The sequence below is a fragment of the Echinops telfairi genome, unplaced genomic scaffold (genome assembly GCF_000313985.2).
Source record: "Echinops telfairi isolate 266 unplaced genomic scaffold, ASM31398v2 ScPeMD7_70;HRSCAF=299, whole genome shotgun sequence".
Classification (NCBI taxonomy): domain Eukaryota; kingdom Metazoa; phylum Chordata; class Mammalia; order Afrosoricida; family Tenrecidae; genus Echinops; species Echinops telfairi.
The window spans coordinates 34417692-34489780 of record NW_022103968.1 but is presented as its reverse complement, the minus strand read 5'-3'; the positions used below and the strand labels follow the sequence as shown (position 1 = coordinate 34489780).

The 72089-nt window shown below is 44.3% G+C and overlaps 1 protein-coding gene across 2 annotated transcripts; it reads left to right on the top strand.

Annotated features, from left to right (window-relative positions):
• Positions 1 to 23949: 23949 nt before the first annotated feature.
• On the top strand, positions 23950 to 66191 carry LGI1 (leucine rich glioma inactivated 1). 2 transcript variants are annotated; one of them, XM_004701061.4, is made up of 8 exons: positions 23951 to 24460; positions 24876 to 24947; positions 45794 to 45865; positions 45965 to 46036; positions 57878 to 57949; positions 61279 to 61448; positions 61739 to 61903; positions 65016 to 66191. In XM_004701061.4, exons 1-8 carry the CDS (start codon positions 24003 to 24005, stop codon positions 65849 to 65851), a joined length of 1917 nt encoding a protein of 638 aa, XP_004701118.1. In that variant the 5' UTR covers positions 23951 to 24002; the 3' UTR covers positions 65852 to 66191. The 2 variants fall into 2 exon arrangements, with proteins under 2 accessions (XP_045147285.1, XP_004701118.1); XM_045291350.1 differs by lacking the exon at positions 61739 to 61903 and having other exon boundaries at positions 23950 to 24460.
• Positions 66192 to 72089: the final 5898 nt, after the last annotated feature.

The window sequence follows — 72089 nt, the reverse complement described above, 5'->3', positions numbered from 1 at the left end:
TGCTATTGCCTCCCTCGGATCCAGTGACCAAGGCCACTCTGGATGGTTCGTCTTTATGCCTCAATCACAACGTTCACGTGACTATTCTCTCTGGACCAGGCATTTCTAATAGCATTTCCTTGAGACAACCTGGGGGTGGAGGAGATGTTTCTGTTGACACGGTAATGGTTCTGAAGTGAATCTGAGCATGAGGCAGTCCAGTTGGCACCGTGAATACCAGCTCCATTTTTGCTCTCCCTGCCATTATTCCATATGACGGCTACAGGGCTGAGAGTTAAATTAGCTTGAGAGCTGACTCGAATAAACAGCACAATCTGTTCGATAGGAGAAAACATTTCATCAAAACAGTTCCTGCTGTATTTTCATGCAACTTCCAAATTTTAATTAGAAACCAGATAAGTGGATGAGTGACAAAAGGAATTTAAGGTCATGGGGGAGCGAATGTTCATACCGGCAGCTCAGACTCAACAACCCTGTGGCTAGGTGGACTCTCACCAGCATGGACGGAGGGATCCCAGGGGCTCTCTATGACCCTCTCTTGCCAGTTCCTCCTTGCCGGGCAGCAATGCCTGCAAAGTTGTTACTAGCAGTGCTCCACAATTCTGCCCTCCTTTAAAGGATCTCTTAACTCCCACAGTTCTCCTGCAAGGTAGGGATTGGAGGCTCCCCGCCTCAAGGGATGTGCCCAAGATCACAGAGCTCATCCCACTTCCGGTTCTTTCCGCCACACAACCATCTTCTCTGCCATAGTTAACACACAAGTCGGTCATTCAGATGAAAGCTTACCTGACTCAGAATATACATGGAGTTGTCTGACTGGAGTATACTTGGGATGGAGGGATGGAGAGGGGAAGAGGCTGGGGAAACAAGTGTAAAGGCCAAAAAATTCACTCAAACCATCACTAAGTTACAGCATCATCCTTATTTAAATGGGCTGTCGACTAAGCATTGAACTACTAACCAAAAGGTTGGTGGTTCAAATCCACTAACTCCTCCACAAGAGAAAATCGAGGCTATCTGTTCCCACAATGATTCACGGCCTTGGAAACCTTATTTAAGGTCTTCATGGATCAGAATCTATGGCAATGATTTTTTCTTTTCTCCCCGCTCCAATTGGGTAACCTTGGAGGAGCCTTTGTAGTAATGTGTGTCCTATCACATCATTTCCCATCATCTGGGAAGAGGAGATAGAATGACAGACCCAAATTAAAGGGCCCTTACAGTGTAGCACACGGCAGAGAGAGGGCAGCTAATGAAAGATCAAGATCAACTTTACATTTCCCTGCAGGTTCACTTGGTCTTATGGAGGGAATCAAAATTTTCTCTAGCTACTAGATTATTGTGCTTCATGAATATAACTGCTAATATAGTCACTAGGAAAATCTAGAAATAAAAAAGGAAATGCTTATCTTAGAAGTCTTATATCTACTTAAAGTGTGCTTTTGGAATTCAATGTGCAAAGTATACGTTTGATCATTCAAAAACATAATACTTAACCAAATATTACAATATGTGACTAGATTTATTCAACTTGTTAAGTAGTGAGAGATGATAACGCTGGCCAAGAAGAATTAACCAGATGCTGTTGAGTGGATTTCAGCTCATGGGGACCTTTCGTGTCTCTGAATATAACTAGGCTCCACTGGCTGGTATTTTGGAGGTAGATTGTCAGGGTTTTCTTCAAGGTGCCTCTGAGTGAACTTGAACTGCTAACCTTTCCATTAGCCAATGATTACTTCAATCTTTTGCAACACCCAGAGACTCTTAAAGTTGGTTCCAATGAGATTCAGGGGATTGGAATCATAGATACATTGGAAAAAGAATGTTGAATAAGATGGCTAGAATTTGACAGAAAACTGATTAATGTCCAATAGACAATGAAACCATAAACTTGAGAATTATGTTTTTCACCTTGAAAAAATCATTTGTATCTCTACTGGACATATGTCTACCAGTTCAGATGTAATTTCAGAGTTTGAGCCTTTGAGGAACCCTGTGGCATAATGGGTTACGCATTGGGCTGTTAACCATAGGGTTAGTGGTTCAAAACCACTAACTCCTCTGCAGGAGAAAGATGAGCCCATTTACTCAATAGATTCACAGTCTTGGAAGCCCGTAGGGGCTGCTTTATCTACTCTGTTGTATAGAGCCACTATGAGTCAGAATAGTCCATGGCAGTGACACTGAAAGGGCATACTGATGTCTCTTTACCTTGTAAAGATGCCAAATATTGAGTCCCGATGGTTGAAGTTGGGCTCTGACAAGTCAAAATATGCAAATTCAAATTATGACTTGCCTTGGTACAGTGTGTTCAAATAGTAAGGGACAACAAGGAAGGGCAATTACATTCATAGAGCACATTCTCTGTGCTAAGAGATGTCAAATGTGCACCTCATTTGGATGCTCATTATCACATGGAGAGTGTGGTAGTTATATAATCTGTTGTAAATTTGAGAGGAGTTAGAGTGAAGAGTGAAGTTTAGCCTGTCAATTAGGTTGTAGCTTGATGACCTCATTTAGAGGTGCTAAGGAGATAAATAGCTCACTGGAGGCAGGAGGCAGGCTCACTCCTGGGAGACATTGTAACTGACAAAGCACATGGAGCTGCATTAGTGCCCTGAGCTGGAGGAGCCATGTGGAGACCCCTGCCAGCTCTGAGATGCTTACACCGCCACTGGATCCACAAGACTTCCCTCCCCCTGGCCTGCAGTCTTCCTGCATTTGGCATCATTGCATATGTTTTGTGAGTCTAAAGAGGACTTTATAGATTGGTATCAGACATATGGGCTAATATGGACTTATGGACTTAATCTGGACTGGGCTGGGATGTTTTCTTAATGTACAATTACTCTTTACACAAATCTCTTCTTTATACACATGAGGGTCTATGAATTTGTTTCTCTAGTTAAACCCAAACTAACACAAAGAGCTAGGTGCATTTTCAGGAGTTGTCCCCCCCAAAAAATAACCACTCCCAAACTCACTGTCATGGAGTCAATGCTGACTCATAGTGACCCCCTGTGGGTTTCCGACACTGTAACTGTTTATAGGAGTAGAAAGCCCAGTCTTTCTCCCCTGGAACTGCCAACCATGCAGATTACAGCCCAACATGTAAGCACTGTGCCATCAGAGGTGTCATCAGGGAAGTTAAATAACTACCCGAGATTATCCAGGTAAAAAGTAGTCAGGTCAGTCAGTCAGGACTCTGGGAAGTCAGGAGGGAAAGCCAGGACCCTGGAGGAAGAGCTTGGGATGGCCCAACAACCTCACTGTAAAAACCCTTTTTGCCGTTGGGTAGATTTCAACTCACAGAGACAAACCCTTTTGCCGTTGGGTAGATTTCAACTCACAGAGACCCCACATGTTACAATCTCAAGCTGCTCTGCAGGGTCTGGGGTATAACCTTCACCCCAGAAGCAGATTGCTAGGCCTTTCTTCCAGGTGCTACTGGGTGGGTTCCTCCCTACCGGTAAGTAGTCGTGAGCAAACCTTCTGCACCACTCAGGAACCTCATCTTCTCTTGCTCTCTGTCGTAATCCCCTGATCCATAAGACAAAAAGATCCTATGGGTGTGTCTCCTAGGGCACCCTCAAACCGAACACCTCCCTGTCACCCAGTCAATTCTGAGTAGAACTAACTGCCCCATGGGTTTCCAAGGTTATACATTTGTATAGAAGCAGAAAACCTCATTTCCTCCCAAGGAGTGCTGGTGGGTCTGAACTTGCAATTAGCAAGCCAACGTGTAACCACTACGCCACCTGGGCTTGTCTGCAGCCTGAGTCCCAGGACACAGCCAGTGTTGGAGGAAACAGGATTTTGGGAACCAAAGAGACTGGGGAAAACCAAGGAGCAAGTTGCCCCAAATTCTGGGGAACTACACGATCGGGGAACTGCAGTGATAGTGGCCCATGACTGGGAAAGTGTGGGGAAAGTGCCTGGCCTGGTCCTGACCATTTGGAAGAGGCTATTTGAGTCACCGTATTCTTTCCTGGCCTTCTTTCTTCTTGCCCTCCCTCACTGCTGTATTCAAGGTTCATATTCCAGCTCTACCACTGGCTAGGTTTACCACCTGTTTATTGAAGCACTGTAGTCTGTTTTCTTATCTGAAAAATGGGTCTATCAAAATCTCTTCACACACAGAGTAGTTATGAAAAAGAAATGTAGTCTGTTTCTTCACTAGAGGACCTCTGGTGGTATAGTGGGGGCTACTCATGGGGCTGGAGCCACTAGCTGCTCCTTGGGAGAAAGATAAGGCTGCTGCTCCTATAAGGATTCATAGTCTTGGAAACCCATAGGAGTAGTTCAACTGTGTCCTATAGGCTCTCTATAATTTGAATGGACTTGGTGGCAGTGAGTTTGATTTGGAGTTTTGGTTTATCTGTATAGTGGAAGGGATCACTTACAAGACAGACATGATGGTTAATTGAGACAACATAGGAGAAGCGTCTGGACCGTAGAGCGCACCCAGGAAGTCCTGGTGCCATTTTCCTAACTCCAGCAGTAGAGGCAATGCCAAATGTGGAGCTGGTGCTTTCCCAGCCTTGCCATCCATCCCTGCCCTGGACCCTCCAGGCACTAAACCTATGGCCTTGACACTTTCTGTCACTCCCTGGCCATTTCCCAGGGCCAAATCCCAAGCTTCCTGGGCCATCATTCCTACTGAGACTCATGAGTGGACTGTGGCTTCCGGTCACCGGCTGCAATGGAAAGTGCTCAGTTCTTCCAGAAACGAGAGTCTAGCGCCAAATAAAACAAAGCAGAAGCATTCTAAAGACATGACAAAAACAAAAAATGGCTACAATCCTTGAGCGAAGTTCAAGTTTTCAAAGCATGAGCAGTCTGCTTTCAGTGCTTTTCCTTTTAACCCTAGAAGCCCAAACCCAACCCCAGCCTTTCCTTGAAAGACTGGAATGCCTTTCTATGAAGCAAAAACACAAGGACAGCGAAAGCCTCCCTGGGGTGACGCAGTCAGAGAGCGAAAGAAAGGCAGAAGAGCAGCCGTGTTGATATTCCAGTCCCTGGGCCCCACTCTAGGGCAACACTTCACAGAGAGAGTACTTTTCCTCACAACTGTCCCCAAATGTATTTTCTGGTTAAATTACTTTCACCTTTCCCATGGCATAGACTTACCCTCCTTTTAGTCCCTCCAGGCCATGGAGTCTCTTCTGATTCATAGCGACCCCAGAGGAAAGGGTAGAGCTGCCCCTGTGGGTTTCTGAGACTGTCCATCTTGACCGGAGCAGAAAGCGTCCTCTTTCTCCCCGGAAGCAACGAGTGGTTTGAAATTGCTGACCTTGCCGTTAGCAGCCCAGGGGTGCTGGGGCACCTTCATCTAATTCACTTTTCTTTTTTTCTTCTTACGCAGCAGATCTGACCTGCCTTTTGGGTGCTTGGCTGTGATACAATGCAAATACGTTATTCTTGAGACAATGCTAAATTGTTAAAATCCTACTTTACCTCACAGACTTTAGAAGCACTTACTTCAATCTACCATACATAAAATGAGAAAAACATAGTCTTTCCAAGGCTTTCCCCCCCTCTTCTTTTGTGAGGTAATAAATGACCAAGTCACCCAGCACAGGTGCTGCGAAGATGGAGAAACTGAGGCTGAGGGAAAGGGAGTGCTTTCCCCAAGGCTGCAACTCTTGTCAGAGGGCACCTGTCCATTTATTTTGGATTCTGTGTGAAGAGCTTTCGCTGCTCTGAGTTAATGGATTATTGATTCACGTTAGAAAAACACAGAGGTTTGCTTTGGTGCTCCCTTTGAGAACCCCTTTCTCCATCTCAGTGGGAGCTCTGAGTCTGCTGGCCAAGACAATTCGTCATGGTGCATAGATAGTTGCTGCATATGCGTATCTCCCGTCAAATAGCTCTCTCCAGTCAAGGTGATGATTCAAATAGCCTCGCATATTTCCAAAGACCTCCTAGAAGGGTGGCGCTGCCCTTAGTCTATGCCCACTGCTTCGGATAGAGAATTCTGGGGCCAAAACAGGACAACATCACTCTCGTTCCAACTCTTTGCTCCCCAGGGTCTACTGATATACTTTCCTCGCTGAATTCTTTCCTTTCTTTCTTTCTATCTTCTTGAGCATCCAGGAATAACTATGAGTAACGTTTATCTATTCGCCATCTTCAGGCAGATGGAGAAACATGAAGTGAGAAGCAAGCGGGCCCAGTGTTTGGAGGACTCCTAAGGGCATCCAAGTAGCCATTTGCTACCTGCTGTTGGATAGGTAAGGACTTGCTCAACACTTTTCTTGCTTTTCCAACAATTATTCCCCAATCTTACTGGTGGCAGGGACAGTTTACAATCAGTGGTGTCAACCTTCCTAATGCCACGACCCTTTAATACAGTTCCACATGTTGTGGTGACCCCCAACCATAACAATTATTTTCGTTGCTACTTCATAACTAATTTTTCTACTGTTATGAATCGGGTGACCCCTGTGAAAGGGTTGAGAACCACTGGTTTACATAGAAGTCTTGAAGCTCATCCAGTCCAATGGCTTCCTTTGAAGACCAGGGCTATGTTCAAGGTCACACAACTTCATGGCAGAATCCAAATTTTAAGCCCACTCAAGAGAATGGGCCTTCCAGGCCCTAGGGCAATCTTTTCATACATCACAGCTTTTCAAGGGTCAACCCTGGTATCCCCCAAGGCCAACAATACCTTTCACCTCTTAAGGGAACTGAGATTGTTACCTACTCTTGTGTGAATGAAGCAAGATCACCTTTGCTCCAGGAAACCACTCTGATAGAAGGAGACAGTGTATGAGTGATTAAAAGAGCGGCCTCTGGTGTCAGAATGCCTCCATTTTAACACAGCTTGATTTCTTACCTTAGACAGTTGGGCTGAGCCACTTTTCTCAGTAGTTTTGCAGTAATTTCCCGTGAAGTGATCTAACACCATAATCAATACCATGATGGGATCTGACATAAACTAATCACCTCTGTGAGCAACCAGCAGTTGTAGTAGAGTGAAGCCCTCTTGATTAGGTCATAGCTTTGATGGGACAGGAAGAAATACATTTCTGGGGTGTGGCCTGCTCCGTTTACAGGAAAGTTGGTCCCTTCTGCTAGATCTAGATCCTGTATCTGGTTCATTTACCTTCTGCCATATTGCCTGTCGACTCAGGTTCATTCAACTTTTTATCCCCTAACCAGTGATCTTCCTACTTTTATCTTTTTCCTTCCTGGCTCATCAACCCCTGCAGCAACATGAGTCAGCACCAGACTGGACTTACCTCCTCTACAGATGTGGAGAAAAGATTGAAGTTGTGAAGGATTTCATCTTGTTTGGGTCCACAATCAATGCTCAGGTTGGCACAATAAACCTGTTTATCACAGTTACTTTGTGGACTAAGGGCACCTGATCCAAGCCATGTTATATTCAATTGCCGGTATGCATGTAAAAGTTGGACATTGAACAAGGAAGACCAAAGAATAATTGATACATTCAAATTATGGTGTTGGTGAAGACTATTGAAAGTATCATGGGCATCCAAAAAGAACAAACAAATGTATCTTGGAAGACGTATGGCCAGAATAGTCCTTAGAGGCAGGGATGGGGAGACTTCATCTCACCTACTTTGGACGTGTGGTCAGGAGGGACCAGTCCCGTGGAGAAGGATGTCAGGCTTGGTAAAGTAAAGGGGCAGTAAAAAGGGGAAGGTCCTCGATAAGACAGACTGACACGGTGGCTGAAACCATGGGCTCAAACATAAGAACAATTATGGGGACAGTGCGGGACCGGGCAGGGTTTTGCTCTGTTGAACATGGTGTCGCTATGAGTCAGAACTGACTAGCTGGCACCTAACAACAATAGCATAGCTGTGTGAGTCATTTCTTGCTATACAACTTGTTCTATATACATACATATATCGGCATGACTGGTTTTGCTTCTTGGGAGAACCCAGTCAAACACAGGCAAGTTAGTTCATTTCTCTGTGCTTCCGTGTTCTCGCTTATAAATTAGCATTCAATAAGAGTCTGTTTGTGTTGTGAGGGTTCAATAAGATAATAGTTCTAAATCATATACTGCCGTGTCCTGGATATAATTAGCACACTATACGTCTTAGTTGGGAATCCCTAATGGGTTATACGCTGGTCTGCTGATCACAAGGTCAGCAATTCAAATCTACCATTGGCTCCTTGGGAGAAAGATCAGGCTTTCTATAAGTTCCTGCAAAGATTTACAGCCTTGGAAATTGGCTCTACGCTGTCTTGTGAGTTAGACTCAATTTGATTGCAGTGAGTTTAGTTTTTGTGTTAGTTGCCATCATCGTCATCGTCGTCATCATCATCACCGTCATTCAGACTGACTGGTTCTTGTCTCCCCCAGTATAAACCAGGATACTCTTTCTTTGGGGATAGATGCAGTGACTGCCAATCATGGTTAATTTGATTTCTACCTAACTTTGCAGATAGGTATGAAAATATATCAATTCAGCATTATTTGGGTAAGAAAACCTAAGCAAAACAATTTTTTTAATTGTAAAGAAAAGTACCAGTGTACTTCTCTAACCTTACTCTGCTTGTTTACAAAGCCATATTAGCTGCCTCTCCTTGTTTAAGCTTATTCAGTCAAGGGACTTGAAAGATAAATAAACTCTGGGTCTTGAAGGCAACTGAGTTTTCCTAGTGATAAACAGGACCAGGGCTGAAATCCTGTCTGGGTTTTCAGGCCACTCCCCTCCCTTTCTGTGGACCACTGCTACTCTGATGGGGTGGTGCCCAAGCTTCCACGGTCCCCACTTATAGACCTATTGCATGCTTCCTGTTGTGTGGCGTGTGGAAAGGAAACAAACAGGAAGAAAGAAGCAGAGATTCGTTAAGAGCCAGTTGGGGAAGGAGAGTAGAAGTCAGTTCAGTAAGTCATCACTAGAAGGCCATAAACGCATCTCCTATTTGTAGAAGACTCGAGTAGATGAATAAAAGAAGGCCTCGGGCTGCAAGGGTTGAGCATTCGGCAGCAAAATGATAGGTTGGTGGTTCAAACCCACCCAACAGGTCTGGCGATTGGTTTCCATAAAGATTACCCACAAGGACACCCTATGGAATTGTTCTGCTCTGTGACACCCAGGGTCACCCTGGGTTGAAGTCAGCTTGATAACAATCAATTTTGTTTGTTTGCTTTTAATAGAGACCCATTTACTAAGACTTCACAGAATAGACGCCAGACAAAAACAATTGATCCGAATGAGAATGACTACTAGCATGAGACCATGATAGTGTTTAAGGATTCATAGCCACGGGGACCACTTACATAGGGCAGAAGGAACTGGGGAAACTGTCACAAAATCACGATTGGCTGCAGATCAGTTCATCACAGCTGCAGGAGGGACTGTAGAAGCAGCAAAGGAATGACATTTGGGATACCTACCCTAGCGTGGACTAGAAAAGCTCACAAGATTTGGACCAAGACAGTCAGGGAATGACTCTTGACTATGCACCACTAGTACCAGGTGGGGGATTTTGTTTTGTCTGTTTGTGAGAGTTGCTGAAGTCTCTCATCGACATGATTTCTTCTGGTCCTAGAAAACAGCATGTAAGTTCAGCATGATTGACCTCATTTTACAGAGCTGAAATTGAGGCTCACAGAAATGAAATGATTTCACCAAGGTCCCACAGGTAATTGGTGATAACACCAACATTTGAACTCTAATCTATAGAATTCCACAATTCTATGGCCTCCCAAATAACCAGAGAGAGAATGAGAATGGAGAAAGGAACTACCTAGGATCTTATTGTTGGAGTATTGATTCCATTTGCTTCTAGATCGTGAGCCTGATGGAAGTTCTCTGAAGACAGAAACTTCATCTTATGTATCTTTGTATTCCTTGACACCTTGTGCATAATAGAATATTCATAAATACATGTTCAACCAAAGAAGGAATGAAGAACCATAAATAATACATAGAAAGGAGGCTCCCTGGGGACTCATTGGGCCACCGACTCACCCCTTTCGCCCTTGGACCTGGCACATCAGTGTAGCATTTGTTTTATCTGATTGATAGAAGACATTTGGAGATGCTCCCTACATTGCATTGGAGTTTTTATCCATACAATTTAAAGAGAAATGGTCAAAAACATCTTGATCTATGTTTTTAGAGAGACAAAGGTTAAAAAAGCTTTTCCAGTATGGATGGCATCTGGCTTTGTTTTTTCTTAAGCAACTGTGATTACTTAGGAAAGTCACTTCTGGGATTGAGAGTTTTGGTTTAAATTGCTCAGAATGCCTACATTTCTAACTACTCCACATCACAGATGGCTGGACCTAACATTAACTGCCAGTTCCCTTTGTTTTACCAAAGAGCTGCTACCCACCAGCTCTCCCTGTAACATGGTATCTATTTTTCCATTGACTTCTATCCTAAAATTGGAAATGTATCCATGTGTTAAAATTGAGAATCTTATTTACAAGCAGTGGCATATAGGAACTCTTCCCTACTGTCACGTTTCAGAACTGTGCCTCCCACAAGGATTATCATTTAGATTTTTCTGAACAGCCAGCCCAAACAGGTGCTTAGAAGCTTGAAGGGTACCAGAAACATGGGATTGGGTTCCACTTAGTAGTTATATGACTCTGGACAAATTACTTTAACCTCTTTAATTTAATTTTCAAATTGTGGAGAATAATAGTACTTTACTAATTTCTAGTCTATAAGGAATACTCTGGCTGTACATCTTCCAAAATAGGGCAGGTTGTCTGTTTAGCTGTCCACAGCCGTTAGTATGCTTCTCCAGGACCACAATTCAGATGCATCATTTCTTCTTCTACCTTCTTTATTCAATGTCCAACTTTCACATGCATATGAAGTAACTTAAAATACCACAGCTTGAGTCAGGCACACCTTAGTCCTTAAAGTAACATCCTTACTTTTCCATAATCTAAAAAGGTTTTGTGCAGCAGATTTACCTAATGCAACACATTTTTTAATCTCTTGACTACTGCTTCCATGAGCAGTGATTGTGGATCCAAGACAAAATTGTTGACACCTTCAGGAGAGACCGGTCCTGGAGAAGGACATCATGTTTGGTAAAGTAGAGGGGCAGTGAAAAAAGAGGATGACCCACAAGGAGATGGACTGACACCGCGGCTGCAGCCATGGCCTGGAGCAAAGGAACAATTGTGAGGATGGCGCAAGGCCAGGCAATGTTTCATTGTGTTGTGCAGAGATAAGGTCACTGTGGGTTGGAATCGACTTGATGGCATCTAACAATAACAACAAAAAGTTCTAAAGAGGCTTATAAGCACTAATATAGGAAAAGTGATCGGTCCATATACCTGACACATAATCAGTATTCAATAATAATAGCAAGAATGAGTCCTTTTAGTTCTTCTTTTCTTGGCAACATGGGTCTTAGCTACAGAATTACTGGCCTCTAGTTCAAAGTCCCTTAACCATTCTCGTTATCACTTGGATAACATATCAATACTTTCTTTCTAGGTACTGTTTTTCTCCGTGAGAAAGGAGAGAGGTTAGGTCTCAGTTCCAAATCTCTACAGCACCCATTCATTTAACAAGTATTTGTTGAGCACTGCTTCATTTTCTTTCTGTTGCTGTATGAACAAGTCATCTCAAAGTGTATTGACTTGAAACAATCACCATTTTATTTGTTCACAGTTCTTCAATCTGGTCTGGGCTCAGCAGGGAGTTTCTTCTGCTGGTCTTGCTAGTGGTCACTTTTGTGACTACATTCATCTGGTAGGTCACTGGGAGTTGGACTCAGCCTGGATGTTGGAATGGCTGCATCTATCTCCAGGTGGTTCCATGACTTCTCTCATTCCTGGGGGGTTATGGAGTGAATTGTACCCCCTCCAAAATACGTGTCCACTGGCTAGGCAATGATTCTGAGTATTTGTAATTATCTGTCATTTGTGAGCTGATATAACTAACTATTCTATGTTTTGTAAATCCTAATCTCCATGATGTTAATGAGGCAGGATTAGAGGCACTTGTGGTAGGGAACCAGGATACAATGTACAGGATTAGGTTATATCCTAAATCAATTTTTTTTAGATAGAAGAGATTAGTCAAGCAAGCACAGGTCAGAGGGATCTACAACTATCAAGAAAGAAGAGCCAGAATGAACATATCTTTGGGCCCAAGGTCTCTACACTGAGACCCTCCCATACCAAGAAGATGATTGATGACAAGGTCCTTCCGGAAAATCTTTCCCTAGAGTTAGTGCCCTCAATCCTGACTTAGAGATTCCTAAACAGTAAGAGAATAAGTTTCTGTTTGTGAAAGCCATATTTCTGCTGTAGCAGCACTAGATAAGTAAGACAACAAGGAAAATTCACTCCTAATATCCTGGTTCAGGGCTCTTAAAAAATATAAAAGCCAAAACTAACACTCCTTTTTAAGACTTTGGCCTGGAACTGGTATAAGCTTTACTTCTACCATATTCTGTTGGTTAAAGAAAGTCACGGGACCAGCCCAGATCCCAGGGAAGGGGACACAGGGTTTGAGTCCCAGAAGGAGAAGCTCATTGGGGGCCACTAATGTGACAAACTACCGTACAGGCATTGTAGATGCCTGATGCTTTGGGCAGGCATGTTGATGAACATTTCAGACAAAGTCCCCCTCTGCAGAACGTACTTGCTAGGGCAGAGTTTCTCAAGCTTGAACCTACCATCTGAGTCTCCAAAACCTTGTTAAAACACAGACGCTGGGTTCCATCCCAAAGCTTCTGCTTCAACAGACCTACATGTGGCCTGCAGGAGCCCTCCTGGTGTACTGGGTTACAAGTGGAGTTGTTAAACTTCAAGGTCAGCAGTTCAAAACCACTAGCTGCTTTGTGGAAGAGATATGAGGCCTTCTACTTCCATCAAGAGTTCCAGTGGGGTCTTAAAAGCTTGAAGGTAAACAAGCGGCCATCTAGCTCAGAAGCAACAAAGCCCACATGGAAGAGCACATCAGCCTGTGTGATCACGAGGTGCGGAAGGGATCAGTTATCTGGCGTCAAAGAACAAAAAATCATATCATTGTGTGCTCACCTTCATGATACGATCGCTGAAGACAAATGGGTGCATAAGCAAATGTGGCAAAGAAAGCTGATGGTGCCTGGCTATCAAAAGGTATAGCGTCTGGGGTCTTAAAGGCTTGAAGGTAAACAAGCGGCCATCCAGCTCAGAAGCAACAAAGCCCACATGGAAGAAGCACACCAGCCTGTGCAATCATGAGATGTCGAAGTATAAGGAATCAGGTATAAGGCATCATCAGAACAAAAAATCTTGCCATAGTGAATGATGGAGGGAGTGCGTAGTGGAGACCCAAAGCCCATTTGTAGACCACTAGAGATCCCCTTGCAGAGGGGTCTCGGAGAGGAGACAAGCCAGAGAGGGTGCGATGTAGCAACGATGAAAAATACAACTTTCCTCTAGTTCCTAAATGTTTCCTCCCGCTCCCACTACCATGACTCGAATTCTACCTCGCAAGTCTGGCTAGACCAGAGGATGTACACTGGTGCAGGTGGGAACTGGAAACAGGGAATCCAGGGCGGACGATCCCTTCAAGACCAGTGGTGTGAGTGGCGATACTGGGAGGGTAGAGGGAGAGTGGGTTGGAAAGAGGGAACCAATTACAAGGATCTATATGTGACCTCCTCCCTGGGGGACGGACAGGGCAAGATATGACAAAATAATAATTTATAAATAATCAAGGGCTCATGAGGAAGGGGGAAGCGGGGAGGGAAGGGAAAAAATGAGGACCTGATGCTGGGGGTTTAAATGGAGAGGAAATGGTTTGAGAATGATGAGGCAATGAATGTACAAATGTGCTTTACACAATTGATGTGTGTATGGATTGTGATAAGAGTCGTATGAACCCCTAACAAAATGATTTAAAAAAAAAGAATTGTACAAGCCCCCAATAAAATGATTTAAAAAAAAAGAGTTCCAGTCTCGGAAACCCCCAGGGGCAGTTCTCCTCTCTCCCTTAGGGTCACTGTGAGTCAGAGTTGACCTGATGGCGTGGAGAGAATGAGGGTGGGACCCAGGAATTTGTATTTCTAACAAGTTCCAAGGTGATGCTGTTGTGACTGGTCAGAAGACACTGCTCTGGCTGCTTTTTATCGCATTAGGTGGTCTTGAGGAGTGGAACGCGAGCTCTGAGAGTCTAATTCAACTAGTCTGGGTCAAGCCCCGCCATTCATATTCTTTTGAACCTGTCTCCAGTGATCCTAACGTGCCTCCAGGGCTGAGCATCATCGCTTTGCGAGTCCCTTTTGTCTCCTCCCGTCTTCCCTTAAAAACTTTCTTGAGTTTCTCACAATTTGATTCACCTCCATGACCCACCTAATTAACCCCACCCCTCCCTTTGTCCAGAATCCATTCCATGCCATGGCACATCCACGTGTTATGCAGTAGAGGTGCTCCGAACAGAGTCCTGGTCTGTCATTTCCAGGGAGGCTGATCTCCAGGCCTTTCTTTCACCCTTTAAAACAAGGGTTTCAAATTCCACTGCACATTCCAATCTCACGGACGCTTTAACAACTCTCAGCGCCCTTCACATCCAGCCCACTGAAATCTCTGGGGATGTGACACTAAGTGTTTTTTTTTTATTTCCCCAGGTGGTTACAGAGAGAAGCTGTGTTTGAGAATTGGCATTCTAGGCACCCATATTTATAGACATATTTCACAGCACGCATTCCTAAATTAAAAAAAAAAAAACACAAAAAAAACCTTTCGTCTGGCAATATATAATGTTCCTTTAAATGGAGATATCTGAAAATAGGGGAGATCACTCTCTGCATAATCTATTCTCATTTATATCTGCATTAATGAATTTACTTTTTTGTTAAGATACAAGCTTAAAATTTATTTTTAAGTTTTAAGAGTTATTGGCATATAATTCACACTTCGCACAATTCAATTTTAAACTTATTAAAAGTTTAAGTTTAAATATATATTTTAACTTATGCAGTTATCACCACAATCAATTGTAGAAATTTTCTTCTTTTTGTATTCATTATTGGTCCACTTTCCATTGTACTCTGTCTGACAGCAAGGCTATTCACACCCCTGGCCAATTGTCAGAGGGAATTCATCAGAGGCTTAATTCATGTCACCCATAGCCTTCTGCAAACTGGGTGCTCAGAATTTAAGTTCTAATACTCTTCCCTCTTCTAGTCCTGGACTTTATTCTTTACAATCATTGATCACACAGCCTCGTGTGCTTCATCCATGTGGACTTAGCTGTTACATCACTTGGATGACTACTTGTTTGTTTTAAGACAAACTTTTAAGTGTTATTCTTTCTGATAGCTCAACACTATAGGATTTCTTCACCACAGTTCACTATAAACCAAACCAAACTCACTGCCATTGAGTCAATGTTGACTTATAGCTATCCCCCTGTGGGTTTCTGAGACTGGAATGTTTATGGGAGTAGAGAGCCCATCTGTCTCCCCCAGAGGTGCTAGTGGTTTTGAATTGCTAACCATGTGGTCAAAGCCCAGTGCATAACCACCGCACCACCAGGGCTCTGGCGGTATATCACTATAGCACCCATAACTCCAGTGATCTCTTCATGAGGCAAGTGTCAAGTAGGGTCACACCATAAGAAATAATTGTTCATAGATTAGGGCTACAGTAAAGTGTGAACTCAAATTTCATTCATGAATCTATGATTTAAATATGTCCCTGGTCCACTTTAGAGACATCATTATCCTTTTATGTTATAAAATATTATAAACTTCCCCCATGGGGCATATGGTAATTCTACTAATAGAATCATTAATTTAGTCAATGTTATAGAATTTCAAATATTTTTTAAGAAAAGAAGTGTATACATGCATAGGGCAGCTCTTTAGGTCAAACTATATGGATTGTTGACCTATACAGATAAAACCTCAAGTGACTAAATACTATTTATGCAAGCAATGAGGATGGGAAATAGGGCACAACTTTCTGTACCATCTATTCACAGAGGCAGGACCATGCCTGCTAGACTAAGAAATACCAGAACAGAGCAAAAGGAGCACGAAAAATAGCAAATAGATGGGCGTCCCAAGCTGTCGTTCCTTGGGCACCCTCAAAGCAGGGAATCTGAACCAACAACCTCCAAATCCATGACCGTGGGATCACAGTTTGCAGCTTCTCACACTAGGGCATTTCAGCCTGACGATCAAGGGATATGTCCGTTCCTTCCATCTGCTATAGGTAAACTTAAGGTCAAGTCCAGTTCCCTTAGTGGGGTTTCAAGATAGAAGCTGTATTAGTCTAGGTACTTTTTACAGAAACAAATCCACAGAGACACATGTATAAGAGAGAGTTTTATATAAAGTTTAAGTGCGCATCAAGAAAATATCCCACTCCAGTGCTGCACAAGCCCATAAGTCCAACATTAGCCTTTATGTCTGACACCAATCCACACAGTCCTCCCCCATCTCACAAACAGATGCAATGATGCTGATTGCAGGAGGAAAGCCAAGTCAGTGAATGTGTAAGCATCTCAGCGCTAGCAGGGGTCTCCACACGGCTGCTCCAGCACCCAGGGCTGCATCAGGGTAGGTCCATGTGGCTTCTCCTCAGGGATGTCTTGCAGGAAGTGAGCCTTCCCAGCTAAAGCCGGGAACTGGCTCAGGCAGCTGCACCCTGGTCCAACCATCAGAAAACAAGAGACCTGAGTACTCAAAAGGCGAGGCTCACCGAGCCATTTATCCCTCTGTCCTTCAATTAACCCCACATGTTTATTGGCCAGGTTGGCACAATAAACTAACTAACTCCGAAGCCTTCTGATGTGGCCTATGAAGGATATTGTGCATCTTGAAAGAACCGGGTCTAAAGTCCTGGTTGTCTATAGGACTCGGCTTGGGTCACCAAAGGTTGGATAGACTAATTGCCTCATTTTTAAATTATTCTTTAGAGAGAGCAGATTTTGCCTCATTTGCCATTCAAAAAAACCTTTCCCAAGGCAGTAAGGAACATTTGGTGAGGAAGGAGTTAAATGATAGCTAGCCCAGGGGCATGTTGGGAACTGTAGTATAACCCCACGCAATATAGAGCCAAAGTAATCTCACATTCCAGGCAACCCTTCAGAGAGTCTGCATCTAGTTGTGGTTAATACTGTGAACACCAGAGCTACCACTGACCACCAGCTGAAGGACACTGAGCAAGCTGCTTAACCACTGGGGCCTCAATTTCCTTTTCTATAAATATAGTAGAAATAACAGCAACAACACGAATGTCATCTATCTCATGGGAAAGGAAACCTGGTGGCCTACTGAGTTACACGTGGGGCTGTCAACTGAAAGTTCAGCAGTTCAAAACCACTGGAAAGAGAAGGTTTTCTCCACCCATAAAGATTTACAGTCTCAGACACCCACCAAGGCAGTTTTACTCTGCCCCAACAGGGTTGCCAAGAGGCAGAAAGGACCGGAGGGCAGGAAGTGAGGCCCCACGTGGTTGTGGTGTGGCGAGGATTAAATGAATGACCATCAATTGTTCAGGACAGCAGCTGGTCTATGTGCCTCATTCTCCAAGTATCAGCTTTCCTGCTGAGTGCCTCCTCAATTCTATGTTCTTGAGGAGGCACCGTTCTATATTCTTGAGCCATAAGAATTGAAAATCCCTGCATTGAAGATCCATACTCCTGGCACCAGAGTTTTACTGTCCTTTGAAATAAATTGTGCGTGACTGGTGGTCCAAACTGCCCTCCGGTCCTTCCTTGGGAAAATCCTTGGGGTTGGGTTTGGGCGATAGGGTTGTGACGGAGGGAAAACGAGATCCGCTGATGATCCGGGCACTCTTCCCACAGGGGGCGTCCCTTGGCTCTGCCAGCCCAACGCCCATCCACTCAGCTGCTGGTAACTGCAGCCACGTTTCCTATGGGCAACCCTGTGGGTGCTGCGCCCTCCAAGCAGCATATTTCTGACGGTCTGAGGACTAGAGACACCGCTCCTCTCTCATCTCTAGGCGGTCCGCCCACAGGCAGATACCCCCACATACGAGTACCTGGCGTGAAGACTGTTACCCCTGCTTCAAGACAACATTTCATTGATTTGTCATTAGAAATAAATAGTTCACAATATATAATGACATTGTTTTGTGAGGAATCACTGTGCTTTAATTAGGTTCAATTTGTCACAATGAAAATACATCCTGTATATCAGATATTGACATGACGATTCATAACGGTAACAAAATTACAGTTATGAAGGAGCAACGAAAATAATTGTATGGTAGGGGGTCACCACAACATGAGGAACTGTATGAAAGGGTCGCAGCTGTAGGAAGGTTGAGAACCACTGCTCTAGAGAGAGACATGGGACAAAAGCTAGAAGGAGTGGGGTGGCCCGAGGGCATTGTATACTAGGTCTTCACACTTAGAGCCCCAAGTTCCTGCAGGTCTTTCTGAAGGCTGCCTCTCCAGTTCTCCCTTAGATGCTGGGGGTCACTATCACCATAGCAACAAGGTCTTTTTCTTATGCTTGGTCGGCAGAGTCCATGCGGTTGCTACCAGAGTTCTAAGTGACACCCCCGCTAGTAAGCTCATCTTTAATGTCGGCCCCTCTGCTCATCACCACATCCTCCCCCCTTCCCCCCCGCCCACTGCTGCTCATTCTCTCACATGCACCCCTCCTTATTAATTCTGGAAGAGCCATCAGTAGTTAAATGCCTATTGTCACTAATGTTAATATCAACTCTGCACAAGAGACAATTATTTCTACTTCATCGATGTGGAAAACGAGGCACGGAAAAGCCAGGCGTTCTGCCCAGGTCTTGCAGCTAGTCCAGAGAAGGACAGGTGGGACAGCTCCTCTCCATCAGGAGCTGCTTTTACTGGAACAGCGGCCAGCAGTTCCTGCCGCGGCTCAGCCTCCTGGGGGAAGTGAAGATCCGGTGCACCCTCCAATGCAGGGTAGTCTTCTTTCTTCGGTTGTTTAAATTCTCTCTCTGTCTCTTCTTCTTTGGTCATAACTCCATCATAAGAAACCCACGTTTACATCACAATCCTGCCCACAGAGACACACAGGGCATGGAAACAAGGGCTCCCGAAGGCAATATTTACCCTTATGGGGACAGTGCACTCAAGAGGCAGTATCTAACCAGTCTCATGTTTTACATTCTGCCCGTAGTCCACTAACCTGATTTCCCAACCCTCGACTGCATCCGAGTCGCAGTCTCACACCCCCTGCTGCAGTGAGAACGCTACTTAACATGACACCCGTTTGTGTGTTGGCGTGTTTGTGAATAGGAGCCGGGTGAGTTTGATCTTCCATGGCTCCTCATGATTGTTTACTTCCACATGTGTGTTTCCTAGGCCACACACGCCTGGGAGGGGGGGTGAGCAGGGGGACGGGAGGGTTAGATGGGATTCTCATCAGGCTGTTCCTCCCTCCCTCTGCTCTCATCTGCTCTTCCAGAACCTGAAACCACCCTCAGAAACCCCCTGCCAGTCGTCCTGAGACTGCCCAGGCAGTGTCACACATGTGCTCCCAAGCATCCCACCATCTCCCTCATTCTCCTTTGCTGCTCCAGCTGCCAGCTCCTCTGATATCTGCACGCTTGTCACTGCTGCTGAGCCGAGAAAGGCTGGTGGAAAACCCAGGTACGTGGCCGATGTCTGAGCTGCAGGCCTGGACACTATCCATCTCAAATCCCTACAGCAGGCACTGTACATGGCCTTCCCAGCACCGAATCTCACATGCGATGGTACCCACCAAGGTAGAGAGAGCCCTCCCCGCCCCCGCCCGAGTCCCCGTACCATTTGTGCAAAGTCCCAGAGCAAACTCTGTGTATCCCCGTATGGATGGTTAAGATGAGTGGGCTGGAAAATATCTGCATCCTGTGTGCACTGCCTGCTTCTTTTTCTCCAGCTTGGGATCTGGTCCCAGGTCTCTGGCAGGCACAACCACTTTCTGCCAGGTTGGCTGGCAGTCCAAACCCATCCAATGGTGCTGGGGAAAAAGGTCTGCTGACTCCGTAGCAACGGGCTGGGACCTCTTTGGTGAGGAGCGTGTCCCTTAGTCCAAACGTCAGTGTCCCCAGTCTCACCCTGATGGTGAGTTCCTCCTTTCCCAGGAGACTCCTTGGTTCCTTCGTGTAAATAAGCCTCTTGGCAAGACCACGAGCTGACATCATGCCCAGAAGCTCCTGCTTCCTAGAGTGAACCTGGACTGAAGCTAAGCCCATTTCCATCCCTGAACGTCATTCCTGTGGACCAAGAGTCGTATGTTCAGAATGTCAATCTCATTGCCACCAAGATGATGACCATGATGATGATGATGATGATGACAGTATCGACAATGGCAACCTGCTATTAAACCCTTTCCCTGAATTGGACTCTATGCCAAGCACGTTGGACACATTCTCTGACTTCATTCTGGAAGCCACTCTGTGTGAGATGCACTATTGTTGTCCCCATTTCACAGAGACGGCTGTAGTTTAACAAGGCTGACTAAGAGCCCAGGCTCAGAGCCCTGGCAGAGTGCAGAGGCGAACCTGGACCCTGCTTAGCTACTCCTCGACAGCTTGGACTGGGTCTGGAGTCCACCTTAGCTGGGCCCCTAGCTCCCCTGGTTCTCCTTCCAGCTGTGCTTCCCTCCCTTCTTCCTGGGCCCCCGCTATAACCTCTAGGTGGGTTGCCAAGTCTTATCTAAAGGCCTCCAAGTTTTTAGAAACCCCTACGCTTCCAGCAATTCCTTCTAGCACCCTCTCTGTGACCCCCAAGGATCTCTCAGAGAAGGAGGCACCCGCAGCAGGAAAGCCCCTGCTGAGACCCCTCAAGATTCTGCTATCAGCTACCTGCTCTCCTCTTCAGATCTCCTCCTCAGACCCAACTCCGAAACCAGGAAGCAGTTACTCCTTCTTCAAAACATCCCGCTTTACAGAGTTAAAAGTCTACCATCTTTGTGGGGGTTGCAATGGAGCAAGGAATTCAAATCTAGCCTTGAAATGCCAAAGACCAAGAGAAAGGTTACCGTCTCTTCCGAATGCCCATTGTAATTTGTCTTAAGAGGGTCTGTTTCTTCTTTTTTTGTCCCAGGAGACCTTTGTTCACTTGGACTGACAAGTGATAAATCCAGCTGCAACGTGAATAGTAAGGACAGGATTTCTTTGGCTCATTCACTTGCCCTGCCAGCTTGACCATGTCAAACAGGAAAGAATGTTCACCCTTTCTTTGGCTGCGTCTACATATCACAAAAGGCAAGGGCGAGTAGAACAGGCTTGATCATTTGATGCATTTGGGAGTGGAATGTAGGGGCTGAATTATCCTGGCTGTTTAACTTCACCAACCAGTTTAACCAAGCAACTGCCAGACGGCCAACCGCACAGTGAGCATGGAGGCTCTGATGCTAGTCAGCCGTGAGACCCGTCTGTGCCTCAGTTTCCTCATCTGTAACGTGGGGGCTGGGTTTGACATCTCAGAAATGCCTGCTTAATGTTGTAGTCACAAGTCCCATCACTTGCAAGCCAATGTAGAGGGTGTCTGTTGGCTTCTACCAAAACCAAGCCCACTACCCTTAAGTCAATTCTGACTCATGGCCACCCTATAGGGAGGGTATGGTAGAACTGCCCCCGTGAGTTTCCAAGGCTGTACCTCTTCACAGGAGTAGACATCCCTGTCTCTCTCCGGAGTGGTTTTGAACTGCTGACCATGCAGTTAGCTGTCCAACGCGTAATCACTATGCCACCAGCCCTCCTGTTTGCTTATACAGGCTTCTCTAAAAATTGCACCACATCACACTCCTGTGAAGCCAATTTCCACTATGCATTTGAAGCAAGATTCAGTTCACAAAAATCTGACTTGCAGCCAATTTTGAAGGAACGTTTCTACTGTTTCAAATGAGGATTACCCATAGGTGGTGAATTCTAAAAATACAATCCTGTCTTCCCAGGTCCCGCTCCATGGCGTCCTTGACAATGGAGCGTCAGGAAAATCCATTTTAAATGCCTTCCTTCTTGTGCACCGAGTTGGGCTTTTTTTTTTTTTTTTGGCTGTCTGTAGAAACAAGCAGCATATTTACAAATCTTCAGATAATTATTCACTGATTAGCATTTACTGGTCCTTTGGAAACACAACCCAGTTTATATCACTCTGCTGGCATCCATGACTATTCTTTCTGACAGACCCACTTTCATCAAGCTCCACTTGCCTGGTTTAGGCCTCCTGAGCTCAGGTGCTAACATAGTGAAAGCTCAATGCAAAAGGTCGGTGGTTTGAATCCCCCAGCCACTCTGCAGAAGAAAGATGTAACAGTCTGCTTCTATAAAGAATGCAACCCTGGAAACCCTATCCGGTCGTTCGAGGGTCCCTATGAGTCTGAATCAACGGGACCTCGTTTTTCATTAACCTTGGATCTCAGTTCAGTCATTACTTCCTTGACTCGTCCAGTCTCTTTATTGTAATTCTGAGTTGCAGTTTGAAGTGTGACGGGATGAGCATTTTGATGATGATGAGTGGGCTGTACTCTGCTGCTCACCTGAGACATTGCGGGAGCACCTGGCTCACCACAGGGTCTCTGCCTTCCTGGCGTTCACAATCATCTGGGATAAACAGACAGTAACAAACAGGATGGACATGCCGGTCACTGCCTTTGCTTGCAGAGCTCGCAAGCCTGCTAAGAGAAGGAAAGGACTTGTGCGGCAGTCCATTAACATCACACTTTGGCTCAAACATTCCCGTAACACTTGCATTATAAGAAACTGAAACAGAGACAACTGTGGACTGACATCTCCTGGCCAACTGTGCCAGCTTCAAACGATGGGTCAGGGGTCTGTTGTCCTCTTTTTCCCCCGTAAGTGCCATCCCACCCTCTGTGATATACCCTTCCCCAGTTCCAGGGCCCCTTGTTGTTGTTTTTTCCTCCACTGAATGAATGCATTCACTTCCTCATCAAGTATGGCATTCACTTATAATCTACCATGAGTCAAAGGCAAGTTGCCATCAGCTGGGGTGTTTATTGTTTTGTTTTGTTTTGTTTTTGGAGGGGGTTCTTTTTGGCACCACTAAGTGGTAAAAATAATGAACATACTTGGCTGCTAACTGGAAGGTTGGTATTTCCTGAGGCACCTTGGAAGAAAGTCCTGGCAACCTACTTCCAAATGCCAGCCCTTTGAATACCCTCGGAGTGCAGTTCTACTCTGACACACACGGGGGCACCACCACAGTACTTGGCTTGGGGTCAGCATGTTCATGGTCAAGAGAGAACCAGCATCCCAGTCTACAGACTGGAGACTGACCCAGGCCTCTCCTCAGGTAGTTCATGGCAGAACTAGAACTCCACATCAGGTCCAAGGATCGCAATGCCCTGTTGTCCTCACCCTATCAGAGCAAGCTCTTGGGCTGAGCCAGGGCAGTGCACGCCCAGGTAACCAAGGTTGGCTGCCTCCCTCTGGCAGGGAAGTACCTCGTGGCTAGTGCTACCACTGAGGAAGGGGCATGGGGACCGTTTCCACCCCTCATGCCAGGAGGGCACAGATAACACGTATGTGTCTCTGTGTGTGTGTCTGTGTGTTCGTGGATGGGTGGATGGGGAGTGAGTAACCTACAACTCCTCCCAGGTGAGAAATGTCAGCCAAGTCTTGACTCACACCCGGCTCCCTGAAAGTCCCATCCTCCGCGTGTTCTTATTTGTCTTTCCAACGATAGCATCCGTCAGGTGGACTCACAAGAAACAGCCAGGTTGGAGCCGAATGTGATGGAGAATCCCATTTAACTTAATTTCTTATCCGCCGCCCCCCCCCCTTCCCCCTTCCCCCTCCCCCGCTGCCCCCACCCCCAGGCAGGGCTGACTCTCAAGCTAGTTTTCTTACTCGGCTGTTTGCGACACGAAAAGCCAATTCCCAGAGGTCTCTGAGATTGCCGAGCTCCCATACAAGATGACTGCTCCCACCCACCCGCCCACCCACCCACTCATAAGCCATAATGCCGTCCTATTTTTGGTAACAATTAAAGGGCCTCCCAGTGAAAGCAGAGAGCTGTTTATTTTCTGTTGCATCACTTCGCTTTGCCTTCGAAGGCTGCTCTGCGCTCAGTGCTTTCGTGGTGATGCAAGCCTGCGCTCTGCTCCGGCAGCTGGACCGCTCCCATCGCGCAGCACCTCGCAGGTCCCTTCCCCGAGCAGCGCGGGGCTCGAGCCGCGGGGAGCAGCTCAGGGATCCGCCGCAGGTCCCTGTTTTGAAGAGCAGGCAGACAGTGGCCAAGGAAGAGGGGGGACTCCGATGTGACCAGAAGAGCCAACCTCTGAATTCCAGAAGCCCAGTTCATGTTTGGGGCTCTTCTGTCTGCTGCATGGAATCAGGGAGAAGCCGAAGGATGGGAACTGCCTGCGTCCCCCTGAAAAGAATTGCTTATGTGTTCTGTCTCTTATCTGCGCTCTTGCTGACGGAGGGGAAGAAACCGGCCAAGTCCAAATGCCCTGCCGTGTGTACTTGTACCAAAGATAACGCTTTATGCGAGAACGCCAGGTCCATCCCACGCACCGTGCCTCCTGATGTGCTCTCACTGTAAGGCCCGTAAGCGTTGGGGTATATCTGCTTTATGATTTAAGAATTCAGGCTGGTGTGTTTGGGGCTTTGCATGTCTTGGGAGAGTGGCGTGGAAATTCCTCTTGCATGCCTGGCCATCTGACAGTGTTAACCTTTTGCTGTATTGAATTTTTTTTTTATTAGCTGCTACTGAACATGCTTAGATTCCCACTCCCTCCCCCTGAACATTAATGAGAAACCTGTAGCCGATTCATCTCTCCCACTTCACTGGGGCAGGGACAGAATTGTACTTCATAAAATAGTGTCAAAATAGTGAATGTTATGCTAAAAACCGGATTAACAGAAGGTTTGTTCTGTGTGTTTGTTCTGTTCCGTGTGTGTGTCTCTCTATGTGTATATGTTTGTTCCTTGTTTTCATTTTGTTTTCTTTCAGATCCTTTGTGAGATCTGGTTTTACCGAAATCTCAGAAGGGAGTTTTTTATTCACACCATCGCTGCAGCTCTTGTGAGAAATATTTATATCATGACTATTTATACTATAGCATATATTTGGATAAGCCCGCTAGTTAGTAATGGTCTCCATAGGAATGTTGTCAAATGTGAGAGTATCTAGAAAAGGAGGGGACGGTGGGTAACAAGCGAGCGAGAGGTGGCTGGGTTTGTTGGCAACTCGAATCCAACAGAACAGGTTGATTCTTGCAATGGTCAATTTGCTAACCTGTAATTTTATCTGCTCCCGTGGCTATTTTATGAAGCTGTTGGAATGTGGGGACAAGGACCCCAATTCCATTCCACGATTTTAGTTTCATTTTTGACGTGGGGAACTTGGGTTATTTTGCCCTGGAGTTTTCAAATTAGTCAATACAGAACCCAGCATAACATATGCGCTCAAGATGTTGTCTCCTGGGATGTGGGGCAGGCTGCTACCTCATATGATTTACCTTGGGGGGGTGGGGGGAGCAATGGTAAGGGGCCGGGGGTGGAACCTCAGTTCTTTCTCGGTAATCCTTTCAAATATTAATTCTCAAAAGGGTGTTTTCTAATCTCATCTAATGTATGTATAACTAGTCCCTTTACAAAAAAGGAAAGAAAATATTAATATAGCATAGTGCAAAGGTCACGTCTGTGCGGTGTTTTTAGTTGGCCATGAGGGAATCACACAGTCAAGTCTGGGCCTGAAAATATTCAAAAAGATAATATTTGACTAAGAAATCAGAGCTCTCTACAGCTATAACGGACTGTGTATAATTTGTTCTGATGTATCAGGTTTGGCGTTGGAGGTCTAGTTCTTAGAGCTGACACCGCACTGGGCCAAGAGGTCTCTGGTACTCAGGTGTCAGGCACAGACTGGGTCTTGCAGACGTGACTCCAGGTGGCAACCAGACAATTTAGCCCATCAACTGAGCTCTGGGTATCATTGCTCCCTATCTCAGGACCCACACTTTTTTGTTTGTTTGGGTTTGCTTTTGTTTCTTTACTCCCCTGGATCTGTTGGGTGGGGGTTCTATGCACATTTGCAAACATCGTGGATTTAAAATGGGGTTCAAATTTTCACCCCACCCTCACCAGAAAGTAGAACTGTCATCTTGTGCCTCAGTCTCCTCACCTGTAAAATGGAGATAATAACATGCACTTGGACAGGTGTGCTGTCAGAGTTGGGGAAGACTTGAATACCTAGGTGAAGCACCTGCCGAGGGTCAAGGTATGCCAAGGGTGGCATCTTTCATAAACGGTATGACAGTAGGATTTAAAATTTTTATATGTAACTTTTATATAATGCTAAACATCACATAAATGGTGATGTGATTTATGTGAATTAACAAATCTGTTTAATGCTATCATTGAGTTCACAAACCCAACCAAGTGGTTTGAAATTATGTAACAATGTTGGCTAATGCTCTCACACTGGCTAATGTCTTTGAGTGAGTAACAATTGAGTAAAATATTCCTAAAGGGCTTGTCTACTTGGTCCATAGCTAGTGGTGTGCTTGGGGGGAGTGTGGGTGCGTTCCCCAAAGTCGACGGTGTCAGACCCTTTGGCACATAGAGGGGCAACCCTCTCATTCCAGGTTCCTTCCCTAGGATAGAATGTTGCTGTTTCTGAGAGGTGATACATTATGATTAGATCATTCATTTGTCAGATTTTAACAAATAAATAAAGGCTCATCTAAAATGTACCTGTTTGACATGTTAAGGCTAGTTGAATAGATCAGTCCTTAAAATGCACAGAGAAGTGTCAATTAGCAAGAAGGACTCCTTTTCGGACACTAGATGGACATAAGTGGTGACCATGTGAATTGTGGGCTTGGCCAACTTCATCAGTTAACTCATCTCCATTTTGCTTTTGCTGGAGGGACCCAGCCACAGCAAGTGCAGATGCCGGACAATGTTATAGAAATAGTTCCCGGCTGCTGCAGGGTAATGTGATTACACACATTTAGAATTGCAGAAGCAAGCCAGAGGACTGGTTTTTAAATAGCCCACGAGTGTGCACCATGCCCCTGTGTCCCATGCTCCGAGTTCCTATGGAACATTCCAGCCCTTATTTCTAAAAGCAGTTCAGCTTTCCCAAATAACAAAAGGGCAAGTAATTCATGCTTTCTCCACCCTCGATAAACGCACACTGGCGCACCTCAAAATAGTAGATTTGTGCCAGGGCTAATTAACCTCATGCAAAATTGTCTCTGGGTCAACGTTGGCCTTTCATCTTTGGGACCCTGTTTCCTGAAGACTTGGCTCCTCCATCCTTCCTGACCAGGGCTCTCTGCTTCCCCCTGGCCTCGGGAGCGGATCGAATAAGCTCATTTTCACAGAGGAGGAACTAAGACTCCAAATAAAAACTTCCCTGGGATCATTCATAAAAAAACAGTTGTCATTGAGAAGATTCCAGTTCATGGCCATCCCAGGTGTGCAGGGACCTTTTGGAAGAGAATTGCTAGGCGTTGCTTTCAAGGCACCTCTGGGTGGGTTTGACCTACCAACCTTTCGGTGGGTTGATGAGCATTTAACCATGTGCACTACCCGGAGACTGCTGCTAGAATCCCCCTTCAGCAGTGGAAAATGCATGATTCATGGTCTAGGGGAACGTGGTCTGCCAACCCCCATGGGACCATGTAGACCCAACAGTCCTGGGTTTGGCCTGGGGTGACTTTGCCTGCAGGACCCCACCGGCCATTGCTTGGGGACCCCAATGAATTCTAAGGGCAACTGTGACCAGAGTTTGCCAAGCTGGCTGGCATATTCCTTAATGAAATACACTTAGACGCAATTCTGTTGGACTGACAAACAAAAGCAGTTGAGTTCAGGCTCTGTTCTTGAAAGGGACGAGAACGACCCCGTTCCCATCACCCACCCTCACAGTCTCATCTTTGAATGCTGGCCTCAGATGCTTGTTCAGACCTTCTGGTAACTCTCAGCTGGAAGGCACGATGAGAAGCCCTTTCTGAAATGTCAGTCTGGGCACTAAGGAACACCGGCACAGTGCCCCCACCCCCACCCCCGCCCCACCAAGTTGCATGCAGGGTGTGAGGAGAAGATCCTTGCCAGGCACTGGCTGGCAGTTTGTGTTGGCGAACCAGGAAGACAGCCTACACTCTACAGACAGGAGAGGAAGCATAAATGTGCCCACGAAGCATCCGTAGACTAGTTGTATAGAACACACAATAAAAACAATCATGAAACCCATTTGAGCTTTGAAGCAAACACAAAATTTCCCCAAGCAAATGACATTTCATTCACAGGGTCAGTGTGGAACCCTGACCAATGAGGGTGATCATTCATTCTCGTTTGCTTTTAGTGGGTGGGAGTGGTGCAGTCAGTGAACTTAGAGAAATGTGTTTGCACATCTTATAGCCCCACTCTCTCTCATCTACAGACTGAAATTTCCACCCACAAAGGCTCAGAACAGAAGTAAAATCCACATTTAAGGAGATCAACTATGATCAAATTGTCATTAAAACTCAAGCTCACTGCCATTGAGTCAATTTTAACTCATAGTGGCCCTATGTGGGGTTTCCGAAGTTGTAAGTCTTTATGGGAGCAAATAGCCTCTCTTTTCTCCTGTGGGAAAGTTTAAACCACTGACCTTGTGGATAGCAGCCTAATGCCTAATTCACAGGACCACGAGGCTCCTTCCATTTCCCCTAGTTCATGAAGTATTTTCATGAATGAAACCCCTCCAATGCCAAGGAGAATTCTACTTGCAGGCAGTGAATTCCAGGGTTAGTTTTAGCATCAGCTAAAAATAAATAAACTCATATAGAAGAATTCAATATGACCAGGAAAAAAACAGTCTGTTTATTCCATTGAGATTTCTGCCTAGCTTAGAAGAACAGAATTGACCTACAAAAAAAGGAGTGTGAGAAAGTATTATTTTTAAATTAATCTACAACCAATATACAAGTATGTAATCTTTAATAAATAAAAAACTAAAAAGCAATAGCATGGACAAGAGAAATGTTAAATCCATTCTTACCAAGAGTTTTATCGTTTGCACCTGTATTGTCTACCCAAGGAGAAAGCTAGTTGGCTTATAGTCGGCTTCATAATGAGTGTCATGTCATCATTTTTTTAGTCCTCCTTCTATTACAAACATAAGAACAGTGTGATTATCCTCAATGACTATGGAAAACAGACCTATCAGTGAAGAGCTATTACCAGCTGGTTAGGGGCAGGCATGCACTGGTGTGTGCCCAGCGGATGCCCTCACAGTGGACCCAAGTCAACGACTCAATCATCTAGGCTCTTTCACCCACAGTTTGCCCATTGACCCATAGATCTGACTCTTCGTTTTAATTATTCTGTTAACAAATTCATTAATTGTTGTGACTGTGTAACTAGCTCTGTACAACAAATGATTTCCTGATACAGATATTGTCTCCTTTTAACGATCAGATGAGAAATCTAGGCTTCACTTCTCCCCTCTCTTACTGTCCACTTTCAACTGGACAAGTCACCGCTCAACCAACTTGACAATGTGCCTCGTCTTCTCCACCCAAGGCCACCACCCTAGTTGAGGCCTTTGTTGTTTTCAAAGGCTGCTTCATGAGCTTCTGCACACTGGTCTCCTGGCTCAGTTCCCATACTCTCAATTTCCATTAGTATTACCATCCTGAAACACAGATCTCAACTGGCACCTTTGAGCTCAGAAGTCTTTAAATGGCTCCCTCTACTCAACCTCCCCCACAGCCACCCAGTGGGTTCTGACTCATAGCAAACCTGCAGGACAGAGTAGAACTGCTGTATGGGAGTTCTGAGGCTGTAAATCTTTATGGAAACAGACAGCATCATCTTTCTTCTGTGGAGCTGCTGGTGGGTCAAACTGCTGACCGTTTGGTTAACCACTTAACCCACTACAAACACACCTCAAGCTGCATTCATACCAGAATGAAATACCTTATTCCCTGCCCTCAGTTCTCTCAAACTCACAAACTCTACTGATGTCACTAGTATTGCCTCTCATTTATTAGAGCTATTTGTGTCTGGACCTGTCTCGTGTCGCTCATGGAGATACCGTCAAGATGGATTATGTAGCTATATCAAGGAGAGCCCATTGGGAACCTAAGATTGCCTATTATTTATGTCTTGAATTCAATCCACATCTTCAGCAATATTTTCCTGAAGACGCCTATTGGGTTCTCAATAGATTGGCTTACTCCTCTTCACCCCCTTCCTTGTGTTTGGTACTCCCCTCCAACTTCACATGGATAAGGATGTGGTTGCCCGGGAAGCAAGCTGAGTTAAAACAGGTGAAAAGAAATTTGCTTCAAACTTCCTGCAACAAAAATTTCTAGCATCAAGAACAAAAATACATGAAGAGATAATTGACTTTAAACTTCCTTCTAAGTAGGGCTTTCCAGTGTCAAGAACTCAAAAGGCAAAGCAGTCAAGGTCTTTTCTTAGACGTTCTTTTAAATACTCTCATCCTCCTCTCGCTGGACTTGATGTAGGTCTTTGATAGGTAGTAATCCCACTTAGGCTTTGCCTGTGGAAACTGGCTAATCTCGCTTCCCACAAAGGGTAAAATCTCCCTTTCCCGAGTCTGACAGGACCTCCGATGGGTAATGTTAGTTAAACGTTCTTAAGAAAAAATTCATTACTACAAAGGTAATCATTTCTTTTGTGAATTATTTAGATCTGTTTAGCTGGAAAAAAAGTGCCTATTTATTGCATAATGAAAGCTGTAACCAAATGGAAGCTGAAATCTCCCCTTTGAGTCAAATGTTTCGTGTTCTGCTCTGCGGCAGGCCAAGTGTTAAGCACTAGGAGGGACACAGAGACAAGTGAGATGCTGTCCCTCCCTGCCCCTAAAGCAGTGGTTCACAACCTGTGGGTCACGACCCCTTTGGAGGTCGAACGACCCTTTCACAGGGGTCACCAAATTTATAACAGTAGCAAAATTACAGTTATGAAGTGCAACGAAAATAATTTTATGGTGGGGGTCTCCACAACATGAGGAACTGTTATTAAAGGGTCGCAGCTTAAGTGGAGAGCAAATGTTTTGAGAATTACGAGGGCAATGAATGTACAAATGTGCTTTACACAATTGATGTATGTATGGATTGTGATAAGAGTCGTATGAGCCCCTAATAAAATGATTGTTTTTAAAAAACAACACAAATTTAAAAAAAAAAAAAGGGTCACAGCATTAGGAAGGTTGAGGACCACTGCCCTAAAGGATTTTGGCAGCTCAAAGCTGGTGGTGATTCCCCAAAAAGTGAATTCTATTTTCCCTGAATTTGAATGTATTATAAGGCCATCTTGATAAGTATTTTCGTTTTCTTCAAAATCATGTTCCATTGACTAATAATGATGATGCTACTTGTTGATGGTTGTTGATTCCGTGGTAGTTGCGGATTACAAAATGACGGCGGGGCTGTCCACTGACAGCTGTTACATCAGAATGAAACATCCGTGGCAATGAGCATGGGCTTTTTGGTCAGATAAACTTGAGTTCAAATGCCCCCCTCTGTGACATGCTAGGAGTGGGATTTGGGCAAGTTTAGTAAAGTCATTTTTTCTTCATCTGCAAAATGAACAACCATAGTACCTACTACCAGGATTATCATGAGGATTAAATGAAACAAAGTTTATAAAGCATTTGATCTAGTTCTGTGATTCAGTGTGTTAACTTTTGTCCCAGTACCCGAAAAGCACTTACTGTGAAACACTATAACATCAGATTAGCATCTGTGGGTGTATACAAGGGGGTAGATCCCCCCCCCCCAAACTGGATTTTCCCCCAAAGCCATGTATTGAATTTTTTTTTTACAAAACAACCTTATCATTTTCAAAGTACTTTCCATTACACTTGAGACATTTGTAAAATCTGCGATTCCTTTATTGGAAACAGTTTTCAGACTCATCTCTGGATGGGTGGCAGCACCTCCCTCATTTTTTTCTTCACCTCTTTGATGTTGTCAAATCGCTGTCCTTTCACGTCCCTCTGCATTCCCCAAAATAAAAAGAAGTAGCACAGATCAAGGTTAGATGAGTAAGGTGCGTGGGTCAAGAGAGGTATGCTGTTTTTTTGGTTGGTTTTTTTTTGTTTTTGTTTTTTCAAAAACTGGCCCAATGAGATGGCTGCATGAGCAGGTACATTGTTGTGGTGACAAAACCAATCCCTGGTCTGCCACAAATCAGGCTTGCTTTGGTGCACACGGTTACACTATCTTTTCAGAACCTCAGAATAGAAAGCTTGATTAACAGTCTGACCTAGTAGAACGAACGCCAAATGCACTACAAATTGACATTTTTGTCCGTTTGGCAAATTGACGGACATCCAGAACAAAGTTTGTCATCAGTCGACATTTCACCTTTTTTGAAACAAGAAAAACACTCATACACTTGAGTTTTTCCCATAGCACTGGCCTTATAGGCTGTGTTCAACATCACAACAGTCTCTGTGGCCTTTTTCTCAAGCAGAAAACAAAATTTCACAGGCTCATGCTTCTCTCTTAAATCAGCCATCACAAAAAACAACATTCGAGTGAAACTGCTTTTACCAAAAAAATTCACTGTGATCAGAGAGAACCTTCCCAGGTGACGCCACTGGTTGCACTAACTCAGAGTGAGTTGTTTGATGCTTGCCTAGCGGGAAAAATGCATACAAGGAAACCTCCGCCCAGCAGCGCTTTTTTAAAAAAATTGAGGGCGTGGGGGGGTGGGGAGGCATACTCCTCGTAGGTTATGTTTACCTACAGTCCCAAACTTCAGAATTCAGTGGTTCTCCACATAGTTCTCCATCAACACTGACTAAACAAAGCTTTCTTTCAAATATTTCTCATAGGAGGCATCAATTATTTGTCCTTCTAAAATTAAACACACACACCCACACATAGAATCTTTTCACTTCCTCATAAAAAAATTAAGAATAATTGGCATCCCACTTTGTGAAACATGTCAGATTTTACTTTAAATCATTAACCTTGACCCGTCTTCAGATGAGTGTTTCTATGCGAGATGGAAACAGGCCAGGAGACGTGGATTTGAGATCCAGTTCTACTGCTTATGGGTAGTGTGACTCTGGGCAGGGCACAAAATGTCCCTGTTCCTCAACTTGTATATCCATAAAATACCTGAGGTCGATAAACGCTTGGTTCCCAAACTCAAATGTCAATAGAAGGTGGAGAGGTAAGGTACATTATAGAGGCAGTTGGGTATAAGGCAATAGGGAAGGATGGTGACTGGGGTTAAAAATAGACACTTAGGTCTCATCTAAGAGACAGCCATTCCTTAGCTCCACATGCTCATGGCAGATGGAAATGGGCTACATGAACATGGGCAGTATTTCCTAATTTTCTGGGGTAGACAGAAATCTGGACGTGGATCCCTGAAATTGGGCATATAAGCCAAACCAAATGTTAGTTGGCATTTTGAAACCTTTACAGTTTATTGCATCAAAAGTCTTCCTAGCTTATAAAGCCTATTCTATTTTACAAACATGGTTACTTTAAACTAATATGATACAGAAAAATGTCCTATTTAAAATGAGCTCAAATTTTTAATTGACTATAAATACCAGAAATCTTAGATTATTAATTAAAAGAGCTTTATAATAAATTCATTGTTATAATGTTATTATTAAAATAATGATGTAGTTCCCAACCAGCAGGTCTAAAGGACATTTCTGGGTCCTCCCTGTGGTCAGTGTCGATAAAGCAATGTTTCAGTATCTTTCCTTTAGGGCAGAGGTCAAACAGGAACGGCTGGGCTCATTTCCTTAGTACACTATCAGGCGTCTTCCCGTGTAAAGTGTGATTTAAAAGCAAAGAGCCTTTTAAAGATGGTGCTGACGTAGGAAGACTTGTGTTTCCTGAGGACTCGTTAGAAAAATGTACATAAAATGCTACTGTAAATTAAGTTCCATCTCTGATAGGTAAGCACTACATAATAAATGGTATCTAATAATTAATATAAGGTGTGGTGCTCTACTCCTATAAAGAGTTACAGTCTTGGAAACCCACAGGGGCGGCTCGACCCTGTCCTGTAGCGTTGCTATAGGTCAGAATTGACTCGATGGCAGTTGAGCATGTAAGTCAACGAGTGGATTACTATTTTTTTAATTTTCTAAATGTTTTTAAGAAAGCAAAGAATCTTTCAAAAATAAAATAAACATACCAGAATTCATAAATACAAATAACTCTTGACTCATAGGGAATTCTTGGTGGAGGGCTGTAGATTTTGCCCACCAAAACATTTCTGGCTAAACATTTCTGAATTCCTTTTTAGAACTGTCCTCATTGCCAGTGTGCAAACCGTGCAATAAAACCAGTTGAGGTTTTGTTAGCGGTATTCATCATTCTTATATTGCCTGGATTGCTACTGATCTGCTTATTGCCTCCCACCCTTGGGGATAAGCATTTTACATGTCTCTTCCTATCATCACAGAATCCCTATCAGGTGGGTACCATTCTTGGGAGGCCTTGAGTCCCGGAAGAGTCAGGCGACCTTCTCAATGCCTCACACAGACAGGGGTTCAAACTCAAGTCCTCACTTTTAGCCACTTCTATTGACTTCCTCCTGAACATGAACAGGCTTGACTTTGAACAGTTTTGTTCCCTAAATAAAATATCCCCGTCAAAGGGTCAACGTTTGCCATGAATGAGGACATTGAGGAGAATGTGTCCTGATTCCTCGAGACAATCACTGAGGAGGTGTTCCAAAAGTCCTTTGAAAGAGTGGCAGCGTCGCTGGCAAGAGCATCTAGTTGCCCTGGAAGCCACCTCTCATTTGTATGTGGAAGCTCCGGCCTCCCTGCTTTACAACAAAGAAAAAGAAAAAAGGCCTTATTTACTTTAAGGTTGCACCTTAGGCCCGTGTTTTCTAAACTCGTGTTCTGTGGAGCAGTTGACCTGAAAGTAAAGAATTCTGTGCTCAAATAAACTTGAGAGACACTGCTCGTTCTGTCTCGACTCGTTATCCACAGTGCGCCTCAGCAGAGAAAAGAGTCTGACATTACTTGATGCTGCTTGCCTTTTCTCAATTCCCCTGTAGAATACTGGTTCTGTAGAGCACACTTGGGGAATGTATGCCTTTGATACTCTTATTTATCTATTTGTTGTGGTGGTGGTTGTGAGTGCCATCAAGTCGGTTCTGACTCAGACTGGCACCATCTACAACAGAACAAAGCACTACCCAGCCCTGCTCACCCTCCCAGGTGTTATGGTTGAGCCCATTGTTGCAGCCCCTGTTGTCAATCCATCTCGTCGAGGGTCTTCTAGTCTCTGCCCTTCTTCTTGATCAAGCTTGACCTCTTTCTCAATGACTCGTCTCCTGGAGAAGAGAGCCAAGTACGTGAGACAAACTAATGACATCCCGCCTTCTAAGAAACGTCTGGCTGTCGTTTCTCTAAGGCAGATTTGTGTCTTCCTCTGGCAGTTCGTGGCAATTCCAATATTCTTTGCCAACGCCATCATTCAAATGCAGCTGTTCTCCTAGTCTGTCTTAGTCTGGAAGCTCTGCTGAAACCTGTCCACCCTAGGGGATTGATTCTACTGGGATTTGAAGTCCTGGTGGCATAGCCCCCAACATCACAGTAACAGAGAAGTTACCACAGCACATCAAGCTGACACACAAGCGGTGGTTTTCTTGATCAGGTCAATTACTTAATTAGATCAGTTGAATCTTTGACTTGTTCTAAAAAGGTAAGAGGGTTCAAGCAGTTGGAAGAAGCCTACCTTCATGGAGACATCAAGCCATTCAGCACCTTTTAAAGAGCAATGGGAGACAGCGTGGCTGGTGGACTCCATGACTGTGGTTACTCTAGAGTCCACCTCCCCACCAGCCCACCCAGGTTGGCAAGCAGCTTGGATACACCCCTTCTTTGAGGATCCCTCATTGGATGCTCGGTCTTTTCAAGGTACTAGATCATCACTCAAACTCCCCTGGTTGGAGCAAGTGGTTAAGGCACATGGCTTCTATCAAAAGGTTGGAGGCTTAAGTCTACCCAAAGGCTCGTTGGAAGAAAGGCCTGGCAGTCCACTTCTCAAAGCTCAGCCAGGGGAAACCTCGCGGAACATAATTCTGCTCTGAAACACTGGGTGTCACCACCCCTTGGCCTGGATTTGATGGAAACTGGTTGAAATTGGGTTAGATTGTTCCTTGCAGCCCCTTCAAGATATAAGGGCTTCTGTGGTTCAATTTACACTTTTATCATGTTTCTTTGGAGTGGATTCTCTTATAGCTATTTCCTAAGTGTCTGAATCAGTAGTCCTCGGGGGACAGTCCCATCAAATATTTATTTATAAGGCCCAATCATAAAGGGCTTCATTATCAATAAGTTTGAGACACAGCAATATTTAATTGATGTGCCTTGGTGAGCCTCTTAATTTGCGTACAGACAGAAAAGATGTGGGTAGTTAAAAGACTCGATTGGCTTCATTAACCCATTTCTCCCAAGCTTATTCACTTTTTTCCAGTACATATAACAAACACCTCTTCTCCCCTTGAATATCTCCCCTTGAGTGTTCCAGTCAGTACACGCTAGCAACTGACAGAGACTCTTCTAGATTTGCAGCAGGTACTAGGCTGATCTGATGAAACTAAGGAAAGGAAATGTGGCCTTGTCCAGGGCCATGCACTAATACTGGTGGAAAGACCCTGCCTGAGCACAGAATCCGGGCCCCAACCCCTCATAAGCTTCAAGTGACTTTATGTGTCTTGCTTCAGTTTGTTTTGGTTTTTTATATTCAAGCATGAGAAAAATAAACCACACATTATAGTTTTGTTAGAATAAGGAGTAGGTGGAAGACTGCTAAAGACAAGGGCCTAGTTTCTTCTCCCTGGATGATGAAGAGCCAAAGATACACCGACTGCATGTATAAACTACATAGAGTGGTCAGTTGCCTTGTTGTGACAATTCATATAAGGGACAATTTTGACTATCTTGGGAAGAAAGGTATGGACTATAAAACTGAAGAAGGGGTTCCAGGCTCAGATCTTTGATAGTGGGCATGCCAAGAGTCTCCCCATGGGGCATCCCTGCAAATCCTAAAACCTGCATCCTACTCCTGGCTCTGCCACTGACAAATCATGGGACCTTGGTCAAGTCACGTAACCTCGGTTGGCCTCCCCTTCCCCTACGGAAAATGAAGGAGTTGAGCTGCGTCTCTCTCTGGGGCACCTCTACCCTCGTCCCCGATTGACCGGGACTGTTCCCGATCTATGCCAAAGTGAAGAAACAGTGGTGTCCTTAAGGATCAGCTGCATGACACTGCAAATGGATGTCAGGGATGAGACGCAAAACAAACTGTCAAGGAATCCGCTTCCTGTTTCAAGGCTTTGGTACCTGAAGGGCATATTTTAAAATATTCAAATGATAAATTATTCCTTTGGCACCCATGCTTAGAATGTGTGCATTGAACTAATGTGAGTCATCAGCCTATTGTTCGTTATCATTCAGCTGGCCAATGCTTTTGGAGAAAGGCGAACTCGTAGCGACAGCCAGCAGGTTGGAATCATTGCAACAAAACCAGCTCTAAACAAGTTGGCAATTCCAGCTGTGCCCCCAATTCTTCCCACAGATGTCATGCACACATATTGCCCCCTCTCATTTGCATGTACATATACAAACACCCAGGCACATATCTGCCTGGAAAGGTGCACACTTGTTTTTGCACACAGCTTCCTTATCCATCTCAGCCGTTCCTGTGAACGTCTTCTTGGGTAAATGACCACCTCACTGGACCTCCATTTCCTGGGCGGTAAAATGAAGGGCATTCACTATATGGAAGGGGTTTCCAGCTGTGATCTTTTATGTCTCTGCTCTTTGTGGATGTACTGAGTTCCTGGTCATGTACAGGATTCCATATCATTCTTAGGATCATCCAGGAAGTCTTTTTTAAAAGTATAAGTGTGGTTTGAACAGATGATGAAACAGCTCCACCTCTGTAACACAGCTAGTGCCTACTAAGTGGCAGCTACACGTCTAGAAGCCCGCTTGTCTAGAAGCCCGCTTCTCTTCGGCAGCCATCGTCCAGCCCCTCCATGACAATGAGGAGCTTGCTGTTAGCCAGCTCACTAACCAACCTGGAGATTACTAGGAGGTTTTGAACCACCAGAGACTTCTCTCTTCTATCAGGAGTCATCCGCACCAAGCCCCAGAATACAAAGTAAACAGAAATAAGCTCATGTTTATCTTGCTTACTGCGCACTCCAGCCTGGTCAGGGTTTGGGAAAAGGAAAAGAAACGTTGGTTCTATCGGAAGGTGCTGTGGGGTGGTGCAAGAGATGGATGCCAGCTACACCCGATAAGCAGAATCTTTGATGTGGACAAAAAGAACTTGATCACTACAGATTAGCAAAGAAGCCTAAGTAAGACTGTGTACCTGGCTTATTGGGGAGAAAGGAAAGACAGCCCCTCTAAATCATCTACTGACTATAAACAAGAGAACCTGCCTCTGGGCTGCAAGGCACAAGTCGAGTCCCCGTGGGTCCATGGCAACTCTGATGGCAATCCAGAAGTCACAGGTGACTGGAGAGAGAGAGCAGGGAGTCTGAAAAAGCCAGGGCCGCTGGCACCTGACCAGATGAGCAGTCTGGTTGGAGACAAGGGGAGATTTTCTCAACGGGGTGTCATCCCCTCTCCACACCCCTGCGTCTGCATCCTGAATTCAGCCATCTGCAGACCAGCCTCCCCGCAGCTCTCCTCCCTTCACACAGGGCCCACACCTACACTTCCACAAACGCAGCCGCAGAGCTGCAAGTAAAGGCTCCTACGCCTTTAGAGCTGGAAGGGCCTGAAGTATTTCCTAGGCTATCCCTCTCAGTTTACAACGTAGAGAAGCGACAGCCTCGAGACCACATACAACTCCTTCTTTTAAGACTCTTTCTTTAGTGTACTCCTCCCCCGATGCCCAAGAAGTGGGTTGGACATCTCTCCAGTGGAACACCAGCCTTTGCACCAACACGTGTGTCTGCCCAGCCCTTGAGCCCTGTCTGCACCGCCCCCACCTCTGGTCTCTTGGTTAGACGTTAGATGGCCTTCGCCAGTGACCTCATTCGAGTGTGATCAGATCCTCATTATTTGGTCCTCTGCTCGTTTATGGTCTTTTTCCTGACCCTGTGCTTTGCCAGATCACTCAGCTCTGTGTCAATCTTGTGACCCACTGTTCTGTTCCCTTTTGAGTTATATTCTGGTGCTCTCGGCTTGTTGGGCCAGCTCAGAACTTTCTAACTTAGAGCCTTGGTGCTGATTTATGGCATATGAGAAGGGGTGATCCGCCCCCATAGGTAGTAAGATATGGCAACTGGACACAGGAACTGGCTAGGGATCATATCCCCTGATACCAATGCAGCAACAATAATAAAATTATGAAAGTTTTTTTAAATCTATTACCAACAGATAATTCTTAGAATAGTGGAGCCTGGATAGTAGTTTGTGATCATGTGCTAACCTACAGGTTAACAGTTTGAACCCACCCAGTGCTTTCGTGGAAGGAAGGCTTGGCCAACTACTTCTGTAAAGGTCAACAGTGGAGAAAAGTGCTTTGGAGCAGGTCTACCTGTAACACACGAGGTCGCCATGAGGTTAGGGTTGACGCAATGGCAGTTAATGCAACACTTTAAATACTGTTGAAATGACATATGCGATCATAGATTCATTCAAAAACCTCACTGCCATCGAGTCCATTGCAACTGATAGCACAGGTTAGAATTGCCCCCGTGGCTCTCAGACTGTAACCTTTTCTGTTTTTCATCATTGTCTTAGGAGCTCTTACCGATTTTATAACATTCCATAGCCCAGTAGATCAAGCACAGTTGTACAATTGCTGCCATCGTTACTTTCTAACATTTTCTTTCTTCTTGAACTCTTTGATGCCAACTCCCCTTTATCGCCCCCCTACCATCCCTATGAACCCTTAATATATTATATATTATTATTGCCATATCTTACACCATCCAATGTACCCATTCACCCAGAATTCTGCTGTGCATTCCCCTCCAGTGGGGTTATACAGTCATCACTGCTATCAGTTCCCCTTTCCCCCCCTTCCCTCACCTCTCTTCCCGTACTCTCAGGGAATTGTTACACCCATTGCTGTTTTTAAAGGATTATCTAGTTTGGATTTCATGCATTGAATCATCTTAATTATACAAATGTACATATGCAGGTCTAGCAATATTAGTGAGGTAAAACTAATGCCATAATAGTAGGGGGAAGCAACTATTAAAGAACTAGAGGAGAGTTATGAGTTTCATCAGTGCTGTACTACACCCTGGATATATCATCCCTTCCATGTGGCCCTTCTGTAAGGGACTGTGGAACACCTCGCCTTTCTCCCACAGAGTGGCTAGTGGTTTCAAACTGCTGACCTTGTGGTTGGCAGCCCAATGCATAATCCACTATACCACCAGAGCTCCTGCGGGTTCATTAGAAAACACTTTTACAGACTTACTTATAGAAATGCATCAGTTGCTTTACTTATTTACTTATCAGAGACACATTCGTATTTTGAAACATTTTCATTTTAAATAAAAAGATGCAAATTAAGCACTAAACTCAATAAATTATAAGAATGAGAGCCACCTTAAAGAAATAGAGAGGAAATAAACAATAAAGGCAATAAATTAAATAGCAGTGGCAGTAAGAAATCTAAGATTTGGGTTTTGGCAAAATCAAATCAAATACCAGAAATTGAAGGTAGCAATACAAGTTGAGAATAACTTAATTATTCAACAAAAGACAATCTTTGATAAGTATTTTTCAAGAATCATGGTAGTGTCACTTTGCATCTTATCTAAAAACAAGTTCCAAGGAAGAGTCAAATGTTTAAAAAAAAAAAAAAGAAGAGGCAACTTTAGAGAAATATTTGCTGGATCTTAAGTTAGAAAGAATGTTTTAAGAACAAAAGCCAAGAAAGAGTGTTTTATGAAAGGAAACCTATCTTTTTGTTAAATACAAATGTAAAACTTCTACATATTAGAAAATCTTGAAAAATTTAAAAGACAATACTCAGTGGGAAAAAAACTCTTAGCCTCTAGTAATATGGGTCAAGAATCATTAGTATTCTAATAAAGTGCTTAGAAAATAGCAACAACAACAAAAAAAATGGCCTAAAGATATGAGTTCATAGGAAAAGCAACAAAAATGGTCAATAAACAGAAAAATAGCTATCAGAGAAATGCACATTTAAAGCTAAGTATATTTTGACTGTCAAATCTAAAAGATGGTAATACTAACTCTAAGTAGCTCTGGTGGTTCTGTGGTTTGGCCTTGGGCTGCTGACTAGGAGGTCGCCAGTTCAAATCCATCAGCCACTCGTTATGAGAAAAATGAGGCTGTCAGCTCCCATAGAAATTTACAGACTCAGAAACCCCATATGGGGTCACTATAAGTTGGGATCCTTTCATGCAGTGGATTCTATTTGGGTTTCGTACTGAATGTTGGGGAGGATGGAGGAAGAAGTATTGCCCTATGTATAGTTTGGCATAAGTTGGCAATAAAGAACTGGAGACATAAAAAAATAATAATAAAAGAAAAAAAGAACTGGAGGCATAAAAACAATCTATTACACAATATTTTACTTTTAGAAATCAATGCTAAGGAAATGGTCAAATATGGGGAAAAATTGTATACAAGGATGTTTATGGTCATAATTCATAATAATAATGTAAAATTGAAGTTGATAGTTTAAAAAGTAGTTGGGCCATGACATGTCCATAATATAAAACTTACTATGCTGCTAAAATTATATTCTTAAGGAATTTATCATTATGAGAAATTATTTGTCATAAAATTAGTAAAGAAAAAGGACACCCAGTAACTTTTAAATTATTCCGATAAGTATGTATGCTATGGCAACTAGCAGCACGTGTCCACATGCGAAGAAAAATAAACTCACTGCGCTGAGTCCGTTCTGACTGCTAGGGCCCCTGTAAGGTAGGCTAGAACGACCCCGGGGCTTTCCAAGACTGTCCCTAGGGAGAGCAGCAGAAAGCCTCCTCTGCTCTGCCTTCCAAGGCTTGAACCACCACCTGTATATCATCTGTCTGTTATGTTTATGTATATGGGTATATTTGGAAGGTACGATTAAGATTATTTCATTTTCTTTTTTAAGCTTTTTGGTGTCTTCCAGCTTTTTTACAGCGAGCATATTTTGTTCATAAACAGAATACACCACATGGTATTTTAAAAAATGTAAGTCCCCTTGCTTCCTGAGTTTCTGGGGTTGATGACTAAGAAGCAAAAGCCACAGCCCTCGGGAAGGTGATGCAGGTTAGTCAAGGCACGTCCTCTATGGAAGGAAAAGCATGCTTCCAGTACTCACAGCAGAGCCATCCTAGAAGAAATTTACACGCAGGTTTTCCTCAAGCCTCTCACCACTCTTATTTTTATCCTTTCCTAACTCAGTCAGATATTCTAGCATCTTTATGCTCCCTAGCACAGCCTCCTCTCAAATGCATTGACTCTTCGCTATATGACTGAAAGTATCACTGGTGCCATTGGCTTTTTAGTAAAGACAAAGCCCTAGCCTCCCGTGGTAAAGTATAAACAGATGTGATTAAAGAGTTGGAACTGGAGCTCATTCTGACCAAGTGATGGGTCATTTGATAGAAAAGGAAACAACGAAACCCTGAATTTTCCCCTCTTGAAGAATAAAGGAAGTGGTCGAGACTGCAAATGTTCCCAATGGCCCAGGGGCAGCGGTAGATTCTACAAGTCCACAGAACCGGATGAAGATGAGCGTGTGTAGGAAGTTGGGGTTAGTGTGGCACGGTGCCCCGAAGAGGGATATGGGAAACTGAATCATATTTGTCCAATAACAAATCATAAGATTACAATGAAACATATTTAGAGGAATCCATAAAAAATAAAATAAAATAAACAACCCTAAGAACTAGACTCTCACCCTCTTTATTTAAAATTATTGCGGAGATATTTTAAGCACACATGGTATAACAAGATGGATAGCCCATTCAGCTATATTTAGAATGCATGTACAGTTTTATATATCATATGCTAGAATAGTTGTCCACAGAAAACTACAGTTAAATGTAGACTTCAAGGACTGTGGTATTCATCATCATTTTGCCCGCAGGATTTTTTTGTAAGCTTTCATAAGAACTGTTTCATTGCAGCATAATAACAACAACAACAACAACAAACAAGAAATCCTGTGCATATCCTAAGTGTGTATCTCAATGAGGAGCCCTGGTCCTAGACCGTCAAGTGCTTGGCTGCTAACCAAAAGGTTAGCAGGTCAAAGCAACCCAATTGCTCAGGTTTGGGGGGAGAAAGCTCTGATGAGCTGCTTCCGTAAAGATTACAGCCAAGACCACTCAAAGGGGCACTATGAGTTGGAATTCACTCAATAGCACCCAGCAACCACACCCCCTCCATGATTTCCACAAACGGAACACCCTTGAAACCAGCACTCAAGTAACAACAAACCCACACCAAAACGTGATCATCCTCCTGGAAGACTCCGCTTGTGCCCCCTTCCTGCAGCTGCTCAGCCTGAGGGTGATCACGAATCTCTCTGACTTTTCGGGACAAAGATTTGCTGGGTCTTGTTCTTACATGTCAGCGAAATCATCCCAGGTGCTCTCTTTTGCGTCCTGACTTTTTCCCGCCTCAACAAGAACGTTGCAAAATTCACCCAGATGGTGACCCATAGCTGCGGGTATAGCCAGAGGGTTTCAGTTCTGAAATCTAGTTCAACAAACATTGTTCAACCAGGAACTGTGCCGGAGACACAAAAAACAAATAAGGGTAAGTCCCTGTTGTTAAGAACATTCAATCTAGTCCTAATCCCGTAATTGCCAGAATTTTATGCAAAGTGAATCCTCTTGCTTAACAAATATTTAGTCAGTGCCCACTCTGGGACAGATCCTGTTGTAGGTACTGGGATAGCCATGAACAAACAGACAGAAACTAAGCAGAAAACTGTTTGTTTTTGTGGGGTTGTTTGCTGTCCTGTGTGGGCAAGTTTTGCTCACTAATATCCGTTTCCCACTGACGTTCATCTGATTTCACAGAAGAAACACTAGTGAGGAGAAGCCATTTTTCTGATAAGTTGGAGTATATAATTACGAAGTTGTTCTAATTATGGGCCAGTTGACAAACCTGTCTGCCCATTTCTGCCCATTTCTGCCTTACTCCATTCTCTCTCCAGCCCAAATGTGGCCTAGAGAGAGAGAAGCAAATCTCCAATCTGCAGACATTCTTAGGTTAATGTACCTGAGTAAGGTAAAGGAATCTTCCAGAACCATGAAGTGAGAAGAGAAATTGCCAAAATTGTGACCCCCAAATCACAAACCTTTGAATGCGTTTGAATAACTGTGGGGCCTTGCTATGCATCACTATTCATTAGTGTGGACTTTCTAGACTCCAGTGAATTATCTCAGTAGGAGCCCATGCTGTTGGAGGGACAGCCCATTGCTCTAGGGAAAAAACCCTGGAAGACTGTGGAGCAAAACAATGGTGCCTCCGTGTCCATACCTGGGAAACCTGGGACATTTTAGGCCCTGCTCATGGAGCTAAAGGCTTTGAAAGAGAATCAATCCAACATTAGCCCAGGATTGATCCTTTGGGGAGACATGCAAAAGCTGGGGCTCTTTGTTTAGTTCATTGTTGGGAAGGGTGAGTTGTTTGGTTGGTGTTTCTTCTGGTGTCTTATGAGAAATTTTAAGCATACATAAAAGCAAGTGATAGCAAAACTCACTCACGTGCACCCATTTTTCAACTTCAAAAAGAATCGACTCATGCCCCATTCCTAATCTGTTGCTGCCCACCCCCTAATTATTTTGAAGTCAGGCCACCTGAAAAACAAGTATTTCACAAATTTGCTGAAACTGGGGTCTCCTGGTTTATAATAGACTCAGCGAGTTGAAGTCACTGAGCTAGAGACATGTACATGATTTAACGCCTTGATTTCAAAACTAAAATTCACAAGGTTTGCTAACAGAATGTTGAACTTTACAGAAATGGAATCATGCAGTATGTATCAGATGCAAATTCTCAAGGTATGCCAAACGCCTAGCCGTCCAAGACCACTGCAGCAGTGTAGAAAATGGGTCCAAGTGAAACGTGAGGTCTCTCACATAGGTACAAATATGCTCGATACAATTAATGTATGGAATGTTATAAGAGCTGTCAGAGCCCCCAATAAAATGATTGTTTAAATAATAATAATAAAATGCTTTTTATTCTTTGGCCGAGTAACACCTCTTTGAAACCTCTCATTTAGAAAACTGGCCAGTTCTCCTAAGAGTCCAACAGCAGGTGGAGACTGTCGGTTGATATTCTTTTTCATTCGTAAATTGGAAGCCAAATCCCTGTGGATTCTGTAACGATTTATCAATTTCTCCAGAAGCAAGTTCATTCCAACTACTTAGCTGTATAACCGCCCTAAGACACCTCCTGAGCCTTCTTGTTTCCCACCGCCCATTGATTATTTTCAGAGGGCCTAGTGCGTGTTCGGTGAGCAAGTGCCAATGGTCTGTCTGCTCTAAGATAGCACGGCATAGCCAGGCATGCAGCTCAAATGTTCTAGGCCTCTTGGGCTTGGAACCGCAACGCAACATTGGTTTGCTTCCGATGGCTCCAGACGTTTCTCCAGCAAGCAGAAAGGATGCTAGAAGTCTCTTTGTCATGAAAACATGCAAAACGTTGTTGCCTTAGCTATTTCCTCTGCCATGCCTGCGCCAACTGCCTCTCAGAATGGGACTCCAGGAGCAGTTGGTGAGGCGGTAAAAAAGCGCAGGAGTTACCTACCTGTATAATACTATACAGGGAAGATAGCGAGACCTTTTTTCATACACAAGCCACTCGGACCTCTGGGACATGAAAACAGCGAAGACTGGCGATGTGGCAGCTGAACCATCTTCATTGTGTATTTTTCTGGGCAGGTTATTCACATCGAACTCCTTTGATGTGATCAGTGATGATGCTTTTATTGGTCTTCCACACCTAGAGTATTTGTAAGTAAACAATCTTTCTTTTTTTAATGACAATGATTCATGGCCAGGGCTTGCTGGTTCCTACAGCTGTCTGACCAAAAACATGATCACCTCTTGCAGATTCATAGAAAACAACAATATCAAGTCCATCTCAAGACATACTTTCCGGGGACTAAAGTCTTTACTTCACCTGTAAGTATAAATGTTGCTACCACTTTTTTTTTTTTGCTACCACTTTTTAAGCTTGCTAGTGGACCATACAAGTTGATAACCTATAGGTGAGGCCTTGGCTCTATGGATCCGTGAGAACTTAAGAATTCTAATTCATTTCCCTCCTTGCCCACTTGTCATCTCTCCCAGTCATCAGTCATTGTGTGGCCAGGAAATTAATGTTACTATTAATATTACTACTAATAATACTAGCATAAAATATTAACCGATGTAATATTAATTAATAATAATTCATGATACTGAAGGATCCCTTGGGGTGTAACGGGCTATAGATGGGGCTGCTCATGGCAAGGTCAGCAGTTCAGGACCCCCAGCCACTCCGAGGAAGAGAAATGAAACTTGCTGCTCTGGGAAAGATAGCCTTAGAAATGCACAAGAGCAACTGACTCTTGGCCATGAGGCGTTTCTGTTTCTTTCTTTCTTTTATAAAAATTATTCTTAATCTTATTAGCTCAGACCAACCGTTAGGTTAAGAAAATAACCTAATGCAGGAAATTTGTGTGAAACAAATAATTTTGGTTTAATCTATATCGTTACTCACTTCATGGATAATTATGAATTGACACTATGTAACTTAATTTTATATTTGCTGTGGATTTCCTTTCCAGTAAAAACCTCTACTTTGTGTACACAAAAACCTATCCTATAGCCACAGGAAGTATTGACACCATACATGACCAACTTGTTGATGAAGGAAATATCCAATTATTCGATGGATGCTGAGAGCAACACAGGGGGCAATTTAGCCTCCCGTGTGGCATTTGGCAGTGTCTATAGACACTTGTACTTGTCACAGTCAATCCAGTGGCTGAGGCCACAGATGCTCCTAAACATCCTACACTGCCCAGCCAGTTTCACAGCAAAGGGGTGCTCGGCCCACAATGTCATTGTGCCTTGGTTGAGAAAACCTGAGGTCGATATATGAACCAAAAAACTTGATTCTCTTAACCTCCCCATTAATCTCTCTCTCTCTCTCTCTCTCTCTCTCTCTCACACACACACACACACACACACACATTTTCAAGGAAGCTAGAAGGGTATAGGGAATTAGGGCGTAGATGCGAACTTTAGACCAGCTATTAAGTTTTACATGAACTTTTATTTAGTCTTCTCAACAATCTTGCCAAACAGACAAAAGAATCCCATTTTACAAACAAGGGAACAGAGACTTAGAGAGTATATATGACCAGTGAATTGATGTGTTATAGAGTCATAGCAACATCAATTCAAAAGCTATTTATGTATTTTTCAAATGACTGATATATGCCTTACTCATGTGAAAGATGCCACAGCTTTAAGAGCTGTTATCAATCCATCTTCACCTCCCAATTCCACATTCCCAGGTCTGGTCTAGCCCTGAGACTCAGCAGGGACAGAGCCGACAAAAGCCCCTGCGCTTTGCGCTTCCATCCTAGTGTGTCTGTGTGGTCATCGCGCCACCTCTAAAAAGCACCATTTTCTCCGCCTGTTTGGGTTGCCAGTAAGAGGGAGATGATAACCAGACTTATTTTATTAAATTGTTATAGCTTGTGAGGTGTGGAAAGGGGGAGGAGCTGGGTACCATTGACTTCTTGTGGCTTCCAAGGGAAAAAGCAGAACCCATGGCCACACCAGCCCACAGCTGATCTCACAAGACAGAGGGCAAACATGCCTCCACCTTCGCGCTTTCTCCATCCTGTTCTGATGGGTCTCTGTCGTCCCGCTTTCTTTCCCCTAGACTGACACCAGCAGTTCCCCCCACAGCACTCTGCTCCTCTGCTGGGTTTGATAACTGGTCACACATTCGTCACAGACAGTATTACCATTATGGGAGGGGTTTTTTGTAATCATTTTACTGGGGGCTCATACAACTCTTATCACAATTCATCCATCCATCCATTGTGTCAAGCACATTTGTACATTTGTTGCCATCATCATTCTCAAAACATTTGCTTTCTACTTGAGCCCTTGGTATCCGCTCCTCATTATTCCCCCTCCCTCCCCCCTCCCCCCCTCCCTCATGAACCCTTCATAATTCATAAATTATTATTATTTTGTCATGCCTTACACTGTCTGACATCTCCCTTCACCCACTTTTCTGTTGTCCTTCCCCCAGGGAGGAGGTCACATGTAGTTCCTTGTAATCGGTTCCCCCTTTCCGCCCCACCCTCCTTCCACCCTCCCTGTACCGCCACTCACACCACTGGTCCCGAAGGGATCATCCGTCCTGGATTCCCTGTGTTTCCAGTTCCTATCTGTACCAGTGTACATCCTCTGGTCTAGCCAGATTTGTAAGGTAGAATTGGGATCCTGATGGGGGGAGGGGGAACATTTAGGAACTAAAGGAAAGTTGTATCTTTCATCCTTGCTACACTGCACCCTGACTGGCTCATCTCCTCCCTGTGACCCTTCTGTAAGGGGATGTCATTATGGGAGTTTTTAAGGGACGTGAACAGGTCATCACAAGGGAGCCTCAGAAAACATTATGAATAAAGCCATTGGTTCACCGCCTCTCAGTGACTTGGTCCCTTGGCCTCTGCCTAGTTCAGTGGACCAGGAAACCTACCTGCTGCTCTGCCTCACTGCCCCACGATCTCAGTGGCGTGACTCCTCTTTGCCGTCTTGGCGTGGCTCCTCTGCTGTCTCTACCACTTTAGGCAGAGATTTCACACATGCTCTCTGTACCTGCTTCTGAGATGGCTCTCTTATACCTAGAGAAATGACAAAGCAGACCAATCCCTGAGTTAAGTTCCTCTACCCCCGTGGTTCTCAATCTGTGGGTCCCGACCCCTTTGGGGGTCAAATGACTCTTTCACAGGGGTCGCCTAAGACCATTAGAAAACACATATTTCCAATGGTCTTAGGAACCAGACACCGCCCCTCAATCCGTCTCCACTCAGGTCTGCCCGCATGCAGGTACACCCACATACGAGTACCCAGCGTTAAGCTTGTTCATGTGTCAAGACAAAATTTCATTTATTTGTAATTAGAAATAAATATTTCCCAATATATAATGACATATTGCTTTGTGATTAATCACAATGCTTTAATTAGGCTCAATTTGTAACAATGAAAATACACCTTGCATATCAGATATTGACATGATGATTCATAACAGTAGCAAAATTACAGTTATGAAATAGCAATGAAAGTAATTTTAAGGTTGGGGTCACCACCACATGAGGAACTGTGTGAAAGGGTCACGGCATGAGGAAGGTGGTCCCACACAATCATTAGGTGGAAGTCACAAATAAATGCATAGAAGAGCCAGATTAAGAAATTTCATTTCACCACAGCAGTAAAGCCAGAAGTTCCCACCAGGTCTTTGATGAACAGCTAGTAACCGTTCTATTTAGCCCTTGCGAAACCAGAAAAAAAATTATTGAACAGGCTGGGACATGAATTGAGCAGCAAATGTGGCTAAGGGAAAGAGAGAAGATCCTGTCGGCGGGAGCCTGGCGCTTGCTCTTAGTCGGGAAATGCAGAGTTGGGATTGGACATACACTTTTAGATCAAACGCAAGGTTCTCATTCTGGTCCAACATTAAAGTGCTCATAGAGACCAGCTGAGCCCTGAAATAAATTCAGTTGGTGCCTAGAGAAGCACTGAACTGATCTGACCTTATAGATCTACCTCAGTAGGTTTATCATGTAGATAGCCCTTTTCTCTAAATGGCACCACAGAAAGAGCAATGTGCCTTCTATTTGAGTCCTCAGAAAGCCTGTCAAATCCTCGGTATCAACATGGTGTGCTGGAGGTGTCTGATCTCCTCTCTCCCACGTTATTGCCTGTGTTAAGCTTGAAACAAGAACCTTATGTGAAGAAGTAATTATATATCAAGAAGGTATTCCAGCCGGGCCCAACTCAAGTCTGTGAATCCGAGGCTAGCCGGAGCCCTCTTCAGACCCATGTAGCTGCCGTCTGATGAACAGAAGCGGGGAGCAGGGAGGTCAGTGGGTGCAGAGTCCTGGGGATCCCAGGTTGGAGGGAACATGGCAGAGTGCTGACAGTGCTCAGGGTTGGTGGCCCCCACGGGACTGCCTCTGGAGGCAGACACAGAATCCCAGCAAGCAGAGAAGGTCAAGGCCAAGACAGAGGGAAGGGTTCCTTGCGTCTCTCTTATAAAGGATGCATCATCAGGCTGTCATCTGATTGATGGGCTGGACTTGACCCCTACACTTTCATCCAGGTACAAGTTGGCGTAAAAATCCGTTTGTCATACTGTGTTGCGGTGGTGCCGGAAGTGGTGTCACTGGTATTTCAAATACCAGAAGGGTCACCCAGAGTAAACAGGTTTCAGCAGAGCTTCCAGACTAAGAATAGCGCCAGTTGTTTGTTAGTCAACCACCACACAGAATTTACAGATTATACTCATGACTGTGGAGTTTAGTAGGGAAGTAACAGGTTACCATTCAGGAGAGACTCGGGATACAGCTCTTCCATCTGGACAGCCTCTTTCCAGCAGCAGTACCGCAGTCTGGCCTCTCGCTGGCCCTCACCCTGTTGGGCCTCTTGGACTAGCTTGGTCTCTGTTCAAGCAAGCAAGCGCACAAAGCCCTGTAGATCCACTGATAAGTGCCCAGAGGCATCCCACGCCGGCAGTAAGCCTCTGACTGAAGGCATTCCGCTTTCAGCATTCAGCTGGGAAGTCCACTGTGACATCTACCGCCCTTCCCCTGGCTTTGCTCCCTCTGCTGCCACTTTCTCCCACGTCTCTGGTGTTCGGGGTCTCTGCCTCCTGGAACTAGGGGTTCTCTCGCTACAGGGGGCTCCAGGTCCACAGGATGTGCTTCATGCCTGTTTCTTCTTCTGAGGGATGGTCAGATCCACCCTTTCCGCCTTTATGGCTCATTTTAAGCATAGATGGTTATCAAAACTGAAGAATCCCCTCATTAGGGTTCCATACACCTAATTTTCATGGTCCCACCCACACAAGGATGCCACACACCATCTTTGCAGTATTAGCAAGTAGTTCAATTTCCTTGGTGGGTCACAAGCATTTAACTGGCATAGTCCCACCTACTCATTTGGTGGGATTTACAAGATTATGACTAGAAGGGACATATTAAGTAATTCACTGTAACACACTGGGACTCACAGTTATCTTCATTTAAATAACTGTTCTAATGCTATGCATTTTGATCACCTTTAATGATTGAGATCTTGAAAGTAATTTATATATTTCACCAAGGTCTGCGTTTTTTTGTTGAGCATGTATTTTATGACAGATAAAATAAAGATGATAAATCACTTTAAGGCCAATCATGACTAAGTCCCTAAAACAACATATCTTAATTTCTGCCACTATCCATGAGCTTTCCAGTAATGTTTCTCTAGACTGAATAAGTATTACTGTGACTAAGGCCCATGTGGTGACTGGATTATTTGCATATGTGCACAAAACATTTAGGGAAAGTTGTCATGAATCCACTGGTGTGTGTGGAGTATCTACAAAATAGATGTACAAAATATGTACCCAATGCATACACAGCAGTCCTGATATTCAAGATGCCCTCGTAACCCCACTCAGCCAGGTCAGATGTCTGCATTTCAGTCATCCCAATGACACGTACACAGAAGAGCTATGTAACGTAGTCAGGGTGAGAATGATAGGACCTAGCTTCCAAGGTTGTTATGAGGGTAATCAAATTAATATATGCAGAGTGCTTACAAAAAAGCCTCACATATCTTAAGTACCATTAAAAGAAAGGGATTCAAAAAGTTCATGGAAAAATTCCATTAACCTTTATTTCCATTTCTCCAAACTTCTTGAAGGCCTCTCAAATAGTCACAAAATAAAACCCACGGCTAACTTCTGCTGGCCCTGGATCAGGACGCCAACTGCTATAGCGGACTGGAAACATGGGGCTTTCTGCTCCTGTAAAGAACTACCGTCCTGAAAACCTACAGGTCTCTAAGGGGGACTTTCCCCCTTGTCCTGTCTATGGGCTCACTGAGTTAGAATCAACTGGATGGCAATGAGTGAGTCTGATCTCTCCCCTTGAAACTTTGCATATGAGGTTAAAGCAATTGCACGTAAAGCACCACACATTTCGTGAGACTCAAAGCCAAGCTGAGAGTCTGCATTGCAGGGAGGCAGGGAGCACCCCAGATGGCTGTGGGCGATGCTTTCTTAGCAGCAGAGCCCCCGTGGAACTGAAACAAACGTGCTGTCTGAGTCTGTCTAGTCTGCGTTTGAAAGAAGACTTGTCGGTGGTTTCCATAGTCACAATGAGAGGCTTTCTCAGGTAAACCATGAAAACACTAAAGCAGAAGGCACGGGCATCAGTTCCGATGGAAAGGAATGCCTATTTGTAATTGGGAAAAGCAGCCAGATGTTCAATTGAATGAAGAGTATATTGGGTGTTTTAAAAAATTCTTAGGTAGACTTTGAATTAGGACTTAGAGAATACTGATTACTTAAAGGTTCACTTTTAAGAGCCTCCATGGTTCTTTTGAAGTATTACTACTAGGAAGCTAAGGAGAAGAAGGGACCTTTGTGCACAGTAGGCCCACGTGACATGGTGCTAGATTGGCCATGGTGATGCACAGGGCTTTGAATTTTCCCGCTAATTCTGTGTCTGGGTACAATTCGGCCCGGCTTGCTCTGTTCATTCATTCATTCATAAGCATCTATTGAGGGCTTGCTCTATGTCAAGAACTATGCTAGACACTGAGAACACTGTGGAAAGCAACACGTCCTACTAGTCCTTACAGAAGAATCTCCAAGAAAGGAAATCGACATTGATGAAGCTTTTTCTCAAGCCTTTCATCACTCTTCTCACCATCCTTTTCCCAACAAGCTCCACTTCTTCCCAGTCAGATATTCTAGCAACCTCTCTACTCCCAGCAAAGCCTGTTCGCAAATTCACTGCATCTCCTGGTGTCATCTGCTTTTAATTAGAGACAAAGCCATAGCCTCTCATAGTGAAGTAGAGAAAGATGGAATTTAAAAGTTATAATAGAGTTAGAGTTCATTTGGATCAAGTGGTCACTCACTTGATAGCAAAGGAAACAGCCAAAGCTCAGGCCCAGATGTCCCATTCCCTGCCCTGCCCATTCACTATACTCTGATGCTGAATTCAGGAAGCTCTCAAGCAAGTCTTGAGTGGGGGTATATGAGATAAGTGGCAATACTGTGGATTGGGTCTGACGTGCCTTAGTCTTCAAAGTGACATCTTTGCTATAAAATGGTTTTTTGTTTGTGTGTCAGTTTTTTTTTGCATCTAATTTGTCCAATGCATTGTGCCATTTGATTTCCTAACTGCTGTTTCCATGGCATTGATTAGAGAGTCAACTAAAATTAAATCCTTAACAGCTTTAATTGCATCCCCAGTTATTGTGATCTTGCTTGTTGGCCCTGTCGTGAGAATTTTTGTTTTCTTTGTGCTGAGGTTTAATTCATAGTGAAAGCTGTACTCTTTGACAATAGTAAGTACCTCAAGTCTTCTTTGCTTTCAGTAAGCAAGGTTGTGTCATCTGCATACCATAGGTTATTAATGAGCCTTCTCAAATCCTGATCCTGCGTTCTTCATCTAGTCCAGCTTTGGGGATTATTTGCTCAGCTGAAGAAGTATTGTGAAAGGATACAACTCCGTGCACATCTTTTCTGATTGTGAAACACTGTTTCCCTTTGTTCTGTTCCAATGAGTACCTCTTGGTTTATATACAGGTTGCTTTTAAATGAATGTTCTGGTATACCTATTCTTCAAATTTGTTATCCATAATTTGCTATGACCCATACAATCAATCATATGCCTTTGGCTAGTCAATAAGAGAGAAATAAACATACATCTCCACCACCTGTGTTCAAGAAATTCAAGCCAGACTCAAAGAGGATGTAGAAGGAGGGAGATCATTGCTGACACCAAATGAATCTAGAACAAAAGCAGAGAATGCCAGGAAGATGTTTACTTGCATTTTATTGACTATGCAAGGCCATTCAACATACTATGAGTTGCACTGAGAAGAGTGGGAATTCCAGAGCACTTCATAGTGCTCCTGAAGAACCTGTACATGGACATGAAGCAGTCATTCTAACAAGAGAATTCTTAATGGTTTTAAATCAAGAAAACTGTGTGTTAGGGTTGTGTCCTTTCACCACACGTACTCAATCTGTATACGCAGAAAATAATCAGAGAAGCTGGACTAGATGAGGACGTGCTTGGCATCAAACTTAGAGAAAGAGACATTAACCACGAGTGAGATGCAGATGACACAGCCTGGCTAGATGGAAGCAAGGGGAACTTGAAGCATCTGCTAACGAGGATCAAGGACTGGAACCTCCAGTAGCGACTGCAATCAACGTAGAGAAGATCAAACTCCTCACAACTGGAAGAAAACAGTGAAGTTGTTAAAGATTGCATCTTGCTTGAATCTACAATCAATGCTCCTGCTTGCAGCAGGCAGGTAATAAAACAATGTATTGCATTGGGAAAATGTGCTGCTCAAGACCACTCACTTCAAAGTGTTGACGAATTGCAATGCCTCTTGGTGGATTAAGATGCATCTGACCCAAGAAAATACCCATGGTATTTTCAATCGCCTCATATACATGTGAAAGCTGGACTTGGAGTATAGAAGACCAAAAAAGAATTGATGTATTTGATTTATGGTGCTGGGGAAGAATATTGATAGTAGCATGGACTGCCAAAAAAACAAACAAATCTGTCTTGGAAAAAGTACAGCATAGTGTTCCTCAGTAGAGAGGAGGGTGAGACTCTGCCACATGTTCTTTGGACATGTTATGTCAGAAGAGACAGTGCTTGGAAAAAGACATCAGGCTTGGTAAAGTAGGAGGGCAAAGAAAAAGATCCTAGACACGTTGGCTTGACACAGTAACTACAATGATTCAAGCACAACCACAATTGTGAGGATGGTGCCGGACCAGGCAGTGTTTTGATCTGTTGGACACAGGGTCGCTATGAGTCAGCATCAACTTGACAGTCCCCAACAAAAAGAACAACATCTATCTGGTATTCTCTGTGTTCCACCAAGATCCATCTCACATCAGCAATGATAACCCTCTTCCGAATCCAGCTTAACTTTTTGGCCATTTCGTTAGTAATGTACTGCTATAACTTTTTGAATGGTCATTCGTAAATTTGTACTTGCATATTATATTAACGATATTTATTGTTCAATAATTTCTACATTATATTGGATCACCTTTCTTTGGAATTGGCTCAAATATGGACCTCTTCCAGTGGATTGGCTAGATAGCTGCCTTCAAAAAAAATTTTTTAACCTGTTCTTGTGAATTAGGTGAGGATTTACAGATTAGACTATTCAACTCTTCAACACTGTATCAAACCTTCCAACGACTTGCCCTGTTCTTGTCTTTTCCCCCATCTCCTTCTTGCTCCATATTGTCTTCCCTTTCATCCACATTGACCTCTACTCCATTACTTGCTCTCCCTCCCCCTCCCCTTTTATTTTAACCCTCCTACCCCTGTAACCATCAAAGTCTGTTTCTTTTAGAGTGAAAGTCTCTGCTTGATTGTTTCCCTGTCACAGTGATCTCAGACAATATTTATCCTTTGCGATTGACTAGTTTCACTTGTCATAGTGCCCTCCAGTTTCATCCATGTCACAAGGTATTTCCCAGATTTACCATGATTCTTCAGCATTGCTCCGTGGGAACGAGGGAGCGCCGTCAGTGCTGCATCCACTTGGTAACGCGATTTGGCTTTACCTTCTGGCTTTTCACCAGTGCCGTCTGTGTGGCTTGGACTGCGTTCTTCAATATCATCGGTTCTTAATCGAATGCTACTGCTTGAAATGTTAAACATCCATGCGTACTTTTTGACACAACGATTCAGTGTGTTCCTTCATCATCTTTGGATGCTTCCTGCGTTGTTCTATTCCCTTAAATAGACTTTAGCTGGATTTTGTTAAAACTACTGTATATGAATAGTCATCACAGCCATTTGTGTGGGCAGTTTTCTGAATGTTGCTTCTTGGACAAGGCATATTCAGAAGTACTACTTCTTTTCTCCTCCTCTTTCTCCTTATCTTCAGAGCTATGTGTCATATAGTATAGCACAAGTGACAGGCGCAGCATCAAATTATCCCATATTCTTTCTAACAATCTAATGAGATTGTTAGAAATCTCATTAGATTATTGCAATAATCTTATTATTTCCCACTTAAGAGTCTAAGAAAAGACACATAACCAGTCACGTGGCCAGTTAGTCATGGTACCAGGCTTAAAACCCAACTCCAAATGATTCCAAAGCCTCGCTTTTTTGTCACAAAATGGAATGCCATTAGGACTGGAATATTCTCATCCAAGCTGCATCCTTGCCTCTCAGGGTTCATTGACCACAGTTTGCCAGTCTAGTCGTAACTTCTAAATCCAGAAAAACAAGAAAGGAAAATGTAAACCTGGTCTTAGACATCCTGAACTTGTACTTGGAAAATTTCAGATTTAATTCAAGGAGGTGAAAAGAGAAAAGACTTTTGAGAGTCTTACAGGGAATTTTGGTTTTGTCTTTTATTCATATTGTAAGATCACCCAGACAGGAAATTACGCAACAGGTATATGACAGTGCATGTTCCACAGAAGACTGCCAGCCCCTCGTGCCCTCCTCAATCACCCCCTTTTTGCTACTGTTCCGGTAATATGCACACATTTCCTCTTCCCTGATACTAACAGGATGGCTTTGTACTTGTTAACCTTGATTAGAATCTTTTCAGTGATTTGGGAAAGAGCCAATAGAAAAAGAAAGAGGAGGAGAAAAAACAATGAAGCAAGAAGTGGAGGAAGAGGAAAGATGTTTAAAGAGGATGAAAATAGATGGGGATTTTTGAGAGCTGTTTTCTGAGGTGGAATGAATTCAAAGGAAAATGGCAGAGAAAGGAGGGTGGGGACATGTATTTTGGAAAGAACAAAGGATATGCTGGTAAAGGAATAGGTGAGGCAGGTCTGGAAGCTCTAGAGCTACCCTGTTTCCCCGAATATAAGACAGTGTCTTATATTAATTTCTGCTCCCAAAGACGTGCTAGGTCTTATTTTCAGGGGATGTCTTATTTTTCCATGAAGAAGAATACAGTACACATTTATTGTTGAACCAAAAAAAAAAGGGACATTTATTGCCTGTATACGGTATGGTAGTAGTTGTCATCACAAACCAGCATAACCAGACAAACTGTGAGTCCTACAGTATTAAGAATTTCTTGTTTCCATGTACAACAATATATGGTACATTTACTCATTTATTCAATGATAGCCATGTCATCATCTTCTGGAACATCATCATAACAATCCAAACCCTTATTTTCGGGGAGCTCTTATTTTCCGGGGGATGCCTTATATTTCAGCGAGAGGCAAAACTGTAAGTAGGTCTTATTTTTGGGGATGTCTTACTTTCAGGGAAACAGGGTATTGACACTTATCAGCTGAAGAGCTTCCCTGCCCTCAGAAGTCAGTGGGGAAGAATGGAGGAGGAGAAGTTGTGGCCTCAGCGGGGAGGCATTTGGGGATGGATGCTATCAGCAGTCTAGACTGGATGTCTGAGCGTGTGGATCTCATATTCTATTCTAAACAAGATCAATGCTCAGGCTCGCTTTTTGCTGTTGTTCTTAAAGTACAATGATACATAAATACTGAGTGAATATTGAAGTAAAAAGACCGGGAATTGAATACGATAGCAATATTATCTCAGAAGGAAAAGAAAGTTAACTTAGCGTAGAAAACAAAGGATAAAAAAATGTGAAAAGGAAAGGATAAAAGCAACTTTGACCTGAAATGCATTTATTTCCTTTATGGCTATCATTTACATCCTTGTCTGTTTTTGTTTTGTTTTGTCTTTTCCTCACCAGGAGCCTGGCAAACAACAATCTCCAGACACTCCCAAAAGATCTTTTCAAAGGCCTGGATTCCTTAACAAATGTGTAAGAGGAATCACAGTCACCGGCTCATTACTTAATGTGCTGTACTTTCAAGGGGACCTGGTCTTGATTAGGAGAATTTTAACGAGGTTTCTGGTAATTGGATGGGCTTTGGGGTCTCCCGTGGTCTTTACCATTGGGAAGTCGGACTAAAGAGCCTGCCGGCCTTCCTTGACAAAGGGTGTGTTTGTATGGGAGGGGGTGACTAGTGGGCAAAAGGGAGGCCCGAAGAAACATGGCAAGATCCTTTTGCCTTTTTTCAATGAGGCTCAGGAAAGGGGGCCACAAATGAAAAACATAAAGGAGTCTGGGAAAGTGACTTAGTAAAGATGAAAGGTTATGCCCCTGGTTGGTCAGTCAACACAGAGATGGAGCAGGAAATGGGGGAAGGGAAGAAAGTTTGCCCCCTTTTTTACTTCTCCTTAGAATGAACAACTTCTTAATTCCCAGGAATTTGGCTTAAGCCCCTGGGAAGGGAATGAATTTAATTATTTTTGACCCTTTTTTCAAACAAAAGAGCTTTCAAACTTTTGACTTTTAAGCCCCAGAATGAAAGACCTTTGCAAGGAATGCGTAGATTCTGCTGTGAGCAGAGCAAGTAGGATAGGCTCAAAAGCAAGCTCTCTTCACGGAATACTCCCCAGAGCCCCAGCAGGAACAAACAGGAACAAACGCAAGGATATACAGAAGGAGAAGATTGCTAACGGTCCTGATGCTTTGCTAGAGAACAGCACGCAGAACAACTTTTCTAACAGCAACCAAAAAAGAAAATCTGAGCCACGTAATTTCTTCTAAACTCAGCATTTAGTTTAATAGCGCTAAGCTAATGAAAAACTTTCTTTGTTCCTTGCAGTAAGTAGCTCCCCTCTCCTTCCCTCACCCCTGTCACCCCCAAGTCCTAAATGATGGTGTATTTCTAAGAGAATGCCAGGCTCCGGACACTTTCAAGAGAGTAGCTGTGCTGGTTCCCAATAGCCCAGAAAGGCTGGCACTCATGATTCTGGGTCAGAGTATTCTTGGGAGATGAGGTCAGTCCTGGGAATGTTCTGGAAGTTAGATGATACTTCATGGCAGACTTGGGGAGGCAGCCTATTGGGGGCCCTCAGGCCCATCCTTGCATTAGCCTGTACTCTATTACTAGGATGGGGAAGAAATGGAAATTGGCTGGATCTCCCTGGGGAATCCCATAATGGGTTGGGCCTCTTAGGCCTATTTTGATATACCCATATCAAAAATTATCTTAGACGTATAAACACCAAGCCAACTTGCCTTTTAGTGGATTTGGGTCCTGTTTTGTTTTCTTTAATGTATGTCTCATAATATTTTTTTAACTGGGCATTTAAAAAAATCACTTCAAAATTATTTTCATGTAACATAAAGAGTAGACAATATCTATCATAGGAGTTCAATGTGACCAAGGAAGAGTTTAAGAAGGCAAGAGAGAATCCCTGAGCATTAAGCCACGCAAATAAACAGGGAAGTTGACAGATTGGGGTCATATGTGGAAATTAATACTATCCATGCTGCATAGTTTATTATAGGCATGAGATATTGTACTTTTGGGTTAACTCTGCTGTGTCCAAGTCATTTCCCATGAAACTGAATTTGTAGCCCACGAAAGGGGATCAGGAGTAATTAGCCTGTGAGGAAGAAGAAACAAAACTAGCTCACTCAATTTAATTAAAACGTGACAGTGTGGTGGGCTAAGCATTGGGTTTCAAGTCCAGAGGTCTGTGGTTCAAACCTACCAGTCACTCCTCCGGAGAAAGGGCTGTCTGTACCCACAAATATTCACAGTCTCAGAAGCTCCGCGGAGCAATTCTATTCATCGACTGTAGCTCTACGAGCCGAGCTGACTCGATGGCAGGGAGTTTGGTTGGGGGTTCTCCTCTAGACCTGTTCTAACACAGTGACCGCTATACACACACGGTCACCGCGTCCTTCAACTGTGGCCAGTGCAATGGACCAACTGAATTTTACAGTTGATTTGATTTTTCTAACTTACATTTAAACACGGATTCTCAGTTTGATTATTGGAAAACGTTTAAGTGTGTTTGAAACAAATTAGGTGCGTGGATCTATTTTTCAATAAAAAATCTAATGAAATCTCATTGAAGATCAAGTCTTTCTGACCAGATTTTAGCTTCCAAATTGAGATACACTGCCACACATTGGATTTCAAAGACAGTAATTTTCAAAAGGATGTACAATATCTGAATTTTTACATCGATTCCATGTTGAAATGACACTATTTTGTGTTAAGTGGGTTCAATAAGGCATGCTATTAAAATTCATTTCACCTGTTTCTTTTTACTTTTAAAATGTGGATATAGACATTTTTCAATTATATTTGGGCCTCACACTGTGTGTTCACTGGACAGTGCAGGTCCAGACTGAGCTGCCTTTGGATTAAAAAGGGAGGGAGACAGTGAACTTCATTGGCTAGGGAGCTCTCAAGGACACACTGGAGTAATGATCCAACCATCTCAGACCTATGTATAGACCGCAGATATCCAATAAGAGAGATACGGACAGATACATATGCACACCTATACTCATTGTAGCATTGTTTATAAGAGCAAAAAATGGCAACAGCCTAAATGTTCTTCAACAAATGAATAGATAAGCAAAATGTGATACATAACCACATTCAATGGAATACTACACAACCATAAAGAGCAACAATGAGTCCAAGCATATTAGCACATGAAGGGATCTGACGGAAATCATTGTAAGTGGCCGGCCGAGTGAGGCAGGGCTGAGAGAACCTGTCTTGCTCCACGGGCGATAATGATAACTAAGATCAGTTCCAGGACTGACCCCCAGGAAGTAGTCAGACATATCTCCACTCTCCAACTGAATTCTGGCCTCAGCTGTTTCTCTCACAGCCCTCTCGATTTCTCCTCTGGGTTCTGTAATCCACTGCAATGGCCACAAGAACCAACAGATGACGCTTCCACGTAAGTGGATTATTAAGGACCCGAGGACAACTCGGACACAGGACCACAAAGGCTGTAGCAGTCGTCCTTCTTCAGCGCAGGACACTAAATGTACCCATGACATTGAACAACTAGTATGGAGTTTGGGAACCAAGTTTGCTGTGTAAACTTTCACCCAAAACATACAAAAATATTATTTTTTAAAAGGTTACACTCGAATAAATCTCTAACCCCAAGGTGAATGGTCAGTGCCTTTCAGGACCGATTTGTAGGACAAGATGTAAATTCTCAGGCCAAGGAAGGTCATGGTATACGCGTCACTGGTTAGAAGAGAATTCATGCTCGTGGGGGAAGGGCCTCATGCAACAAAAGCAGCAGAAGTTTGTCTTTCAGGGACCTGCGGGGAAATGCATTTAACTGTGACTGTAAACTGAAGTGGCTGGTGGAATGGCTAGACCACACCAACGCGACAGTGGAAGACATCTACTGTGAAGACCCCCCAGAGTACAAGAAGCGCAAAATCAACAGTCTCTCCGCCAAGGATTTTGACTGCATCATTACAGGTAAGGTATTCAAACCATTCCACTTCATTCAACTCAAATCGAGGTTACATGTTTGCATGTATGCATGAAGTGGTTTTTTTGTTTGTTTGTTTTACATCTTCAAAATCAACTGGACAGTTAATTTTTTAAAAGTATTGGAGCTCTTAAAATGCCATGTGTCTAAGAGCAAAGTAGAATTGTCATTTGGATTTGTTCCTTTACATGCAATGTGTTTCTTGTGACTATTTGAAATCTAGCCAAAGAAAGGGGCTTCCGTTCAGTTCTCATCACCAGTTCCTTTACTTTTGCAGAATTTGCGAAGTCTCAAGAGCTGCCTTATCAGTCACTGTCCATAGATACGTTTTCTTATTTGAACGATGAGTATGTAGTCATTGCTCAGCCTTTTACGGGAAAATGCATTTTCCTTGAATGGGACCATGTAGAAAAGACCTTCCGGAATTATGACAACATCACAGGTATGAGAAAGAAGCCTGATCATATTTGGAACACAAAGCCTTGGGCCAAGAACAGGAAGAGGAGGGGTGAGGGAACGTTCCGGTCAGATTGAGAATGATTTGAATCCCAACTCTACCATTGACGTACTATGTGGCCTGAGACAGATTTCTCATCCTTAATCTGGTGATTTGTAAAATAGGAACACTACCTACCTCACAGGGTTGCTATAATACAATCATATCTTCAAATAAATTAGCATAGGACCTACCATAATAAATACTCAATAAAGAGTGGATTATTTTTCTTCAGGATTGGACCAGGGGTCACAGAGTCTAATCAAAGTTCAATCACACACCAGATAGGCATGCCACTTACTCTAACGAGCCCCTCTTTTCTTAACGGTAAAACAAGGAGCTAATTATAAACCAACGAGTCTCAAGTTTTGTTGCACCAATATTGCTTACGTCTAGAAACTGTTCATGCTCCCTTGTGGCCAAAGAAAAAAAAGGGTTTCAGTCACTCGATGAACCGCTGTGGACCCTGCACATCTCCTTTGGAATTTGTTGTTAACTGCCATTGAATTGGGCCCCTGACTATGGCGCCCTCCTGTGTTCCAAAACAGAACTGCTGCATAGTGTTTGGGGTTTTTTTTTGGGGGGGGGGTAGGGAGGCTCTAGTCTTTGTGGAAGCAGATCTCCAGGCCCTTGGGTTAAACGCAGTCCATCGCAGAGTGACTGCTGGTGCCACCCAGACGAGACGCAGAGCCCTGGCGTGAGGCAAACTATTTCCAGTGTTCTTCACATGACTTTGGTCACAGGACCCAAGTTTTTCCCATCAACACTTTTTCTTAAGTGATATTGGAAGTTTCTTTCCTACCTTAAGTATATATATATATATATATTTATGTATATTATATGTGTGTATATATGCATAATATATATGTTTATTGAGTCATATAATAAAACGTGGTGCTTACTCTGAAATATTTACATCTTTCCTGCCTTACCTGCTCCTAAAAACATTCAAACCATCACATAAAAAACAGGGCTGGGGAGTCTTTTTTCTTCCAAGGGCTATTTGGATATTTATAACATAATTCATGGGCCAAACAGTCCATTAACTCACCTTCGTGCAATGGCTGGCTTTTCTTTGTGAGACGTATGATCTTGGCTGGTATGATGATGTCTTGGGCCTTACATGGCCCACAGGTGAGATGTTCCACACCCTGGCACAAAGGTCACCCTTTAGACAAAGCTTGGTGGGTCATAATTAAATTTGTTCGTGACCCTCAGCTCCATTGCGCAGAGAACCAAGATTGTTTGGGCCTACTTCCTTTAACGTGAGGTTGCTCAGATGAAAGTATGCTCTCTAAGCTGGGACCCTCTCAGACAGAGCCCACCTTTTTTCTCGAGGGAAAAGCCGTTGCGTCTCATGCTCCTGTGGCCCCTCTCAGTCTTCCAGCGCCCTGCAGTCTCAACTGGCTTCCTCCCGCCTGCAGCGCCCAGGTCGTCCATTGCTTTGCTTGAGCACTTGAGAAAGAAATGAATCCTAGTTTGTGGACTTCGAGAGGCCTCCTCGGAGCTCAGTGTCTAGGATGACAAAGATATGGCACATATGCTGTCACTGTTCCCTCCAAGAGGCTAGACAGACTCGGTTCATCTGTCAGGATGCTCTTCCTTACAGAGCCCAAGCAAGGCCACGGGCTCCTTCTCGGCACATTGCTCCAGATAGTCGCTATCGATCCATACATGTGTTGAAATCTATTGATCATCCCTGATTGAGTCCAAACCTCTCCTTGTAAGGAAGAGGAAATGGAGTCTCAGAGCAGTTACGTGATTCTCCCAAGGTCACACTATCAGTTTAGTCCTGATAGGGGTTACAAATAAAAAAACATGTTGCTGATGTGTGGAGCCAGCTAATGGAGTGGATGTGAAACACACTGCCTCAGAGCTCCTAGAACTACAGCAAGGTAGGGTCTGGCACTAAGCATTGACCCACCTCTTTTTGGATTTCCGGAACCAGGCCCCCTCTAGGAAACCCAAAGCAAACTCCCTGGCACGGAGTCAATCCTGACTCCTAGCGGCCCCCTAAGACAGGACGGAACTGCCCTGTGAGTTTCCAAGACCGTATCTCTTTAAGGGAGTGGAAGGCCTCGTCCTTCTCCCACAGAAGGGCTGGTGGTTTTAAACTGCCAACCTTGAGGATCACAGCCCAATGCATAACTAGTAGGCCACCATGCCAAAAGGACTCCTCTCTCTCTAGGAAGGAGATCAAAATCTATTGATACTTGTCAAACTCTTACCAACATGATATTACACCAGACTCTGGACATATCAGTCCAAGTATTTCCCAAAATACCTTCTGGGGACCAGAGTGCCTGGCTATAGCCCATTTCATTTTCCTCAAGGATTCTTCCCCTGCTCTTCTCTCCTCCCATCAGTGGCCTAGCGTGTCAGAAAAGCCACACGTGGCAGCTCCCTTGCCTCCTGAGAGGAAAGCCAGGTGGTTCTAGAGTGCGGGCAGGTCATACTCAGAGGAAGGCACTTCCGGAAGAGATGTGTGCTGCCCGGACCGCAGCTCAAGCCTTCCGAGGCTGATGCCAGATGGCTGTGAGACGCTAGCCCAAGTTGGAAACCTTGAGACTACTAACCTCAACCCAGCCTGTGCTGACAGCCCTGAGGCACTAGATCCGAGTAGGCCTGGGTTTGAATCTCAGCTCTGCCCTTTTTCTAACAGGCTTGAGCTTCTGTTTGCCCCATCTGTAAAAGGGAGAATAATAACCACATAACTCATAGTCTGGGAAGATTTCATGAGATGCTTGAGCAAAGCACTTAGTAGGTAAATGAGAGTGTGCCGTGGAATGACTGCAGTGCACTGACAAGGCATGGGGAAGGCGTCTGCAAGACTGAGAGGAGGAAACCCAGACCTTAGGCACGTGAGATGATGGCTCATTTGTTGGTACAATGCCCCCGGAGGCACGGAGGCACGGAACTTCAGGACCCTGGAGACCAACCTGACCTCACCGACCCAGGGTAGCTCCTGTTCCAGGCTGAGGTGGGGGGAAGTTGTGTGTGTGCACATGCTCCAGAGGGGATGGCCAGACAATTAATCTCGCCTTTGTCTCTCCCCCAGGCACGTCCACTGTGGTGTGCAAGCCAATAGTCATTGACGCCCAGCTCTATGTCATTGTGGCCCAGCTGTTTGGTGGCTCTCACATCTACAAACGAGACCGTTTTGCAAATAAATTCATAAAAATTCAGGATATTGAGATTCTCAAAATCCGAAAGCCCAATGACATCGAAACATTCAAGATTGAGAACAACTGGTACTTTGTCGTTGCGGACAGCTCAAAAGCGGGGTTCACCACCATCTACAAATGGAACGGAAACGGCTTCTACTCCCATCAGTCCCTACATGCCTGGTACCGGGACACCGACGTGGAATACCTAGAGATCGCCAGGACGCCTCACACACTCACAACGCCTCACATAATCCTCTCCAGTAGCTCCCAGCGTCCCGTCATTTATCAGTGGGACAAAGCGACGCGATTGTTCACCAACCAGACGGACATTCCCAACATGGAGGATGTGTACGCGGTAAAGCACTTCTCGGTGAAAGGTGACGTGTACATTTGCTTGACGAGATTCATAGGCGATTCCAAAGTCATGAAGTGGGGAGGAGCCTCCTTTCACGATATTCAGAGGATGCCGTCGCGAGGGTCCATGGTGTTCCAACCACTTCAGATAAACAATTATCAGTACGCAATCCTCGGCAGCGATTACTCCTTGACTCAAGTGTATAACTGGGACGCAGAGAAAGCCAAATTTGTGAAATTCCAGGAACTGAATGTTCAGGCACCGAGGTCCTTCACGCATGTGTCAATTAATAAGCGTCACTTCCTTTTTGCTTCCAGTTTTAAGGGGAATACACAGATTTACAAGCATGTCATCGTTGACTTGAGCGCGTGACGCGGCTGCCGTCAGAAACGTCCCACCGGCACGTACGTGACCCGGATGAACTCAATGCATGATGACTCTTCTTAGCACACTTGCAAATGAATGCCTTTCAAACGCTCAGACTGCTAGACCCAAGCACTACCAGTATCTCCATCCTTAACTGTCTCATCCAGTGGTGTGGGAAGTTACTTTTATATGACAAAATTGAATTGTGTAACTGTTCTTTGCAGTAAAGATGTGTAAATAAGCGTTTCTTGGTATCGGTTACTCTGAAAGAAATATTAATATGTACTTTTCCATTTATTTATTCACGTGTTCAGAAACAACTGCCAAATAAAATGTTTACATTTTCTTTCATGCCCCAAAGGTAATTTTTGATAGAGGATGCTTTACTCTTATTGACGGTATGTCGGGAGTATAGTTGTACACAATAGGGTTAGAGCTGGCTCGAGACGTTAGGGTGTAAATAACGAGTGGAAGCAAATCACTGCCCTTAATGAATGGGCAGGTTTATCGGTAGAGCTGGAGCCCAGTGCTTCCACAGGGCAGGAGATGTAGGATGAGCCCCGGAGGTGAAATGAACGAAAAGAAGGGTAAAGGCTAGTGCCTTTTACAAGAAGAGCAATTTGAAATAAAGCACAGTAAGAGCCATCTTTTTTCTCTCCTGTCAGCCCTGGCTACAGCCATCACTCAGACAATTTATAGGAGGCGATAAATCAAGATTTAGATTTTCTAAAACCTTCCTTGGGGACTGTCTACCCATCTGACGCTAGAATCATCAGACAGTTGAGAGAGTTTGAAGTTTTTTGGCACTTGTCTCACATGTACGTGATATGAGGGTCTCGTAATCTGATGCAGGATGATTCTAGATGCCAGTCTGGGGAGTGAATGAGCCTCAGATGGCTGGTGTTTGGTCCTCTAACTTCCGGCTCCTAGATCACATGTCGAGGATATGTTTTATACAATAGAGTTAGACCTGGATCAAGAATTGAGACTGAATAGCAAGCCACTGTATTATGCATGTGACACAGTAGGCTCTCAAAAAAAAAATGGTGTTATAGAAGCAAGTGTATCCTGTTCTAATACAATTGTAAGCTTTATTCAGTACTTTGACCTAATCAGTTTGTCTTTACTGAGTACCTATTAAGAAGACAGTCTTGTTCCTGGGAGAAGGGAGGAGTTGAGCAAGGGTAGGACAGGACATGGTCCTTGTCCGCTGAGGTCTTGCAAAGTTAATTAGTAAATTAGAAAACAAAACAAAACCCTATGAGTGCCATGTGTCACATGAACATCCCGGATTATAAATATCATGGGAATATTTTTTAAAATGACTTTCTACCATTATTTAAGCTTCAGAGATGATGTTCTTTCAAGCGTCAGAAAAGATATCCGTGGCACAAATTGACTACTCTGCATACTGCCTTCCCAGAGGAAATCCGAGCTACTTCCTGTGTGTTCTTTCCCAGACTCCTTTGCCTTATGACTGGGGTGCCGGTGGGCAGAGAACAACCCTCTTGCCCAGCACAAACCTGGCAGACTCGAGGCATCAAACGTGCTGATGATGGTTAGATAGTGTCTTGGGCAACATTCTTCATGAGAATTATTTATGTTCCTGAGGTCTGCCCAAGAAGTAGATTCCTTTACTAAGCAGGACAGATGTGAACTTTGGCATTAGGGTGATAGATTAGAAGAACTCTTAACTCATTCTCCAAACTACAGAACAAGAAGGAATATTGTTTTCTTTTCTTTCTTTTTTCATTTCTTTTTTTTCTAGTAAGCATCACCATATGCTGTTGGAGAAGACCTCCTGTGCTTGGGACAGACTCTGTGAGTTCAGTTGTGCTAATGGACTGACTATCTGTAGGCAAGTCCCTTGAGTTCTGTAGGCTTCACCTTTAGCTGTCAAAGAGGGTCAATAACATCTACTACAAGGACAAGAAGGGAAGAATTTCATGAGATAATGTATGGGTGTTGGATTGTGTTTCCCAAATAAGGTCATAACAGTATCTCCCTCCACCTATCTGCTCCATGAGACTCTTGACCCCATCCCAACCTGAGGTGGTGTCTAATTCCTTTCTTCTTCCATCTGGCTAAGTTTGTGATTTCTTCGTAGCAACAGACTATGACAGGAACGATGGAGTTGGTCAGAAAAAAGGTGATAAAGTCTCCACCTTGTAAACTGGAGCTCTCACTTTGGAGCCCCGGGCAGCCGTCCAAGAAGTAGGGCCACCAGTCTAGGAGGAATACCAGGAGCCTTGGTTGACAGCTCCCACTCAGGTCCCAGCCTATAGCCAACACCAACCACCAGACACGCGATAGAAGATGCTTCAGTTAACTCCAGCCCACAGGTCTTCCTAACTGAGGCGCCAGATATTGTGGCACAGAGCCAAGCCATCTCACAGGCGCCCTGTCCAAATTCCTGCCCCACAGAAGTGAAGAGCACAATAACATGGTTGGTCTAGACCATAAGTTTTGGGGTTTTGACACAGCAACACTATTTGAATAGCATGCAAAAAGGTTTCCCACAGAACTGACTTGACTTAGCACTCACCAGGTAATAGCTTTTATGACTAATAAGCTCTACACCCAGCATGTTGCACACCTTTGAACCATGCTCTCCCTTATTGTCTTATGTAATTCACTGTCATTTCCTTTTTAAAGGATATGTACCCCCACCTTTTTTAAAAATAGACATATTATTAGTGTTCTTATTCTTGGCAGATCAGGAGACAGAGATTAAAGTCTGCCCTGCTCGTTTTCATAGAATCATTCACCGAGTTAGTAAATGGATTCTCTAATGCACCTGAAAACCTGGCACCCAGAGATGTGAAGTGAGATGGGACAGGTAGGCCTTTCCCCACCCTCACCTGTCTGCACGGATCAGATCATCATGGGGAAACGGTGGTAATCAAGAGTCAGAGGTTGGGCCCTGTCTTCAGGGCCGGTATTCCCCCCACTCCTGTTGCTCACCACCAGACACTCCCTTGACCCACCAGGCCTGCCCTATCACCATGAAGTCTACAAGGGTTTGGGGATGGGGAATGTTGGTGATAGTGGTGGTCGAGTGTTGCCTACCACCTGCCCTATCCTGGCACCCACTGTGAGAAGGGACTCTTCTTATCCACCCTCTGGCCTGACCCTGCAGCTTCTGTGCACCTCCCTTTCCGCTCCTTCCCGTTCCACCTTCCCTGCTGATATCCCTGGCAACTCTGTGCCCACCCCCACTAATAGCCCACAGCCTCATGTCATGTAATCCCACTGTAGTCCGGACACACCCTTGGGGGCCGAACTGTCATCAGTTGGCCACTGTCCTTCCTCATTGCTGGGTAGCCTGTGGAGGGTGGCCCTGCCCCGCGACTATAGCCCCGGGTGGGTCTGCAAAGTGAGAAGAGAATGAAGTCAAAGATCTGAAAGAAGAGAGGTGAGAAACTACATCTGAGGAAGAGAGGCATCACTTGAGAATTTTCCAAAGGAGTTCTAAATGGGCACTGTCAGGTAGCGAAGGAGAAGGAAGTGTACAGTCCACTCCGCCTGACACCCAATCCTAGTTCTCTGTCCATCGTACAGGGCTGCCTTTCAAAAGCTCATTCTCTGATACGAAGTTGAGGTTGTCGGTGGGGCATGAGGTGAGGAGTGAGACCAACTGCGAAAATCAATTCAAGACAAATTGAAGAGCCGGCAGGGTGTAGGGTTCACTTTTTCAGGGACTGACAGCCGTTTCTATGAATTCCTCTCCCTATACCCTTCGTCTACCCCATATTTTACAGCTCTGCCCCTTTTTGTGGCCACAGGTGATTGCGCTTGGATCAACACCAGCTGCTCAAGCTGGAAGCTGACTGAACTCAGCCTGAATCATTCCAGTTCTCTTTTCAGGATTTTGGAAGCAAGGCAGCAAAGCTGGGTCCTCCGTCCATAGGCATCAGACTTGTCCAGTGGCTAACTGGGTTCCCCAGGAGGAGAGCTGGGCAAAGGACCTATGAAAGGAGTGCTCTGAGAACAGACCTGGAACGGGGTCAGAGCAGCCGTCCATGGGAGGACGCTGGGCAACAATGTGGCTCCATGAGAAATCCCCCGGGCAGCCCAGGAGCATGACTTGTCCCACAGGGATTCCCCTGCTGGGAACCCTTCGATATCCTTCCCTTGCACCATAATATATATGCTTCACTGCTTCGGTCGTCTTCCTTGTTCAATGTCCAACTTTCACGTGCATGGGAGGTGATGGGGTCAGGCACATGGCTTCGGCCAGGCACATGTCAGTCCTCAAAGGAACTCTCTTGCTTCTGCACACTTTCCAGGGGTCTTGTGTGGCAGATTTACTTGAGACCATGGGTCACTTGCTCGTTTGACTGCTGCTTCCTGGAGAGAAAGACGTGTGCTTGCTCCCAGGAGAGAAGGAGGCTTGCCGACTGCTTCTGTTGGACATTGCTGCTTCCATGAGAGAGGGAAAGTAAAAGTAGGGAGAGGGAAAGAAAGAGAGGGGCATGCTGGGTTTCCCAGGAACAGCCTTTGAGAAGTTCATGTGCGACACATTTATTAAGGCATCTTCTTGGTATCAAGGAGCCCCGGTGATGCTGTGGGCTAAGTGTTGGGCTGCTAACCACAGGTCGGTTGGTGGTTCAAACCTCCAAGGAAGAAAGATGTGTCCGTCTGCCCCATAAAGATTGACAGTCTTAGAAACCTTATGCAGGCTTGTGATGAGTCAGGATGCCAACGGGTTGGGTTTTTTGGTATCTGAAGCCCTGGTGGTACAGTAGCATAAGTGTTAGCCGAACTGAAAGTTTAGTGTTCCAAATTCACCCACATCTCAGCAAAAAAAGATACAATAGTGTGCCTCCTAAGGTAAGGTGACCAGATTTTAACATTGGTAAAGCGGGACAAAAGCGGGACACCATTGATATCCCGGCAAAATAGCCACATGGCAACCGAAAACCGTCTACCCTAGCTTGTCGTGCATTCTTTCCAAAAATCAGGACTTTTTTTAAAACGCCACAGGATGCGGGACAAATTGTTAAAAATCGGGACTGTCCTGCCAAAAGCGGGACTTCTGGTCACCTTACCCTAAGGATACACCACTTTGGAAACCTGAGCATTTCTACTCTTTCCTGTAGGGCCCATCTGAGTTGGAATCAACTTCACTGGCACGGGCGTGGTCAGGTTCTCTTGGGGTCCACATGAGTAAAGGAGGCAGGGGGGGGCGGAGGCGGGGCGAGACTGCGCAGAGGGAGGAGCTGGGCTGGGCAATGCAGCTCCAGCAAAAGCCTCCAGCAATCCCATAGGGAACGCTAGCGCTGGAAGATCCCTTCTGAGTTGATCCAAATTGGACCAAGTGAATCAAGTGGGCCAAGCCTTTATGGCTCTGTAGCGGTTAGGCACTGCACTGCACGCAGGCGGTCCTGGGGCGGAAGCCCGGCTTTAGGTGATGCACTTTCTTTAGCCAAGGCAATGCTCCAAAGAGGACTGATAGTTGGGACTCCACTTCTGGCAGCTCTGCCAGCCGTTGGGAAAATGTATTCCTGAATGAGGGTTTGGTAAGTGCAGCACAATCTTTGGAAAGTACAGTATAGCACAGATGTACCACGGGGGAATGGTGGGGGGAGGGGAGGTGGGGAAGAAGAAAGGAAGACGGGAAAGGAAACAGTTGCTATGACTCCTGAGGACTGCCGATTTCTTGCTCCGTCTCTCATTAGATCCGACAGCATTCCTTGCTAAATAGTGGTAGTGTTCATATTTTCTCTCTCTCTCTCTCTGTCTAGTTCAGACTGGGGCATTTCTATTGACCTGGCATCCAGTTACTTTCCTCTGTAACCCACATTCTGCGATGGAGCCCATCCAAGTTATTTGTGGAGGGAGTCTTGTGGTAGAAAATAGCCCTGTATGTTTCTGTCTGGGTCTCATGTCAATAAAAGCGAGACATTGTGAATGATAAAATGGAGCAATCCTGACATGCTGTCTCTGTCAGTCAAGTTACTTTAAACACGCTAGGTGCTTTTAATTTTTTAAAACATATTTGGTTTGGTTTGGTTTGGTTTGGTTTTTTTGGAAGAAGACAGAACCAAGCTCACCATGGAGTGATTATCTTCTTGCTATATGACTTGGGTCCATTTCTTCAATTATAAAATAAGGTGAGGCTCCGTAACTCGCTCTCAACTGGAAGTGTCTATACAAGAAAACCATCCTCTCGGCCGGCCCCAATCCCAACAATGTGGACGCCTGCCCCTCCCCCCAGGATAATTTATTTCAGAGGACGGCA

What these genes read in the sequence shown, in the direction of transcription:
- LGI1 (XM_004701061.4), top strand. Translation starts at nt 24,003, where the DNA reads ATGCAAGCCTGCGCTCTGCTCCGGCAGCTGGACCGCTCCCATCGCGCA. An exon ending in ACACCATCGCTGCAGCTCTT is followed by an intron (nt 24,948 to 45,793) that starts GTGAGAAATATT and finishes TTTTCTGGGCAG; the next exon opens with GTTATTCACATCGAACTCCT. An exon ending in TTTTGACTGCATCATTACAG is followed by an intron (nt 61,449 to 61,738) that starts GTAAGGTATTCA and finishes TTACTTTTGCAG; the next exon opens with AATTTGCGAAGTCTCAAGAG.